The sequence below is a fragment of the Miscanthus floridulus genome, chromosome 2 (assembly GCF_019320115.1).
Source record: "Miscanthus floridulus cultivar M001 chromosome 2, ASM1932011v1, whole genome shotgun sequence".
NCBI classification, from domain to species: domain Eukaryota; kingdom Viridiplantae; phylum Streptophyta; class Magnoliopsida; order Poales; family Poaceae; genus Miscanthus; species Miscanthus floridulus.
The window spans coordinates 174,919,585-174,991,673 of record NC_089581.1 but is presented as its reverse complement, the minus strand read 5'-3'; the positions used below and the strand labels follow the sequence as shown (position 1 = coordinate 174,991,673).

General features: G+C 44.5%; 3 protein-coding genes and 1 pseudogene across 3 annotated transcripts; 1 reads left to right on the top strand and 3 right to left on the bottom strand.

The window, feature by feature from the left end:
* Positions 1–19,271: 19,271 nt before the first annotated feature.
* LOC136540757 (probable long-chain-alcohol O-fatty-acyltransferase 4) lies at positions 19,272–20,566 on the top strand. The gene has a single exon (XM_066532770.1). It carries the CDS (start codon positions 19,351–19,353, stop codon positions 20,392–20,394), a length of 1,044 nt encoding a protein of 347 aa, XP_066388867.1. The 5' UTR covers positions 19,272–19,350; the 3' UTR covers positions 20,395–20,566.
* A 2,683-nt stretch (positions 20,567–23,249) lies between these two features.
* On the bottom strand, positions 23,250–25,676 carry LOC136535781 (uncharacterized). Its single transcript, XM_066528180.1, has 4 exons — positions 25,358–25,676; positions 25,095–25,267; positions 24,920–24,983; positions 23,250–23,949 (listed from the first exon to the last, which is right to left on the bottom strand). The coding sequence occupies exons 1-4, from the start codon at positions 25,563–25,565 to the stop codon at positions 23,741–23,743; spliced, it is 654 nt and encodes a 217-aa protein (XP_066384277.1). The 5' UTR covers positions 25,566–25,676; the 3' UTR covers positions 23,250–23,740.
* Positions 25,677–26,546: 870 nt separating this feature from the next.
* LOC136535780 (psbP-like protein 1, chloroplastic) lies at positions 26,547–28,747 on the bottom strand (annotated as a pseudogene).
* A 2,257-nt stretch (positions 28,748–31,004) lies between these two features.
* LOC136535778 (flavanone 3-dioxygenase 2-like) lies at positions 31,005–36,382 on the bottom strand. Its single transcript, XM_066528179.1, has 4 exons — positions 36,054–36,382; positions 35,685–35,932; positions 31,923–32,247; positions 31,005–31,809 (listed from the first exon to the last, which is right to left on the bottom strand). The coding sequence occupies exons 1-4, from the start codon at positions 36,246–36,248 to the stop codon at positions 31,567–31,569; spliced, it is 1,011 nt and encodes a 336-aa protein (XP_066384276.1). The 5' UTR covers positions 36,249–36,382; the 3' UTR covers positions 31,005–31,566.
* Between the last annotated feature and the right edge of the window lie 35,707 nt (positions 36,383–72,089).

The window sequence follows — 72,089 nt, the reverse complement described above, 5'->3', positions numbered from 1 at the left end:
GGCGGGATTTGGCGCTTTTGGGAAAATGAAATGCCTATTTTCTATTACGCCGGATGCAAATTCTTGGTAGTTAGCTCATTGGAGCAAGGGTGAAGAAGTTAGAAGTGAAAACGAGTTGGTCGTAAAGATGCTGGCGTCGGTCAACTGACCGGACGCTGGATCTGCTTGCACCGGACGCTGGCTGGCTGCGTCTGGTCAGGCTGACGTACGGTGACGCAGTAGCTGGAATGTGATCGGACGCTGGCTGCATCCGATCGCGTTCGACCAGACGCGTCCGGTCATGCTCGGGAGCTTACTGGAAACGACCGGATGCTGGGGGTTCAGTGTCCGGTCAGTTGAAGCTGGAGCGTCCAGTCTGGTCAAGTGACTGTTGGAATCGGGACACGTGGTCGTCTATGAGCGACCGAACGCTGAGGTCTAGCGTCCGGTCAACATGACCGGAGTGTCCGGTCGGCCCGACCGTTGCCCAGTGAAGGGGTAACGGCTAGTTTAGCCCTTGGGGCTATAAATAGAAGTGGCATTCGGCCATGGCTAGTGCTGAGCACCTCAAGGGACTTAGTGTCCATGGTTGTGAGTGCTTGGGAGCCCTCCATCACACATATACTTGATAGTGATTATTCGATTGTGTGAGTGAGTGATTCTAGTGCGATTGTATTGTGAGGTTGCATCGAGTGGCACTAGGTGATCGAGTTGCAAGCCGGTGGTGCTTGTTACTCTTGGAGGTTGCTACCTCCTAGATGGCTTGGTGGTGGTCTCCGTCGAAGCGCGCAAGAAGCTTGTGCGGCGCTATGGAGAAGTGCTTGTGAGGGGCATTGTGCTCGCCCCGCGGGAGCCACGAAGAGCAACTCTAGTAAAGCGTGTCATTGAGCTACCCTCACTCAAAGGGTAGGTTCTTGTGGCGCCCGACGTGCGGGCTTGGCGGGTGATGCCAATTAGCCACCAAACCACCAAGTGAGCGGTCGACATAACGGGGACTAGCGTGTTGGCAAACACGCGAACCTCGGGAGAAAAATCATCGTGTCAACCTTGTTCTTCCCGTTGGTTTGCATTCCCGTTACACAAGCTTGCAATTACTTTCATATACATTGAGCTTGTGTTGTTGCTTTAATAATTAGTTAGCTTGTGTAGCTTGCTAATTATCTTCTTGCTTGTGTAGCATAGAAGTAGCTCCCTTGCGTGGCTAATTTGGTTTGTGTAACCTTATTAGTCACTTTGCTTAGTTTGTGTAGCTAAGTATTTGCGCTCTCTAATTAGGCATTGGTTGCCTTGTTATTGAGCATTGCTAGTGAGCTTAGTTAGCTTTGTGCTTTTGCTTACTAGCATATGTAGGAGCTCTCTTGTAGCTTAAAGTACTAGTGGCATAGGTTTGTGTGACCTTGCTCCTAGAATTGTTTAGAAGAGCTCTAGCTAGCCCGGCACCTTTGTTGCATAATTGTTATCTTTGCAAGGTGCTAGTGAACATATATAGTGGGGTATAGTCTTGGCTAGACCGATAGTTTTAATTCCGCATTTGTATCGATTAGCCGACGCGATTAAGTTTTATAAAAGACTATTCACCCCCCCTCTAGTTGCCATCTCGACCCTTTAGTTATGTTTAGTAAATTATTTTGAGAGATTGGGTTAAAGGGTGGTGCGGTGTTATAGCTCAATTTGGTAGTCTCATATGCCATCTTGAGCATGGTGAAGATGGTTTAGGTCCAGAAGCAACCGTTTAGTTTTTATGGGTGCTTTAAAATTCGTGCACGACGCGGTTTCAGGCTGGTTGGCCGCATGGGTGCGATCACCACGCTCGGGTGTTCAGCGTCACCACGCTGACTGTCCTGCGCATGGCCGGCCACGGCTGCTCTGGCCTAGGCTATGGCCTGGCCGCCGCTGGCTCCTGGCGCGTGGAGCCCTATGGCTGCTTGTGCAGCCAGGCGATGCTGTCGTCAGCCTCACTGCGCTGCCGCACTATGACTCACCCCGCGCCGCAGCCGCTGTCGCTGTTGTCGCCTCACCATCATGTTCGTGCCTCCCTCTACATCTCTGCGCTGCTGCCGGCCTAGTGCGTTGCCGCCTCTATAGCGTGCATGTGGTCAGGCTCGCCGTCGCCTTGTCATTAATGGCACTACGGCGCGCGGGCCACGCCGGTCATGAACGCACGCGCCTATCTGCTAGCGCCGGCATGTGGGCCTCCATGATCATGTCGATCGCGTCCCACCAAGGCGAGGACGAGCCGAGCCCACCTGCTGCGTTCTGTATCTCTCTTTCTCCTTCTACTGCCGTCGTCGAGCCACGCCATCAAATTACCCTATGAATGATCACCTCCATTCAATTCGTCGCATCCATGACTTCACCATCATGTCCTCTCGCTGCCTGACCCTACCCAACCTTAAAGTGCGCACAACCAAGCTCCAATTTTAGAGTTTCCCTACCGCCGTGCCGATAAGGCCGCGTTTGACTGTGAATGTGGGCAGCCCTTCTACCATATCTCTCGAGCCAATTCACTTGCACCACTAGCTTTGCCTCGCCTCCCTCTCCACCTTGTGCATGTCAGAGGAACCACTACTGCCTCCCCATCATTGCTGACGCGACGGTGCCACCGCGGTACGCTGCCTGAAAGGTCCTTGTTTGGTTTTGGTAATTGAGTGACAACTTAGGTGGACTAATTGTGTTTATGTAAGATACACAGGTGATTAGTCCACAGATACATGTGTATGAGCAACATATGCCATGGAGGTGAAAATGGCTTGGAGATGTTGCAAAGCTCACACATGTGATGATGAAGGAGCTTAAATGCACATGAGACATGACATTAAGTCATGTGATCAAGGTGGAGAAGATCAAGACAAGACTTGGCTTGATGGACCAGTTGCAAGCGTGAAGGGCAAGTCGAAGGCTTTGGAGTGATGGACCGCATGGCGGTGAAGCTTGAGCAAGACTTGGTGCCGATGGACGATGGCAACGGTGAAGAGCAAGTAGAGTCAAGATCGATGAACCAATATGATCATGTGATGATATGAAGTGGATCATATCATTGTTGATCGTGTTGGTGCATGTGTTGCATCGACATTGAAGGAGATGGAATGGAATACGCAAGGCAAAGGTATAACCTAGGGCATTTCATTTCACCGGTCATAGGTGTGTAGAGAAGTTTATGATCGGGTTTAGGATAGATGACCGTACTATCAAGAGGGGCAAACTTGTTTGCATATCGGTCATCTAGTGCCACTCGAGTGATCTAACTTTGCATCGTCGCTAGGATCGAGTGGCGTGGCAAGTTGAGTGGCTAACATCCTTTGAGAAGTGATTGTGAAAAGCTAATACACATACACATGGTGGTGTACACTTGGTAGTGTTGGCACATTTACAAAGGAGGTGGTGTTTGCAGGGTTAAGATGGGTTTGGGTCCCTCTCTCCCTCCCGCCGAGCTTGGTGGTGTTGGCATATTTACATACACATGGAATGCCTATTTTCTATTGCGCCAGATGCAAATTCTTGGTGGTTAGCACATTGGAGCAAGGGTGAAGAAGTTAGAAGTGAAAACGAGTTGATTGCAAAGATGCTGGCGTCGATCAACTGACTGGACACTGGATCTGAATGCACCGGACGCTGGCAGGCTGCGTCTGGTCAGGCTGACGTACGATGACGTAGAAGCTGAAGTGTGACCGGACGCTGGCTGCATCCGATCAAGTGTGACCAGACACGTCCGGTCGAGGTCGATACCTTACTGGAAATGACCGGACACTGGAGGTTCAGCGTCTGATCAGTTGAAAGCTGCTGCGTCCGATCAAGTCAAGTGACCATTGGAACCGGGACACGTGGCCGTCTACGGGTGACCGGACACTGAGGTCCAGCGTCCGATCAACATGACCGGAGCGTTCGATCGGCCCGACCGTTGCCCAGTGAAGGGGTAACGGCTAGTTTAGCCCTTGGGGCTATAAATAGAAGTGGCCTTCGGCCATGGCTGGAGAGGAGCACTTTGGGGGACTTTGTGTCCATGCTTGAGAGTGCTTAGGAGTCCTCCATCTCACACATACTTGATAGTGATCATTCGATTGTGTGAGTGAGCGATTCTAGTGCGATTGCATCGTGAGGTTGCATCGAGTGGCACTAGGTGATCGAGTTGCAAGCCAGTAGTGCTTGTTACTCTTGGAGGTTGCCATCTCCTAGATGGCTTGGTGGTGGTCTCTGTCAAAGCACGCAAGAAGCTTGTGCGGCGCTCCAGAGAAGTGCTTGTGAGGGGCATTGTGCTCGCCCCACAGGAGCCACAAAGAGCAACTCTAGTAAAGCATGTCATTGAGCTACCTTCACTCAAGGGGTAGGTTCTTGCGGTGCCCGACGTGCGGGCTTAGCGGGTGATGCTAATTAGCCGCCGAACCACCAAGTGAGCGGTCGACACAACAGGGACTAGCGTGTTGGCAAACACGTGAACCTCGGGAGAAAAATCATCGTGTCAACCTTGTTCTTCCCGTTGGTTTGCATCCCCATTACACAAGCTTGCCATTACTTTTATATATATTAAGCTTGTGTAGTTGCTCTTGTAATTAGATAGCTTGTGTAGCTTGCTAATTACCTTCTTGCTTGTGTAGCATAGAAGTAGCTCCCTTACGTGGCTAATTTAGTTTTAGTAACCTTGTTAGTCACATTGCTTAGTTTGTGTAGCTAAGTATTTGCGCTCTCTAATTTGGTATTGGTTGCCTTGTTATTGAGCATTGCTAGTGAGCTTAGTTGGCTTTGTGCTTTTGCTTATTAGCATGTGTAGGAGCTCCCTTATTGCTTAAAAGTACTAGAGGCATATGTTTGTGTGACATTGCTCCTAGCATTAGTTAAGAGAGCTCTAGCTAGCCCGGCACCTTTATTGCATAATTGTTATCTTTGAAAGGTGCTAGTGAACATATATAGTGGGGTATAGTCTTGGCTAGACCGATAGTTTTAATTCCGCATTTGTATCGGTTAGCCGACACGATTAAGTTTTAGAAAAGACTATTCACCCCCCCTCTAGTCGCCATCTCGACCCTTCACCGCGGCACGGCTCGGCTGCACGTGGCCAGTCCTCCTCCATCATCCTCTGCCCCAACTGTCACCTCAGCCTGGTCTAGGGTAGCCTCCTAATGCTCACGTGCTAACCAATTAGGCCTGTAGCTACCCTAGCCCACCAAAACAGTGGCGCCGTGGTCACGGATGACCATGCGCCGCTGTAGCCTATCTGAAAGTGCATCTAGCCCTTTAGTGGGTTTTGGATGATTAAATGACAACGTGATTAAAGAACTAACCCATTTGCTAAGTGTGGACAGGTAATAGGTTATCTCACAGGTACTTAATGAAAGCCAAAATGATGTGTTGTTGTATAAACAATCTAGTTCAAGCACAAGACAACAATGCAAATGGAATTCATGCAAATGCTTGTTTATTGTGGGATTTCCATATACTATGTGAAAGCAAGCTCGTGAGTATTAGTTAATGAGACATGAGGGATTGCATATGGAATGGTCTCATATTTGAAGCTTGCTAAATTGAAATGAAAAAGATAATAATACATATGAATGAATGATTCAACACAAGATGTGACTTAATGGCTTGAGATGGTGAAGATAGCAAGGAAAGGCTTCGAGGTACTAAGCAAGGGTGAAGGGCAAGCGACGGCTTGGCGGCCGAAGAACCTAGCTAGGGTGAAGAAGAAAGTACTTGCATTTAGTTGAGGTACTAATCAAGCTAAGATGGTCATATTGATGTGAAGGATCAAATCTATATTGGACAAGTTGATTAAAGTGACTTGATGCATTTGGAGTTATTCATATTTGATGAATGGAATCAAGTCACATGCTCAAGATGGCTATGCTCAAGTGAAAAGATCAATATTGACATGTTGGCACCCTCACTTGATGAAGATTGAAAGACACGGCATCAATTTAAAGAAGATCAACTCAAAAGGTTTAATTTCGTTTTTCTTTTGATCTTGAGTTAATAGGTATGCCGTACTATTAAGAGGGATGCAAGTTTAGGTGGTCTGAGGAAGATAGAGTGCTCAAGCATAATAATTAAATCAAAAGAGAGACACTCTAGCACTTCACGAGCACATAGAATAATTTTCTTTGACTGTCGGTGTCGGAAGTCCCGACGTAAGCCGGAACTCCCGACAGTCGGAAGTCATGACTCTTGCCGGAAGTGCTGACTCCCAGTCATAGCCTGCGTGGCGACTGTGGACTGTCGGAAGTCCCGACGTGAGTCGGAACTCCCGACAGTCGGAAGTCCCGACCCAAGCCGGAAGTCCCGGCATCGATGGTTCTACTGACCTGCTGACTGTGCACGTCGGAAGTCCCGACGTTCGTCGGAAGTTCCGACCGTCGGAAGTCCCGACGTTCGTCGGAAGTTCCGACGTTGGCTGTCTCGAGTGGACTTTGACCTCGCATGAACAGTGTTTTCTTCATACGTCGGAAGTCCCGAGATCTGCGTCGGAACTCCCGACGTAGATCTGAACGGTTAGATTTTGCCTTGGAGTATATATACCCGTCTCCTCCATTCTAACCGTTGCCCACTCATTTCATTGCAACAAACACTCGGCCAAAACAGCCCCCAAGCATTCTAGGCTCGCCACTCTTCTCTCCTTTGCCTCCAACTTCAATTCCTAAAGGGTTTGAGTGATTGGAGAGTGGATTGAGTGAGAAAAACACTTTGAGCAAGCTTGAGCACTTGATTTCTTCGTCAAGCCGGTTTGATTTGCATTTGTTACTCTTGGGGATTTTCCCCTAGCCGGCGAGGCGTCGCCCAAGAGCTTCCATCTTGTGGAAGAGCCTTGGGAAGTTTGTATTACCCTTGTTTTCTAGTGAAGAAACTCAAGTGACCTTTGTGGTATCCTTGAGTGAGGCAAGGAGGTGGAAGAGACTCCGACCAAAGTGGTCACCTCAACAACGAGGACGTAGGAGCTCCTTTGTGGGGCTGCCGAACCTCGGGATAAATTCTTGTCTCCCGCGTGCTTGTTGTTGTTGTGATTTGCTCGAATTTACATGTATTTGGTTATCTTCCTCTCTCTAGCTATTTCTTAGGGTTTGGGCCTCGATCTACGGAGTGGTGGCTTATCAACGTCAAGAGAGTGACCCAACACCTTACCTTACCACTAGGAAGTGGGTTTGTAAGTTATCGGCATCACAAAGTTCATTTTAGCACTTGTAGTTCATTTCCCAGTAGGGGTCGGAAGTGCTGACAGTTTGCGTTGGAAGTTCTGACCCAAACTGTCAGGACTTCTGACACGTCGGAAGTTCTGACCCAAACGTCGGGACTTCTGACACGTCGGAAGTTCTGACCCAAACTGTCGGGACTTCCGACATTAACTGACTAGTGCATTTTGATTCAACTCTTTGGTTGCCGTTGTTTGGCTCCCTAGGTTTATCTAGTATCTTTTATATACTTTGTGGCTAACTTGTGAGGGGTTGTATTACTTTGATTTGGAGTTTCCATTTTGGAAACTCCTATTACTAATCGTTTCCGCTTTTAAAGGTGTTGATTTTTCAGAAACGCCTATTCACCCCCCCTCTAGGCGACATCCTAGATCCTTTCAATTGGTATCAGAGCGAGGTTCTCACCCAAAGCTTCACCGCCGTGAGAAAAGGATGTCGACGCCTATCGAGTTGGAGCCGATGCTTCTCCAAAATGATGGTTCAAACTTTCTATCTTGGTCAATTCATGTACTCAATGCTTTTAGAGATATTAGTCCTCTTGTTGAGCATATTGTGTTTGCAAGCATACCTCTTCCTATAGTTGATTGGAGCAACTATAAGAATTTATCAAAAGAGGAAGAGATATGCGTGCAACTAAATGCTCAAGCTATTAATATCATTTTGAGTACATTGAGTGCAGAGGTTCAAGATGAGGCAATATTCAATGGACAACCACCTCCGGAGAGTGCTCATCTCATTTGGACCAAACTCATTGAGTTATATGGAAAATCCAAATGCGATGATGCACTTGAGGTCGAGTCAATGGAAAATATGTCCATTATGTCTTCATGCAGCGAAGAAGCCTCACAAGATCTCAAGAGCGCCGAGCCGGAGCAAGAGGTGCAAGCCGAGGTGACTGCGCTGTCTGCAAGCGCATGCCGGACGTGTCCGGTATCCCTACCAGACGCGTTCGGTATGGCTGAGGCAGCCGGACAGCAGGCAGTCTATGATGATGAGGCTCAAGCCCGGTGGCGGCCAAGTGATGAGTCAACCTCAGTATCTCATGATACTCATCACTTATGTCTCATGGCCAGGAAAAGCAAGAAGAAGGCTAGCAAGAAAGATCAAGCCAAGGAGATAGCACGAGTAGATGATCAAGAAGAGAGTGATATTGAAATTGAAGATAGCTACACTCTTGATCATCTAAGCAACAAAGACAAGCTCATTCTCATGAAGCTAGTTGAGAAGAATGATGAGCTAGAGGAAGAGAATGAGAAACAAGAGCAATCACTTCAAAATCAAGAAAAGTTTCTCATCTCCAAATTGCAAGAGCTAAAGGCCATAAATGAGAGGTATGAAAAATTATCAATTGAGCATGCTTTAGTTACTAACTCCTCTTCTAGTGTTTCACAACTAGAGAAGGAAAACTTTGAGCTCAAGGCAAAATTAGATGAACTCTCAAGCAAATATAATGTGCTACAAGCAAACTATGTTCATCTCAAGTGCTCTCATGAAGAATTAGTAGAATCAAGCATCATGCTTGAGGTGGCTCATGAGGTTGTGATTACAACGGTAAAATCATCTCAACCTCCTACTCACACACTCACTTGTACACAATCTCAATTGAATATTTCTTGTGCTAATGAGTGTGCTTCTCAAGCAAGCCAATCTTCGATTGAGCAAAAATTTATAGAAAACATAGAGCTCAAAGAAGAGGTGAAAAGATTAAAGAAAGATGTGATTCGATTGAAGGGTAAGGAGAAAGCACAACCTTCTCAAGATAACCGTGATAACATGGTGAAGAAGCTTGAGAAGGGTTCAAACCTTGCTTCCTTCAAAACCCAACAAAGGAATCACATTTCAAGCAAGGCCAACACAACCAAGAGCAAGAAACATGGAAAAAGTATGTGCTATGGTTGTGGATTGTATGGACATGAGTGGGCTACGTGTCCACATAAGAATTGGGCCGACAAGGTTGAAGCCGCCACTCAAAAGGCTTCAATCAAGGAGGCCAAGCAAGTGAAGAGTGATGGACAAAGCGCTTGTCTCATGAGCAAGAAATTGGGGCATCCTACTAAGAAATGCCCAATATATCAAGAGTCAAGAAAGGTAGCCCAAGTTGCAACAAGAAGATGCTATGGATGCAATGAGATGGGCCACAAGGTTGATAGATGTCCATACAAGCAAAACAAGCATAAAGCAAACAAAGGTCGCATATGCTATGCTTGTAAAAGAAAGGGGCATCTAAGCTATGATTGCCCAAATGGTAACATCCCTAAGCCGAACACATTTGTTTATAATAATATGCTTAGGAAGACCACAAAAGGAGTTAGCACTAGCAAGGTGATGTGTTCACCACAAACTAGTACTAAGGCCATTTGGGTGCCTAAGCACTTGTTGACTAACCCAAAAGGACCCAACAAGAGTTGGGTACCAAAATGTGCTTAGGTTGATAATGTAGGTACTTGGTGGTGAGATGAAAGCTTCGGGATGGTTGAGCAAGTAAATTGAAAATATTCACTCAATCTATCAATCAATTCTTATCATAATCTCATATATGGTTGACCCGAAGATAAATCAATGACCATATCGTTTACTTCATCTCTACCATTGGTAACAAGTACCTAAAGACCTTATAGGATAGCCACTTTGTGTTTAGTGCTCAATGGCTCACAAATAAGCATATTTGTGAAATAATTAGAAGTGACTAATTAGTTTTATTTAATCATTATCATATTTGCCATGTGATGCTTTTAATGGCTCTCTAGTAGAGCAATGCATTTGTTCAGATGCAGGCATACAAGAAGTACTAGAGCTAAAACGAAGAATCACAAGCAGCGCTTCAATTGTTTCTAGTCCTGCGCCTACCAGACATGTCTGGTATGGCCAGGGTAGAAAGGAAAAGTGTTTATGTTCTTCACATGCCGGACGTGTCCGGTATGTCTACCGACGTGTCTGGTATGGTAGGAACCAGAGCACTAATTGGGATGCAATTGAGGTTTGATCCATATGATTTCATATATCCTTAATTTGCTCAGAAGCTTAGTGATCTATCAAACCTAAGTGGGTTGTGAGTATGTCTCAACGAAATTTAAATATGGCAAATTACTTTGTGTTGGTCAAAATAGAAAATTGACTCCCAAATTCTTAAAAGAATAAAGTGCTTGTTGAAAGTCAGTCAAATTACTTGTGGTACTTATTTAGGGGGAGCTCAGTTTCTATTTTGCACCATTGTGGACTAACAAATTTATCTAGTATTATTTGTAGTCCTTTGGATGAAAATTGATTTCATATATGGTATGATTATTTGACAAGTGAGGTCAACATGATGTTGTCATGCCATGTATTATCTCAGTGGTGATATTGTGGGCTCAAGACAAAGGTATGTATTTACATACATGCATTGTAAGTGCATCTAAGGCCCTTTATATGCTAGTGTGTGCATTTGTGTGATATAGGATAGATGTTTTTCAAAATCCCTAACTAGCATGTGTAGGTGGTGTGGTTTTTGAAAAACATGTGATTTTTGGGTCTTTGTGACCTAGTCATGTCATATTGTGATTATTGCTACCCTTGGTTGATTATTTGCCTAATCACATGTGACATGGTTCTCTCAAGTCCATAAAAATCCCTATGTCCGTCTAAAATCTCTCTCAAGTTTTTGAAAAATCATAATTTTGCCAAATATTCGAAAAAAGAGAAAATCAATTCTTGGCTAATTCATGTCCCCTAAGTGAGAATCCTAAGCCTATTTCAATTGATGCAAATATTATGCCTAGGAAGGTTTGTTATTGTACCTTATTGGTTAGTATTGCAAAAATTCCGCTATTCATACTAAGGCTATGCCTAAGTATGTTGCGTCTAACATGAGAGGACCCAAACTAGTTTGGGTACCATCGAAAAGTGGATGATCGTTTGTAGGTACCATGGCATTGGAGACTTGATTCAATGAAATTATTATTGTTCATCTTATGTTGAGTCAAGTATTAAAACCTAGTGCAATTCTATCCCAATGCCAAGTCAAAATTGAGTGAAGTCCATATGCTATCAACATACAAGTGTCATATTCAAGTTGTGGGAATTTATTGATATATTTGAATGCCTGCAAATAAGTGGAGTTGAAGCTTGCAAAGATGATCATAAGCTATCAAGGTATATCTCTTGTTGATCAAAGTTTATTTGGGTGCATATGAGTTAATTGAATTGGATATATATGCATATGTTGCTTGCTATGAGATGTTTGAATGGATTAAATGCTTAAGTAATCAAGTTTGAAGTTGGTTTGATTGGATATGTTCATAAGATTTCTTCTAGTAAGTGGTTTGAATGGACATATGTCTTGTGAGAGTATTCAAACAAGTTGATTTCAAGTTTGGTTCAATTTGGAGAAAAATAGCTCAATTATTGAAATCTGTCCAATATTGAAAATCTGAGCTAGCAATGATCATTGACATGTTTGAGCAACCAAATCTATTTGTATTGGCTTGAAATTTGGTCTGCATGCTCTACACTTATGGTATTAGTTGCTGTGCAAATTTTATGAGATTTGGATAAGTGATACTTCGGATTTGGAGTAGATCTTGTCAGCTATAGTGCAGCAGTTTTCAGCATGTAGCAGTGTGGAAAGATATGAAATCTGGTAGCAATATAGAAGTCAAAAGAAGCTAAAATTTTTACAGCTACTAGAAGGCTTAGTGTGTCACATCTTCACCAAATTTTGTGGTTTTTGGATATGTACTTTGGGAGATATGATTTATTCTTTGAAGAGTACAGAATCTGCCAGGAAAGTGACAATTATTGGATTGATCAAAAGTCACTTAGATTCAAAGGTCCTCAAATTAGAATCATATCTATAAGTGATTGAGGTACCTATGTTTTGGTTTTGGTTTGAGATAGAAGCATGACAAATGATGAGTACAAGACAATTTGTTTGAAGAGTGTATCTGGTACACATTTGGTACTCAAGCTAGAGATCAAGACCAAGATCAAGATGAAGATGAAGTTTAAGTTCTAGTGATAATTGGAGATCTTTTGATAGAAACAAAAGGACTTAAACAAGTAGAAAGAAAAGGACTTAAAGAAGGATTCAAAGTTATTCATCAAATTAAGTCCAACAATATGGATCAATCAAACAAAATCTTTCAAGTGGATCAAGTGGTTTCCTTTCAAGTTATTTCAAGTGAGTATCAAGGATGGTTCTTTGGACAGAGGTCACTTCGCTCTAGGCTTGGATGGCTAAAATTGAAGTGGTAATCTAAAGGGACATTTGAGGTACTTGGTTGAAGAAAATCAAGAGATTGGTCTAGAAAGCAAGCAACACTCAAAAGAGAACAAGTCATGAAATTTCAAGTGGTATTACAAGTGGTGCATCTTTTAGTTCTCTCAAGCAAGCAATGATCAAAGAAGAAGCAAGCCAACCACAACAAGAAGAGTGCACTTGATCATTAGTGATTCTCAATTCATATGGGTGAAGAATAGGAATTCAAAGAATTGGTATCTATTAGTCTTCACCAAGCTTATAATTAGACTTCATGGTGCTATTGGAGAAATGAATTGAAATCTATATGACTATCTTCCTCTCCAATATAGCAAAGGTATCATTGTATTGTGTATGATCATTTTTCATCCCTTACTAGTATGCGGTTAGTGCATATAGTACATGCTTATAGGATCATGCATTACAAATGAAAATTTTTAGACTCATAGAATACCACTATTGCTTGAATGATTATATAATCTAGTGGTTAGTGTATGAGTTGGTTCATGAGCTAGTAAACCCATGTACTTGATCTATTTTGAATTGCAAACAAGTGACAAGTACAACCTCTTTAAGATGACAAAGGGGGAGAGTTTAATACAAAGGGAGAGATTAGTACAAAGTTTGAACTTTAAGCACCCTTTGTGCTTTGTGTGACAGCTTGTAGCCCCTTTGTCCTTAGTATGTCATTGTTGGACCTTTGTGGTGATAGATGACAAAGGGGGAGAGAGACTGATTAAAGCTTCAGGATAGTTTCATTTGCTTATCTTTGTACCTGAAGATATGTACTGTAGGCTGTCGTTTCTTGTTTTTGAGCTTCATTGATGTATCTTGGATTTGAGATAGATTGTATCATGTGAGAGATGAGACTCACTTATGCTTTATCTATGTATCTCTTGAGATATGATCTTTTTTTATATATCGGTGGTTTCTGGACTTGAGAAAATGTGTAATGAGTGCTATGTGTGAATTACATGTGTTATATTTATTTTCATAAGGACTATGCATGCTAGAATGAAAATATTTGATGTGATGCCTTTATATTTATTCTTGTGTGATATATCTTGTCATATGCATCACGGTTTAATTTTGTCACACACACATGCACCCCACGGATGCAATGATTTAGGGGGAGTCTCCTGTATGTTCTAGTATGTGCAATTGACATTTGAGGTCATTTTGTGAATTCTAATCATAAGCACATATTAAGGGAGAGCCTCTCATAAATCATTGAACCCAAAAGTTTAAATGTTTATATCATTTTGTAAGCTTTAATCAAGTTGTCATCAATCACCAAAAAGGGGAGAGATTGAAAGTGCATCTAGCCCTTTAGTGGGTTTTGGATGATTGAATGACAACGTGATTAAAGAACTAACCCATTTGCTAAGTGTGGACAGGTAATAGGTTATCTCACAGGTACTTAATGAAAGCCAAAATGATAGTGTTGTTGTATAAATAATCTAGTTCAAGCACAAGACAACAATGCAAATGGAATTCATGCAAATGCTTGTTTATTGTGGGATTTCCATATACTATGTGAAAGCAAGCTCGTGAGTATTAGTTAATGAGACATGAGGGATTGCATATGGAATGGTCTCATATTTGAAGCTTGCTAAATTGAAATGAAAAAGATAATAATACATATGAATGAATGATTCAACATAAGATGTGACTTAATGGCTTGAGATGGTGAAGATAGCAAGGAAAGGCTTCGAGGTACTAAGCAAGGGTGAAGGGCAAGCGACTGGCTTGGCGGCCGAAGAACCTAGCTAGGGTGAAGAAGAAAGTACTTGCATTTAGTTGAGGTACTAATCAAGCTAAGATGGATCATATTGATGTGAAGGATCAAATCTATATTGGACAAGTTGATTAAAGTGACTTGATGCATTTAGGAGTTATTCATATTTGATGAATGGAATCAAGTCACATGCTCAAGATGGCTATGCTCAAGTGAAAAGATCAATATTGACATGTTGGCACCCTCACTTGATGAAGATTGAAAGACACGGCATCAATTTAAAGAAGATCAACTCAAAAGGTTTAATTTCGTTTTTCTTTTGATCTTGAGTTAATAGGTATAGCCGTACTATTAAGAGGGATGCAAGTTTAGGTGGTCTGAGGAAGATAGAGTGCTCAAGCATAATAATTAAATCAAAAGAGAGACACTCTAGCACTTTCACGAGCACATAGAATAATTTTCTTTGACTGTCGGTGTCGGAAGTCCCGACGTAAGCCGGAACTCCCGACAGTCGGAAGTCATGACTCTTGCCAGGAAGTGCTGACTCCCAGTCATAGCCTGCGTGGCGACTAGTGGACGTCGGAAGTCCCGACGTGAGTCGGAACTCCCGACAGTCGGAAGTCCCGACCCAAGCCGGAAGTCCCGGCATCGATGGTTCTACTGACCTGCTGACTGTGCACGTCGGAAGTCCCGACGTTCGTCGGAAGTTCCGACCGTCGGAAGTCCCGACGTTCGTCGGAAGTTCCGACGTTGGCTGTCTCGAGTGGACTTTGACCTCGCATGAACAGTGTTTTCTTCATACGTCGGAAGTCCCGAGATCTGCGTCGGAACTCCCGACGTAGATCTGAACGGTTAGATTTTGCCTTGGAGTATATATACCCGTCTCCTCCATTCTAACCGTTGCCCACTCATTTCATTGCAACAAACACTCGGCCAAAATAGCCCCCAAGCATTCTAGGCTCGCCACTCTTCTCTCCTTTGCCTCCAACTTCAATTCCTAAAGGGTTTGAGTGATTGGAGAGTGGATTGAGTGAGAAAAACACTTTGAGCAAGCTTGAGCACTTGATTTCTTCATCAAGCCGGTTTGATTTGCATTTGTTACTCTTGGGGATTTTCCCCTAGCCGGCGAGGCGTCGCCCAAGAGCTTCCATCTTGTGGAAGAGCCTTGGGAAGTTTGTATTACCCTTGTTTTCTAGTGAAGAAACTCAAGTGACCTTTGTGGTATCCTTGAGTGAGGCAAGGAGGTGGAAGAGACTCCGACCAAAGTGGTCACCTCAACAACGAGGACGTAGGAGCTCCTTTGTGGGGCTGCCGAACCTCGGGATAAATTCTTGTCTCCCGCGTGCTTGTTGTTGTTGTGATTTGCTCGAATTTACATGTATTTGGTTATCTTCCTCTCTCTAGCTATTTCTTAGGGTTTGGGCCTCGATCTACGGAGTGGTGGCTTATCAACGTCAAGAGAGTGACCCAACACCTTACCTTACCACTAGGAAGTGGGTTTGTAAGTTATCGGCATCACAAAGTTCATTTTAGCACTTGTAGTTCATTTCCCGTAGGGGTCGGAAGTGCTGACAGTTTGCGTTGGAAGTTCTGACCCAAACTGTCAGGACTTCTGACACGTCAGAAGTTCTGACCCAAACGTCGGGACTTCTGACACGTCGGAAGTTCTGACCCAAACTGTCGGGACTTCCGACATTAACTGACTAGTGTATTTTGATTCAACTCTTTGGTTGCCGTTGTTTGGCTCCCTAGGTTTATCTAGTATCTTTTATATACTTTGTGGCTAACTTGTGAGGGGTTGTATTACTTTGATTTGGAGTTTCCATTTTGGAAACTCCTATTACTAATCGTTTCCGCTTTTAAAGGTGTTGATTTTTCAGAAACGCCTATTCACCCCCCTCTAGGCGACATCCTAGATCCTTTCACTATCCCAGCCAGTCGTGTCACCCTACACCGCCGCTTAGCGTAGCCTCTTGGGTTAGAGATGGTGATTGACCTGTTAGGTGGGCCCACGTAGGTCCCAGGTAGCCGGCATAGGCGCTCAGTGTCGTCGCTCGCCGCGCCACCGTGCACTGAGTTGCTGGGGGTGTGCGCGGGTGAATTAGAGAAAGGCCAGGGGTTAAGTGAGAAGTTCTGAGAGAGGGAGAAATAGCGTTAGGACTTAGTTGTAATTTGGAAGAAGTGTGAGGTCTCTTTTCCAAAGTCGTCGACGCGCGCGGGATTCCCTAGCGCGGGCTGTCTCCGCGTGGACCGGCCTTGAGTGGGCCATACCGATGGCCGTTGTACGCTCGCGCATGCTGCGTCGCTTGGGCTGCGCGTGTGGGCTACACGGGAGAATTCATTTTTCTTTTTCATAAGGAATTAGAAATAGTTGTCTAATTTAATTTTTGAGTTGATCTTTGATAAATCATATAAAATCATATAGGTGTCCAAAAATTATGAAACAAATGTTGTTAGGTTCCTAAAATATGCTCTATCTGTTAGTGTATTTAGTTTATATATATACATGTTGATATCAGGAGCTATTAAATAATTTGAGAGTGCTCAATATTATTAAATTAATTATTGTAGGAATTTTTGTGGTAAATTGGTGATAGTTTTAGTCCTAAAAATTTTATAGTAGTTTCATGGTATTATTATGTGCTTACTGTAATTTTTATAGCTTTAGAATAGACTAAACATTAGGGTAGTTAAATGCTCTTTGTTTCAAATATACATTAAATCATTAGTAGAAATAAAGATATATCCTTCATTTGTAAAGCTAGGTGTTTGTTAGTTGAACCTAATACTTTGCTTAGTAAAGATGATAGTTAGCTTAGTATCTTACTTATTAGAGCTAGCTTAGTAGCTTAGTATGCGTATTCTTATTTTAAGAGTTGTTGTTGCACAAATGCTAAGTGTTGCATCATCATCGTATGCATGTAGAGAACGAGTTGGCGAAGATCATGACCATCGAAGATTATGAGTTCGAGGAGATCATCGAGGAGTATGAGAAGGAAATTCTCGTACAGGAGGAGGTCCTAGAGATGCCACTGACTGACTCAGCTAACACCGTGCCTGCCCAAGGCAAGCCCTGGTGCATAACTCTTATTTTTTATAATCATTGAATATATATATGTGATGTGCATTTACGTTACATGAATTTTATGAAACCACATGCATAGGTATAACTGTCCTATGAGTCCTACTAGTGCAGGTTCGAATAGCTGCTATGCTTAGATTTTCGGTAGTGTGAGTAACATGTCATTACTCACAATAGGTGATTATTATAATTACTCTCATAATAAAATGATGAAAAAAATGGAGACATAACAGGGATATGGTATGGATATTGGTGGGTGTAATAGGTTGTATTCTGCAGCCAACGGGGCTTAGCTTGGTTACACTGTTTTTCCTGTTCATGTCGATTAAGGACTGTCTGTTGTTGTGGATGGTAGTCAGGTCACAGACTTATTATTCTGAGCACATATTTGCTTATGGGAGCAGGAAGGCTCATTACGCTCTTATCATGGGTTCTAGCTCTTTTCGGACCGACTGATTAGAGGCGGGGAAAGATAGAGGTCTAAGCACCATTCTAAGATCGAATCTCAAGTGTAGGGGTTTGGAGTCCAAGTTTGGACAGGGACCTGGACCCCATGATAGGAGTGGAATGGGTTGGTCTTGTTTGTGTCTGGGGTACAAACTGGGCATATGTTTTGGGGTACCTAGCTGGGATACATTGGTTCATGAATCGTCGTTTCCGTGAGACGGTATGACTAGGCTATGGTTTAGCACCATAGTAAGAACTGGAAGATGAAAGATAATAAAATGGTTCTGATGGTTCAACCCTTGCTTGAAAGTAGAATAGGTGCTTACCTAGAATGGTTAGCTATGAAGTAATCATGACTACTAGTAAAACTTAACTATAAGGATAAACTATTAGTAATGCTTTTCGCAAACAAAAAAAAATAACAAACCCATATTGCATATCATATTCTTTGGAGTCGGAAAATTATTTCTACTAGTCGGGTAAGTTTTGAGAGTACATTTGTGTACTTAGGGTTTATTTTACCCCTATTGCAGGTGCAACTTGAGGAGTAGCTCTTGTGTGGAGAATTCTTCTGGTGGGCACAAATAGATCCTTGTATCTTTTTCACTAGATGCTTATTTTTATCCGTTGTTTAATTATTGCACTCTAAACTCTGGTATTGTAATAAATAATTTCTAAGAACTCTTGTTGTATGAAATAGACTAAGTATTGTAAGCTCGTACTCATTATTGGATTCTGAATGTAAAATGTGGATTGTTTCGAGTTCTCTCTTGGGTGGGCTCGATGGAACTGTCCGATGTAGCTAACTTTTGAGATGCTTAGTGTCTAGTGAAAGACGAACGCCTCTAAAAACGTGTTATTTCGGGCGGTTCTATCACACCACATCATTTACTAACATAATTTGGTTGTCTACATCAGAGTGCTAAATCATGCACTAACATGTATTATGATATTTATTTGTTCATATAAGTAAATATAACTAGTATAGTTTTATTTGCTATTTCCACGACTACATATGGGGTATTTTTCTAGTATAAGGAAAAAAAACTCACGAGAGTTAACTTATATTTTTTCTATAGTTAAGTAATGACAAAATATATGTTGTCTAAACAATAACAAAAATCAGGCCCCTCAAATACAGCCATATAGGAGAATTGTTTTTATTTATCTTTTCCTAGTAATTCAAGTTTACTGACGAGTATGAGTAGTGCTAACATACTACTGTTTCCGTCCACAAAAGAATATAATTCTCATTTTTTTGAGAAGTCAAGCCACTTAAACTCTTACTGGATTTTATATAGCATAATACTAACATTCATGATACAAAATAAGTACACTTAGATTAGTTATAAATATATTTTTATAATAAATTTATTTGGAAGCATAAATATTAATACTATTTATTATAAATTTGGTTAAACTTGAATAAGTTTGACCGACACATTTTCTATAATTGCATTCTTTTATGGACGGAAGGAGTATATAAAAATGGTAAAAGGAGCCCACTGATGTCTTCAAGTTCATCGTTTTATATGAGAAAAAGAAAACGGGACAAAAGAAACGGCGGTGCGACGTCACAGACACCACCGCGGAAGCCACGGAAACGGAAGGCACCACAGAACCTCAGCAGCAGCAGCAGCAGCAGTAGCAGAGAGCCCATCGATTTCTGTGTCTCCGTCCAACCATCCACATGGGCATGGTGACGGCGCTAATGGACGGCGAGGTCGGCGCTCTCGTCAAGGTCTCCGCGGCGGTGTGGGTGGCGATGTCGTACGCCCGCCTCGCCGCGGCGCGTCTCCGGCCAGGCGCGCCTCGTCTACTGGCGCTCCTGCCCGTCGTCGCGCTCCTCTGCGCGATCCCCTTCGCCTTCTCGACGTCTACGTTCCGGGGCACCTCGGGCTTCTTCCTCGCCTGGCTCGGCTCCTTCAAGCTGCTCCTCCTCGCCGCCGGCATTGGGCCCCTCGACCCTTCCCTCCGCCTCTCCCACTTCGTCTGCTCGGCCTCCCTCCCCGTCAAGCTCCGGCGGCAGTCCAAAGAGAAGAGCCAAGCTCCCGTCCGTGGCCCGGCGAGGATACTCCTCTCCGGCGCCGTCATCCCGGGCGTCATCTACGCGTACCAGTTCAAGAGCTCGATGAGCAGGTACCAGCTCCTCGTCCTCTACACCTTGCACATCTACTTCTCCCTGGATCTCCTCCTCGCCACCGTCCACACCTTGATACACGACCTGCTCGGGATGGAGATGGAGCCGCAGGTGGACCGCCCTTACCTGGCCTCGTCGCTGCGTGACTTCTGGGGCCGGCGGTGGAACCTCATGGTGCCGTCCATCCTCCGGCCGTCGGTGTTCCGCCCCGTCCGCGCGCGCCTCGGCAGCGCGGCCGGCGTCCTGGCGACGTTCCTCGTGTCCGGCCTCATGCACGAGCTCATGTTCTACTACATCATGTGGAGCACGCCGAGCGGCGAGGTGACCACCTTCTTCCTCCTGCACGGGGCGTGCGCGGCCGCCGAAGGTTGGTGGGCGTCGCATGCCGGGTGGTGGCGCCCGCCGCGGGCCGCCGCCGTGCCGCTCACGCTGGCCTTCGTGGCCGGGACGGGGTTCTGGCTCTTCTTCCCGGCCATGGTCAAGGGCGGCCTTGACGAGATGGTGCTGCAGGAGTGCCAGGGCATGGTGGAGCTCATGGAGCAGGCCGCCCGGCGGCTCGCCGGCGCCACAGATCTCGTCTCGTCAACCATGTGACCTTGAGCAAACGAAACGGCATGCAAATCTCTACCGCAGGATTTAGATCCGACGGTTGTCGTGATGTGGTTGGTGGATGCGCTAATAGTGTTTCTTTAGTGATGAGCTGTGATCGTGGCTGTCAACTTTCCGTAATTAAATACACATCGTCTTTCAGATCCGGATGACAGGGGTGATATGATAGTTGGGAGGGATGCAAGCGGGTCAAAATACTGGGCATAGGGGTTGTTTGGAACTTCTCCGCTTTATATTTTTTCAGTGTTATATGTTTTTTTAGCCAAACGGTTTCAGCTCCATGTGCTCTGTTCGAGGAAAATGGTGGAGCTATGAGTGTATCTAAAGGGATGCTCCACAAATTCTAAGTTTTTGTGGAGCTATTCCATGATGAAGTTTATGGAGCAGTCCCAAACACCCTACAGGGCAACTAATTTTATAGCCGCTCCAGCTGCTCTGCCTCTCACAAAATCACTACGTGTGGCTCAAAATCTGTATATTATAAGAATTATTTAGTAATGTATTTCCTTCATTATAAAATATAAGGTATTTAAAAAAATCTAGAACAAGTTATGTAGTCTCTCCATCCTAAAATATAAGGTAGTCCAAATAATTTTACAACATATTATGTGGTAAGACAAATGACACGTATAACTCTTCCTGATTATCATATTTGGTTTGGTGACATACATTAATAGTAGGTATGCATGTGAATATTGTCTTTAGGAGTGTTGACCTTATATTTTAGCGTTTGCATGGGGTGTGTCTACTAAACAATGTGAGCGAGTTACATGTGGTCATGTGGGACGCTACCTTATTACTTCCTAGGTTAATGTCTTATTTTATCATAACTAAAGTTAGACAAAATGTTGCAATTACAAAAGGTGTGGCTAGCAAATCACTCGTCATATTTATGACAAAGTTTAACATCAAAATAACTCTAGCATATACATAAATAAGTTTGGTATGCCAATAGTTGTGGAACTGCGCATGAACCACCTTAGTACCGAAAACAGTAAAAGAGTAGACCCAACGCAGTAGTAATAAAAAGTTATACAAAAAATGACACGATAGTTATATGTCGTCACTGCAATTGTGGCCTTGTGGCTTGTGTGCGCCCTTAGTCTTGCCGTATTCTCATAATGTAACACCCTGCTCTCTCGGACCAATTGTGATACGCAATCGTAATGGCGCTAAAGGCCACGGCCCAAGGCCAAGGGCCCATTTCGGACGTGACTTGCAGAGAGGATACCAGCGCCCAGACGTCCAGGCAAAAGCTTATGTCCAAACGCTCGCGCCTCCTCTGTCACGTGCGCTTGTGGAACAGGCCGTGCCTGCCGCTCCTTCCCCTTGACCCCCTCCTCTATCTCTAGGCGGGCGGGACCTGAGAGCCGGCATGAGGGCATGCTCCGTTGTATGATCCTAGGTGCGCTGCGCGCCACGACCGCGAGCCCACGGCTCGCCGCGCCCTATCCCCCGACGCCCAGGCCGTGCCCCCATGACTCTCAACCTTTGAAATATGAAACACTTGGATGCAACATACGACTGAAGCAGATGAAACATTTGAAACATACAATTGCGACATGTGTGTGAAACATATGTAACATCCAAATAAAATATTTACAAATTGCAACATGAAAACACTTATTGCAACATAAGACTAAAACAGTTGAAACATTTCGAACATACTCTTGCAATATAGGTGTGAAACATGTGCAACATCCAGATAAAAAACGCTTACAACATACGTCTGAAACAGATGAAACATTTTGAACATACACTTGCAACATGCCTCTGAAACACTTGCAACATGCCTCTAAAACACTTGCAACCTATGCAACATCCCGATCTACTTTTGCAACATCCATACAAAACACCTACAACAAACCTCTAAAACATCTGAAACACTTGAAACATATATTGCAACATATGGGAGGGGAGGCTAGGGCCGGTTGATTCCGGCCTCGGGGTACGAGCACCACCAGCATAGGTCGCGCTCATGGCAAGGCCGGGGATCGATCTGAGGCACGCAATGGCACCATGAGCATAAGCAGAGGCGGGTGACGCGCCCAACGGCGTGGGAGCGAGCAGCACGGGTGAGCGCGCAACGGTTGGGACTGCGGGAGCAAGGAGCAAGAGGCACGAATGGGAGCGAGCAGCGCGGGTGGGCACGCAACGGTTGGGACTGCGGGAGCAAGGAGCGAGAGGCACGTCTAGGCAAAAGCGTATGTCCAAACTCTCACGCCTCCTTCGTCACGTGCGCTCGTGGAAAAGGCCGTGCCTGCCGCTCCTTCCCCCTGACCCCCTTCTCCATCTCTAGGCGGGCGGGACCTGAGAGCCGGCATGAGGGCACGCTCCTTCCGTATGATCCTAGGTGCACTGCGCGCCACGACCGCGAGCCCACGGCTCGCTGCGCCTTATCCTCGGCGCCCAGGCCGTGCCCCCATGACTCTCTACCTTTGAAATATGAAATACTTGGATGCAACATACGACTGAAGCAGATGAAACACTTGGATGCCTCGGGGTGCGAGCACCACCAGCACAGGTCACACTCATGGCAAGCCCGGGGATCGACCTGAGGCGCGCAACGACACCCGAGCACAAGCAGAGGCGGGTGACGCGCCCAACGGTGCAGGAGCGAGCAGCGCGGGTGGGCGCGCAACAGTTGGGACTGCGGGAGCAAGGAGCGAGAGGCACGAATGGGCATGCGCGACGGGCAGGAGCGAGAAGCGAACAACAAAAGGGGGGTGCGTGCGGGGAGATGGCTGCGGCGGCAAATGCTAAGTGGGGCGGACGGACCAGTCGCACGAGGCCGTGAAACGTGCAATGGGTGATCAAGTGGGTAGATATTCTTTGAGAGAGAGAGAGAGACGTGGGAGACGTACTTTTGCCTTCTAGCGAGTGTGAGTCCCCCTAGGTAGGGCTATAGACTAAAAGATATTTGTCAATGATAGAGCAGTAGGTTTCTTTCTTTTAAGAGTTCTCTTGCTTGTACTATAAGTTAACATCTTCATTACTCGATGGATTCTCTCACTCCAAGAAAAGGAGGCAGGCTGGTGGGCCGCGCAGGCCCAGGAAGGCGCGCCCGCCCCTGAGCCACCCAAGATAATTTTGGTGCACGGCCATGGCCCAAGGCCCGAGGGCCCTAGGCTTGGGATACCCCCTTTTACAATGATTTTGCAAGGAAAAGTTGAAGCTCTACACCAGATGATAAGACTGTGGAACAAGGTCATTGGAACAATGGAACTAGAGGAAAACTTCAAGTAGGCACAGCGAATTGATGAGCAAAAAAGGAAAACATAATCTACAAATGGCCATTGGTGGGATGATCTGCGTGTGCCAGCAAAACATACTATAAGAGGACCTTTTCCTTCTTCACAAGGATTGGAGGATCGATATCGATGCCCATGTTAGCGGCGGTGCCAGCGATGATCCTCATAGCAGAGTCGATGCTCTTGCAGTTCAAGTCCGGTAACTTCTCTTGAGCTATTGCACGCACTTGATCCGCTGTTACTTTTCCCACCTTCGCTCGCTGTGGCTCTTTCGAACCTTTTTCGACACCTATAAGAACCAAGATTCAGACAATAATAATGTAAGGAACCATTGTGGCTCTTTCGAACCATTTTCTGTCCTAAGAACGAGGATTTGTTATCACGAGAACATATAAGGGACCAAATGGAAAAGAGAACATATGCTCTAACATAGAAAGCTGGCTGTCTGACACCAGCATATGCATTTGCAGGTACTGATGCTGCGACATTCATTCTCTGCAGCCCATAGTTCATGGCTATACCTTAATTAACATGCAAACATATATTATGTATTTATGTGTAGTGACTTGTGAGTGAATGTACTTAGAACAGAATAAAATTCCTCTTTCTAGAAGAATCTTATTTATCAAGGCTGAACATCCAAAACAATGAATTGTTGCATGAGTTCATGTGAATTGGAAATGGAAAGCTAGAGTTCAAAGACAGCAAATAAAAAAATACCAAGTTACTGTTACCAACACCCAACACTGAATCATTGAACAACTGTCGACTGCTCAAACTAAATTGAATTGCAGTTGCATTCGCTGTTATACAAACATGTGAAAAAAAAAAACAATGTGGAATGTCTGAACTTTTTTTTTGAGGGATCAGGAACTGACTGAACTTAATAATATCTAAAAGAGTTACAAACCGGATCGCTAATTGCCTAATCCAATGTGGTACACTTGCACAAACCATAAATACCATTCCTTTTCCTTCATGTCGTATTGCTTTTATAGTCTTATAGGGCATGATTGGTTAGCTTCCAAAATATGTCAAACCAAATATTTGGCTAGCCATGATTTTGGCTATTATTTGGTTGGCTACCAAAACTTGCCAACTTCTCGCATTTAGCTTGTCAAATCTATGGCAAATTTTTTACCTAACTTTGGCTTGCCAAATCATTGGCATGGCAAATTTGGCTACAAAATTTGGGCAATTTGATGAATGCACCAGAAAACTCTGAAGAATAGATTCAAGCTAAAGTACAGGGTGTGCACCTGCAGCCTTGAGTAGCAGGACTGAAGCCGGAGGGGTCTTCAAGACGAAGGTAAAGCTCTTATCCTGCAAAATGCGAAGCAAATGAACCAGTATTACGAGAACCATAACTCCACATTAGCAATCGATTCTCAGACAAGCGCCCAAAGTGGGACGGACATCGTTAGTCTCACTCACATCAAACACGGTGATCTCGACGGGGATGATGTAGCCAGGCTTGTCGGCCGTCTTGGCATTGTACTCCTTGCAGAACGCCATGATGTTGACACCCTTGGCACCAAGCGCCGGGCCGACGGGCGGCGCCGGCGTCGCCTTGCCGGCTTCGAGGGCCAGCTTTATAAGGCCTACCACTGCAGGACAACAAAGGGGTTAGGCGCAAGAACGTCATCCCTCATGCGGCAGGAATGCTGACGACGCCGGCCTAGAGAGGGTGCACGGACCTTTCTTGGCCTTGCCTCCCGGCTTGGGCGGCGCCATGGCCCTGACGGCGAGCGTCCGCCGAGAGGAGGGGCCGGCGGCGGGCGCGGGCGCCAGCGGCCGGAGGAAGGACGCGGGGGCGCCGAGGAACGGGGAGAAGAGCTTCCTGGTGGGGGTATGGGAAGGGCGGCCTTGGAGGGATAAGGAAGTGGTGGCCATGGCTGTGTTCATCGCGGCGCGGTGGAGGAGGGGAGCCGGGAGCGGGAGATAAGCAGCGCCGCGAAGGAGCAGTGTAGCGGTGAGGTGTTCTTCCCTCTGCTCTGCTGCTTGCTCCCTGCCTCCTAGTCCTATCTAATCCGCAGGAGGGGGCAGGGCACTCCCCATTTGGATACGCCTTCTCACAAGGGAAACGTCTTTTTGAGACCAAAGACCGATTGGTCCCGCTTTATAGAAAGCAGAGAGTTTGCTTGGGAAACCAGCTTACAATCAGTCTTACAAGCGCTGAAGGCACACCCCTCTAACGCAACACAATTCAGATAGCAGCTAAAAAAAAGGTTCATCAGAGCTTATTTATTAAATCCTTGCATAACAGATTCTACACCACTAGTCTTGGGCGTTTAGCACCAAATGTCTTGATAGCTTTTCCACTGTCTTCAAAATCCAGCCTCTTTCCTTCTCCTTGAGTAGAATGCTCCACTTCTGCAGAAAAATTATTGATCGATGGATCACTACATTAGGGCTCGTTATGATTTTGTTGTTGAAGACATAGTCATTGTGAATTAGCCAAAGACTCCAACATATACAAGCTAAGATAAAGAGCATCTTTGAATTAGGAACATCTCCTCTACCACTACTAAGATTTAGAAATTGTTGAAGGCTTGTAGGTGTTTGTGACCAAGAAAGTGCATCATGATATGTCCACCAACAATAGTTTGCACTATAACACTCAAAAAAGATATGTTGGGATGTCTCTATTTGTCCACACACTTTGCAATGTTCATCTCCAGGCCAATTTCTCTTAACCAGCTGTTCTGCCGAGGGGAGGCAGTCTGAGTATATAGACCAGAGGAAAAACTTGATCTTCATTGGAATTCTAGCTCTCCATATACTCATGATTTCCTTGTTTTCACGACTGAAGCCTTTCTATTGCTTATTTTCCACAGATTTACACAGCAGAGGTCTGGACCTCCTAACTTCAAGGATCACAGTACCGAAGGTGAAAAGATATTATACATAAAGTACAAACAAATGTTGCTCAAATCTCTGTAACAAACATTCCGAAATGAAACAGAACAGCGTAATCCACATTCCCGACATTTACTACTGAAATCTCGCCATTGCAGCTCTGAAAGAAAGCAAATCAACAAAGGAAAAACAGCACAGCAACTCAGGCATTCCTCATATTCTATTTTCAATCTCATATTCTATTTTCAATTTTGAAGGAATCCACCACTGTATGCAGCCTATCCTTCATCTTTTCCCATCTTCTCTCGTTTGCTCCAGTAGTCAATGTGAAAAATTTACCTGCAGTATTCCCACTCAATTAGAAAACAGTATATTGGCAGTGACCAGCTACACCATTCGTACAGTTTTCCAGTTACAAGGTCGAGATATTAACTACTAATAGAACATCTTACTGACAGAGAAGATCACAGGTGGAAGGTCATACCATTTGCAATTACAATAGCACCAAGTGCATGTCTGGTGTAGTTTGGAGCCTGAGCTGTGAACTCAAAAGTGTAGTAAGCTCTCCCATCAACATCATTCTGCATGACAAAACACATCTTGTAAATTAACAACATAAGTACCAAAATATATCTTTCAAGAACAGAATAGCATGGTCAATGTGAAGAACATGATGTTCCACAAATAACAAATTGATTCTAATACAAATGGGAGAAGTACTAGCTAGTTTACGGTGGTACCGATATGTTTTATCTGTCATATTGTCACCTGTACTTTCAAGTTGGTAACAGACTACCAAATCTTTTATTAGCTCAGCATACCAGTTGAAACATGGAAACCAGGCAACAAATTTCAATAAATGCTGTAGGTGTAAACCATTCATTAGTACATGTTATTTTCAGAGAGTAGCTGTTCAGCTTAATGCTCGACCTAATAATAGAATGAACTCAGAAAGATTCGTCAATCAGCACCAACTAAGTTCATTCAGTCTTTTATAATGCTGTCCACATAAACCAATTAGCATGCCTGAATGAATTTTTTTAAAGAACCATGATATGTCATAAATCATCATTCCCCAATCCTCAAAGATTTGACATGCACTGGTGTCCATGAATATTAACAGGAATAGTTAGATGAAGCACAGCAAATTGGAAGGAAGGCACACCTCTTTCGCCTCAATTAACTTTGTCTTTTGTGTTGGTGGCGCCAAAACTTTTTTTATCAAAGCCTCGGCAACCTGGAAAATAGCAGTTAATAAATCGAAATTGGACCCTTTCCACTAGATAACTACGGACTATCCCAGTTTATTTATGGATTAAGGAAAAGATAATAGCAAACCTTATCCGGAGGACCAAGATCACGAATATCCTCCTTGCTAGTGGGAATAGAGTTGACGCTCACACTCTCCAGAGGCTCTATCACATCTTTGTACACCTTGTCTTGCCCTTGCACAGCCACTTCCTGGATAGGATAATGTGATTAGCCTCACACACATCATGATAAAATACATCGTGCAGCCAAAAAAAACTAAGCCAAATTGTGTTTCTTTCTCTTCAATCAATCAAGGACAATAATTAATACAAGAATGTGTTTGTCACCTCCCATCCGAACGGGTAGAGGAAGGAGTAACCAGCCTTCTTGTCGACGACAGGCAGGAACCCTTTCTTAGCCTCTGCTGCGACTATACCAGATCAGAATCGCACTCAGAGGCGCAGTTTTGATCAAATAAACCATTCACAGTGCAAGCTCGTCTCCCACGGAGCGGCCAGTGTACATCAATCAAAGCACGCAACGCTGCAGAAGGCGAAGCAGTCTAAGGCGATAGTGAAGTAAATTCGAAGAAGCAACTCACATACGGCCGGATTAGGCCGGGAGAGGAACGCGGCGGCACCGGCCACAAGCACCCGCCGCCGTCCGGAGCTAGCCGCCTCCTCTGCGTCAGGCAGGTCACACAGCAACGTCGGTAAAGCGAGACGCCATAAAGGTATGGGGGCAGGGAGGGAGACGCAATCCTGCTCAGGAGAAGCGGCGGTGGGGGGTACCAACCGTTGTCGAGCTGCCGCGGCGGAGCGGGGCCGCAGGCGGCGGCGACGGGCGCGACGGCGCAATGCCGCTTGCGCAGCGACGGGGCTCCGGCCCCAAGGCGGCGTGCGGCGGACCGCGGGAGAGGACGACGGCGCGCGGAGGGAGGCGGCGGGCACGGCCGTGGCCATGGGGGTGAGCGAAAGCGAAGCGACGAAAAGCAGCTTGCGGACTCCGTGCGCCGAGTAGGATTTCGCTCCCTTTCTGGTCCACACGACGCGTGACGCCGAGCCGGAGCCGAGCCATGCGCGAGTTGGGCCTGGACAGCGGCGCGGGGCCCTGATCGGCTCCGCCTGGTCCAGCAGCCACCCCGGCCTGGCCCAATGCGGGAGGCGGGACCGGAGAAACCCATTTTTTTGGAAGAAAAAAAAATCAGCTCGTTTTCTGTTTTCTATTTTCTATTTTCTTTCTCGGTTTCTTGTATTTCTTACTGAGTACTTTATTTATACTAGCAAACATACCTGTATGTTGCAACGAGAGAATAATCTATTACGTTGCCGGTGGCACAAGGAGAGACAGTTTCACACTCACCGAGTTACAAATAAGAAGTTGTTAAAATTCTTCTCCAACTAACTTTCCGTATTCAGTAGCAAATTGTTTCTTCCTCTCTTCGGTTTTTTCGTCATGTGTGCCACTTTCTTTGTTCTAGCTCCTTATATCGATTCAGGTCAAGCGTGGCCACTATCAACCTACCACCAGCTACTCACTGGCGACATGAGTCCGCACCATTTAGGGTTAGGGTGGGGATTGTAATTGCACCTAGCCGGCACTTGCTTCCCCACAGCTTGTCCCCAGCCGCGCCAGCTAGCCACTGGCTGTGGACAGATCTGGCCTCTGGCGACCCTCCAATTACCCGAACCAAGTTTAAGCTGCCATCATTGGCTCACATTCAACTTAATCGTCTTTAGACGTGAGTTGTTCTAACTCGTATAAGCATAGCTCATGAGTCCGCATAATATACACAACACAATACATCTTGAAATCGAACTTCCGTATCATGCTAGATGTGAGTTGTTCTAACCTCGCATGAGCATGGGTTATATAAGTCCGGACGAAAGAAGCTACATTATCAGGGTAGTTAGGGGAAGGTGGCCCCAAAAAAGAGGTTGAAATTTTGGTTCTTTAATATACATATAATTAGGTATAGGTAAATTGAGAAAATTAATTATATAAAAGCATAGACCTATAGATACAACAAAATCTTTATACTAAAGCATATGATATTATCTGTTTAATGTGTAGCCCTAGTCAAAGCGAGTGTAAAATAACTGATTTGGTATTTTTTTTATTTTTCTAGTAATTTTGTATGATTTTTAGAATTCTCAACTGGTTTAAAAGAAAAGAAAACAAAAAAGAAAGGAAAAGGGCTACTGCTAAGCCATGGGCTTTGGCCCAGACTACGTAGCTAGCCCAGCCAGGGGCCGAATCCGAGACCCACCACAACAGGCATAAGCGAAAAAAGAAAAAGAAAGTTTTGCAGTAGGAACCCTAAATTTGTTTCTAAAACCGTTAAGCCCTTTTCACTATTTTCTGTCTCTGGTATCTTTGCATCTGGAACCCTTTATTTGTTTCTAATGCCTCCTTCAACTCTTTCTCGTTCTTTGGTCGCCAGAATCAGACGACGGTCTTTCGGGCGGAGGAGGGAGGCGATGACGAGACCGAGGCGGATTAGTAGGTTGGACGAAAAAAATTTTGGTGGCAGAAATTTTGCCTCTTTAGTATTGAGTATAGATATAGATTTATTCTGTCTATACATATCTCAATAGTATCTATGTCAGTGGTTATTCATGCAAATCAAAATTTTCAAAATGCACCCTGATTGTTTCTGAATAAATGATATACCTCAATGAAATAATGCTCTATCGCCCTTCCAAGAAACATGCTCTAGCTTAAATAAAAAATACCCAGGCTTGAACAAAAGTACTTTTTTTTGTAAACATAAGTGATTTTGCTCAGAAAATGTAAGTTCTGATAAAAATATTTTGGCTTTTTGAGAAAATGTTATAGTTTCACGAGAAAATGTTTTGTCTTTATGAGGAAATCATTCTAGCCTTCATAGCAAAAAAATTCTAGCTTTGCATGAACAATGTTTCAATAAATAAAAATATTTGGCATTATATTCAAAATATCCATGCTATGTTGTAGAAATAATCAAAGTTCCCCTTTGTTTCCATTAGTAAACATATATAAAAATTCTTTGCAGAGAATCAAATTATGTTGTGCGAACAAGTTTTCGTTCTTGTCGCAGAATTTGAAGTAAAAATAGCTACAAAAAAAATTTGCGAGGAAGCTATAAGATATACTATAAACAGCAAAGAAAATGATGAAATATAATAAATTTACAATATAAAGAGGCTTAAAAATGAGAAAAGAGGATATAAATGCAGTTGAAACAAATAAACATACATTACCTAGCTTGAAACTACATTACCTATGTAAAAAACACTCATAGCCCATACAAATTAATAGATATAAGGGTGCAGACGAAGAGAATAGCCTGTGAAAACGTTGACCACATCAGCCAGCCACAGCCACAACCAAAGAAGCTGCAGCGACAAGCAGGCAGGTTGTCTTCCCGGAAGGCCACGACGATTCCGATAAATTAACTACAAAAAAAAAAATGGTACATGGGCTGTACTGCCAAGAGCTTAAAAGCCCAACAAAAAAGGTCAAACCAGCCCACATGGCCATCTGACACTAGTACAATTTTACAGACCCCGCCGTGAATTCTTGTACTCCTAGTCCTAGGAGGGGAAGCTGACGAGGGGTACACACAGTTTTTGATTGATTCGGCAAGTTCAATTCTAACGAACAAACTACTAGAGTAGAGGTGTTGCGTATACATGCTAGTACTACATGCACGGCCAGTCGGCCACCGAATGAACAAAACCGAAAAGCTAAATGAAAGAGAAGCGTCTACTATGTTGCTGTTCCTCCTCTGCTACTACCGTGTACGCAGGTGCTGCTAGGTCCTGAAGAGCTCGAGGCAGTGCTCCTGGTCCAGGTTCCTGCTCCAGAACTTGGCGTAGTACTCGGCGTAGGTGTAGTCCCTGTAGACGGCCGGCGTGTCGCCGGTGACGAGCTTGGCGGCGGGGCCGATGCGCACGTCGTTGCAGGGGCAGAGGAACGACGCCACCGACATCCTGGGCCTGTCGGAGTTGACGACGGCGCGGTGCCACACGCTCTTGTACCTGCCGTTGCTCAGCGCCTGCAGGATGGAGAGAGAGAGAGAGAGGACACGGGTTCAGTAGTTGAGCTGCTGCCACGTGTACTACTAGGTGGGTGGCAGACGATCGATCGAGCAGTCGATCTGGTCACTACCTGCAGCTGGTCCCCGATGTTGACGACAAGCGCGCAGGGCCGCGGGTTGACGGCGATCCAGCGGCCGTCCTTGAGCACCTGCAGGCCGGCCACCTGCTGGTCCATGAGCAGGATGGTGAGCGCGTTGGGGTCCGTGTGCGCGGGGAGCCCGTACGTGAGCTCCGGCGCCGGGCAGCGCGGGTAGAAGTTCACCGCCATGTGCTGCTCCTGCTCGCCCAGCGTCTCCTTGATGTAGCCTCCGTCCAGGCCCAGGCCCTCGGAGATGGCGCCGTACAGCCTGAACCCCAGCTCCCGGACCTCCCTGCAGTACGCGCTCACCGTCTCCCTGTACGTGCGGGGACGTTGCCAGCGCCGGCCGGCCACCAGACAACAAACAAACTGTTACTGGGGACAAGATCACACGGGATATTCTATTTGCGTTGTGTGGCTCTCATCGCGTTGTGACACTATAGCAATATCGTCGTGGAGCCTCAAAATCACGGATTCACTTACTATTGAGTCGGAGCCTAACAAAGTGGAACTAAGAGTTTGTTTGTTTGGCACAACTTCTTATGGCTCCAATTCTTCCGGATCTCTCAAATACGAAATACACCAGGAGCACGATGAGGCTATCGTTTTATGGCTCCTCCGATCCAACTCTGGCTCTTCAGTTCACTTTGTTCTTATCAGCCTGGCTCATCAACCATGGTACAGTGATTTTCTCTCACAACAAATCAGCTTTAATCGGCTTATCAGCCGCAGAAACCATCCGCCGAACAGCTTAATCTAGCACGAAGACAGAGCCAAAGTCCGAGAGAGTTGTGCCATGCCAAACAGACCCAGCCCTAAACTTGCTCTTAAGAAAACAGAGAGGGCAGTGGGGTGGGCCTCTCTCACTGTCGTCTCAAATATGCTCCGCCATCACCGTCCATGCCACCAGCTGTGCTGTTCGTCAGGTGCGATCGCTGCATGGACAACACTACTAGCTACTTGCGGAAAAAGTCTACTTAACCCCTCATCTTTCATACTTGGTCTACTTCATCCCCAACTATGAAACTATCTGTTTTACCTCCTGTACCCCCTGGACGGTTTTCAGCGGCGGCTTTTGCTACAGTAACCGTAGGTCTGCTACGGTGCTGTCGGTTGCTACAGTAGTTGTGGGTTTGTATTTCCTTTCTTTTATTTTCGGTGAATCTTTGAAAAATCACAGTAAATCATAGAAAAATCATAAAATAAAAAATCTAATTTTGTTGGACTCTAAATGAGTAGATCTACATAGTGAATATATAATACGGTATGCTTTAGTACAAAAATTTTACTGTAGCCTTAGATTAATTGGAAAATCTAATTTTGTCTGTAATTAGTTGGAATAATTTATAGCTGTAGCTTCTATGGTCCAATTATGGTAAAATTTTTATGGTACGCTAATTATTGTATGCTTGAACTATAGTAAAAATTCCGTACTCACTGGACTATGTATAACTTAGTTATAGATAAATTCTAATTAATTACAGATAAAATTGGATTTTCCAATTAATTTAAAGCTATAAAAAAATTTGTACTAAAGCATACCGTATTATATATTCACTGTGTAGATCTACTCATGTGGAGTCCAATAAAATTAGATTTTTTTATTTTATGATTTTTCTATGATTTACTATGATTTTTCAAAAATTCACCGAAAATAAATAAATAAAATTCAAACCCACCTTTACTGTAGAAAACCCACTGTTACTGTAGCAGACCCGCTGCTTACTGTATCAACCGTCGCTGAAAACCGCCCAGAGGGGTAAAATAGACGGTTTTAGAGAGTTCAGGGGGTAAAACAGACGGTTTCATAGTGAGGGGGTGAAGTAGACCAAGTATGAAAGGTGCAGAGGTTAAGTAGACTTTTTCAGCTACTTGCAGTCAGCAAAGGTGCAAAGCTAGGCAAGTTGACTGGAGGAGCAGCGGGCAAGTGGCGTCTCAGATGGATGCATGGACCACTGCCATTCCTAATACTGCAACTCTATATAGGAGTAGTAGTTCCGTTTCCTTGGAGGCTCGGCCGGCTTATCTTCTCTGACGGCACGGAGGTCTGCCTGTCCTAGAAACGGCTTTAAAACTGGCCGCCAGCACATGGTATGGTAGAGCCGTCCAAGGTACACGGTGTACGGTGATGGTGGTTAGTCACTTTCGAATTCCCCCTCCCTTGAAGCACCGTCCAGCGCTTCAGTGATGGGTCTCGCGATGAAAGCAAGGAGGAGACAAAAACGATTCCTATCTGTCTGCAGTTAGCAAAAAGACTGAAAGAGTGAAGGACAAGCACAGTCCGGCCCTATGCTTGTCATCTAGGCGCCTTGGAGTTACTCACTCAGACCCCCTATATCTCAAAAAGATACCATTCTCGGTTTTTCGAATACTCAAATAGTTTCCAATTCAATTAAATTTACAAAAAGTAATGGTATTTATAATTAGAGGATATCAAATGAGATCATTAGATTGATTGTTAAATATATTTTCATAGCATATTTATTTGGAGCCATAAGCGTCAATAATATTTTCTATAGACTTTAAGTTAAGTAAGCTGGATTCAGCCTAAACCTAAAATTTCATCTTTTTTGGGAGGGTTGGGCGTAGTATTGATTTGCAGTTCCATGTCTGATGTCTCTGAACTTGTACGTTGAGGGTATTACTCGAGATCTAAACATTCTTAATCAACGTTTAATCGCCGATACAAGCAACACGCTGGTCACGCGGTAGATTATTAAATATTGTATCCGTAAGTTAGCAAGAGGATCAGCATAGTGAGGGAGGCAGACCATCTCGGTGGAAGCCGGAGACAATAGCTGCATTATATTTAATTTGATGCAAGCTCGGCAACGATGGCTCACGAATCACCGATATTAATGTAAGTTCTTGGCTTCTCTTTTGAGTGTAGATTTTTTACTGGTTTGTTTTCACACAAACAGAATTGTGCACTCTGATGTCTAGCGATGCCAGTGCAACACCACTTGGCTGCTGCTGCTGATGTGTCATGATCCACCTTCCTGGTTCTTGGGGAGTGCATAGCTTTTTCCCCATTACATGGTGGTGTTCCTCTAGCTGCTGGTTTTTTTTAAAAAAAAAACTTAGCGGGAGCTCTGTCTCTCAATTAAGGGAAGATAGAGGTTTATGTACAAAAAGGCTGAAAGGCCTAAAACGCCCTTGAGGGCACAACCCAGGTACGAAAGAAGAATGATCTCCTCTCCCCTTAGTGAAAAAACAGAGGGGGGCTAAGTTATGCTGCTAAAGACCCGTGATCCAAAGTCAATGTCTTCTTTGGTTTTGGAGGCCTCTAGTCTTGCGTCCATGGCAGTGTTTTGAACCTTCTGTTTCTTTCTTTCCAGATGTTCCACATCGTGTAAATCACCACTCCGTTGAAGTGTTCTAGCTGCGGGTATTGCTGGTTTCTCGTTAGTTGTTTTTTCCGATGCATTTTTTTCCTTAAAAGAAAGCTGTGCTATTCCTTTTTAATTTAATTAAATAATAAAATTATAGCAAAGCTACTCTTTTGGTCCTTAATCTGGTCTAGTCTATCTAGGAGATAAAAAAGAGTCAAGGGGTGGTCATCTGTCTCTCCACTCTTATTTTTATGGATTTGTTAGGGTCCGTCGTCGTCTTCCCGTCTCACCGGATTCGATGAGCAGCGGTCAGCGGAGCAGAGCAAGAATACAACACAAGCAACAAATGGGTAGGTACTGGAGCAGAGTACTGAGTTCTGATATGATGCTGGGTAGGAGGCAGGAAGGCAGGTAGTGGTACCTGAATGATGGCGGGTTGTCCGGCCAGTCGGGGACGTATTGCTCCAGCGGGTGGCAGTGCAGGCGGAGGTAGTCCCGCCAGTTGTGCACCGTCTCCTTGCGCACGTTGAAGCTGGTGGACAGCCGCATCTTCTTGCCCGGGTCGTCGGAGTAGAGCTTCGCCTTCTCCTCCGCGGGGAGCCGGAAGAACTCGTACGCCACGGACATCATCGCCGCCGTCAGCTCCTCCGGCACCCCGTGGTTCAGCACCTGGGCGGTGGCCGACAACAGGATCGGAATTATTTATTTATGCTCACCCAATCAGTACGATCGAGCACACGGCCAGCGGCGAGCCGACGACCGAGACTACCAAGCCGTACCTACTACCCACCTGGAAGAAGCCGTGCGTGCGGCACGCCTCGGCGATCCTGACGACGACGGCGGCGCGGTCGGGGTCGGCGAGGTCGACCACGGGGATCTCCGCGTCGGGGACGACCTCGTGCAGGCGCGGCCGCTGCTTCTCTGGGCGGACGTAGCTGTCCGGCAGCCTGTCGTGGTCGGCCGTGGAGATGAGCTGCTCCGCCATGCCCGCTAGCTGCTCTAGATCACTCTAGCTCCCTCCCCCTCCCGCTCCCGGCGTCTGCTCTGGCTCAGCTAGGCCGCGTGCTCCATGCTCATGTCCAAATAAATAGACACGCAACGTGATCGATCGACGACGAGATGAGCAGCTACCAGCTAGCAGCGGCACAGAAGCGGTTCGGCTGGCATTAATTTCGCACTGTAGCAGCTGGAAAACGCTAAAACCGCTGTTTTTTTTAAAGAAAAACACTGATTGAAAAAAAAAACTAACCAGCCGGCCGAACGTGGGCAGCCGAACAATTTTTTGTCGCCAGCCTCCGATCGAGATGACACGTGGGGCCGGCGAGACCTCGAGTTCCGTGCTCCGCTCGTCTCCCAGTTGACCGGGTTGAGACCGCTGAGCGATCGTCAGCGACACGGCGCAGGGCAACGTCAGGGCACTGACGGCAGCAGCGGGACGGGTTCTTTGTCCACTGTGCGTCGCGTGATGTGAGCGGCCGCCTACAGCTTCAGCGTTCGTCGCGTGCCGAGCTGAAGCTACCTGCCAAGCTGCCGAGCATGGCGGATCACCGCCCAGCGAGCGTGAGGGCGTGCGATTCTGGCGTTGGCGTGGCAGGAACTCGTGCACAGTTGAGGGAACCCAGCGTGTCGTCTACCCTTATCACGGTCACGGTAGCATATTATATAGCCATATAGGAGACTGCTGGGTTGTTGCAAAGGTTTAGTTGGACGGCACACTGTTCTCTTCGCCGGTTTTCGTTCCCGTGAATGATCTGTGGGATTTCAGTGTACTCGCGGATCGACAGAGAGTCAGAGACGTACAAAAATGTCAATACAAAAATGACAAGCGTGGGATGCTTCGTTGTGGTCCTTCTTTTTCCTTTTTCCTTTTTCCTCCTATAATAATAGTCCTAGTAACATAGTTTGTTCACGCTGAAAGGCAGGGGACATGTACAGGTCCACTTCCCATACATATTATGCTACCGTACCGTCTAGAGGCATATATATATATATATATATATATATATATATATATATATATTATATAAAGTTATAGACTATCATTTGAAAATCTTATCAAAGCTATGATCACAAAATATACACACAATCATTACATTTATGGCCCCGTTCGGCTTACCCCACGTCCGGCTTGTTCGGCTTCTTTTTTCAGTCGGAACGATGTTTTTCTCTCACGACATTTCACTATTTCAGGCAAAACAGTGTTTTTTAGTCAATTTCGGCCGAGATTCAGCAAGCCGAACGGGCTCTATATCACTAGTCTATCAATAAAAACTTCAATGCAGCGAAATTAGGTGGAGCATGGCCACCTCCAATCTGGGCCTTCAGATTAGCATGAGTGCTCACATTTAGTCTAATTACTATCTTTTTTCAGTATGATGTGTCTGTTAATACCGAGATGTCTTTAGTGACTTAGTGATTATTTGTCAGGGCTCCATCTCATCCCAAAACAACTCTTTGGCTCCTTAAGAGAAATAGCTTCTCTGGTGCTGGTGGAGATGGAACGCTTTTAGAAAATGTTTAATAGGACGACTTCTTCTGTATCTTCTGGAATGAGACGAAGGTAGGTGTATAATGTTCAATATGTCCAACTACTTTGCACCACGTTTATATAATATCTAGGATGTCCCGAGTAAAACAGGAAAAAACCCAATGTTCTATTTTTAAAGTAGTGATTGTTTTCTTCAAAATTCAAAACATATTCATGTTTGGTCCTCTTGTGTTGCATTAACTGTAAATAACATCATAGTCAAAATGTTCGAGAATCGGGTACATATTTGAGAATTAAAGTGCTGTGAAAATCTCAAAAACTGTGCCGCGTGAAGCAGAGAAATGAATAGAGGCTGGAAGCCACAGTTTCTGGTTCCTTGCACACAGTCAGTGGATCACCTAGACATAGATCTAGTGGGTATAACCTTACATACGGGATAAAACTTCCTAGAACATGATCTAGAGAGAGAAAGAGGAAGGGAGGTGAGATGTCACCGACCATCCGTGGGGTTGGAGGAAGAGCTCGACGTAGCCATGGCGAGAGTGATGCGGTCTGGGTTAGCGGTGTCGCGGTGACGGTATTGAGGTCAGTCGCAGTGTAGTGGTGGCGCAGAGGCGGCGATGAAGATGGCAGTGGAGCTTTCTGTCGCTGGCTGAGCCCCTCACTAGATCGGATTGGGTTTGTCGGTGGATGTGGCGGCTCACGGTGAACCTCGTACTGAGAGCCGCCGGCCTCCACCTCTCCTTTATAGCGCAGTGCGACGGGGGGCCACCAACTATGACGGCGATTCACGTTGAATGACATATAAGGTAATAACACCTATGACGACGATTCGCGTTGAATGACATGTAAGGTAAGAAGAAACCGAGTACCTTGTACTGTTGTACACCAATTCACTTTAGTCGAGCCAATAGTCAAAAGTCGCATGGTTGCTCAAAATTATCAATCCTTTGGACATAGGCATACACCAACTAGTCACCAGCTTTGTTGATCGTCTAAGGGGCTGTTTAGTTCCCCTCCAAAACGCCAAATTTTTCAAGATTCCCTGTCACATCGAATCTTTGGACGCATGCATGAAGTATTAAATATAAATAAAAAATAAAACTAATTACACAGTTTAGACGAAATCCACGAGACGAATCTTTTAAGCCCAATTAGACTATGATTGGACACTAATTGCCAAATAACAACGAAAATGCTACAGTTTCGTTTTGTCAAAATTTTCGACAACTAAACTGGGCCTAAGCCACCAGATCAATTTATTGTCGTTGAATTTTCATCTGCTTTGTGGAAGCCGTCAGCTCGTCATGGATAGTTTTCTTCTGTCAAGGTGGCTGCGGTTCTGCTGGTTTGAATTCAAATCACATTACCTGCTGGCTGGAACCTTCCTTCGTCCCTAACCATAGTGCTCAGGTTGGCTGCATATTTGACCGTCTGGATGAAGCAGGAAATGTGTTGCCTTCAGTGTTCAGTAGTACTGACATATATCTCCAGGAATGAACCAACGTTAGCAACTTAATAAGGTCCAAACAATGCGTCATTATACTATTGATGAATTCAGATACTACGTCAACTAACTGAAGTTATTTATGCTCAGCTTTTGCTGAATGGATCCATGAACTTTGAATGTTCTTGCTTTTGCTCTAGCAGGTGTCATTTCCCTCTAGAGCCGGCAACAAAGATCACCGTAGAATAAATATTAGCGTAAAAGAAACAACCTGCATCGATCAAAGTTGATTTTTTACTAAAAAGATCACTTGAAATGCACACGAAGGCTATTTTTTTTAACACAATGGCAGGAGTGTTAAAAGGGCTAGCATAGAAGAATTAGACCTCTTAGTTAAGATTGTAAAGACGTGAAAATCGTATGGCAAAATTGCAGATTTTAACAACTAGTACTTTGGAGAGCTACTGTTTGTCGTTCGGAACACTGATGAATTGGCCACAAGCAAGCACCGGAACAGAAGAACCGAAGGAGACGCATGCAAACGATTGGGAGAAAAAAGGAGGGCTAGATTTAGCGCGTCGAGAGGAGTGAACGCACCGGCGGAACTGCGGCGCCGGGGGCCCTGTCGCCGTCGTTGCAAACGCATTAAGCTAATCGACAGGAGTAGGCTGGTGAAAGGCTTCCTATCCTAAAAAAGAAAAGATGACAGCGTCTTGAACTAAACAAAGAGAATTGCTATAAGAAAACGTGGGATCTTTGTATCCGTTTCTACCTTTCGGCTGGATTATTCACGAGCCTCATTGTACAAACGGAGGCTAGATAATGCCACGGAGCAGGAGCTACCAATGCTCGTGCTCCCAAAGAAAACGTGTTTTTTTACCGACCAAGGACAGCAGACACGACAGTGGCAGAGTGTAGTCTTTGTCGCTCTGAGACTGACTGGGAGCAGAGTCCCTGTGGCCAATGCGGCGTCGCAAACGCACCCGGCACCCGACAGACGCACCCAACGGCTGAAAGAAAGATTCGTAGGTGGGAGTTTCGCGGAAGGGAACGAAGGTCCGGCTCGTTGGAAAAACGGCAGATGCCGATGCCGATGCCGATGACGAGGTTTGATGCTGATTTATTGTGAAAAAAATTATTATTTTACGGAAACGGTATAGTTGATAAGTTTAAAGGAACAGGTCCGAAGGCAACGGCGACGTGCGTCCGCCGAGTGCATGCATCCAACCTGCTCCTGCCCTTCGTACGTCCGGCCACCGCCGGCCTTGGCGTCTTGGCGACGTGCCCTGCGCTTCGCCCATGCGGCGGTGGGATGGGACAGCCCGACAGGACAACCGACGAGGGAAGATCGTGCAATCTCCGACCAGCGTCGTCGAGGTGCAAAGGACGACGACGGGCGGCGGTCCCCGTCGGCATACAATGCTTCCACTAACCTCAGCGACTATGACAGACAATGCGGCAGCAAGATGTTTTGTTTGTTATTAATCCCGTGCGTCGAGGTCTTAAACCGCGGGCTAATACATTTAGCGGTGGCGTCTTCTAAGAGTCATGAAAAACGGGAAAAAAAAAATCGGTTAGGATCATCCCTACCATAACACCGTGCTGATGTATGCTTGACGCATGGTCCTAGGGCAACTAATTCACCATGATTACGTTTAAAATGATACTGTGACCCACATTAGTTGCACAGTCCACACCACATTCTGGTTGGGACGGTCCTCACCGATTTTTTTCCAAAACTATATAAAACTATATTTTACTTAGTGAATTTATAAATCGTACAAAAAATAATTAACTAATTATGCAAAAACTTGTAAATGAAATTATATGAACATAAATACTTAAATACTTGTACATAGCTTCAGGAGAACATATCTCTAGATTCATTACTTACATTAATTAAACCAATCGACATATTCAATGATACGATTCCCATTTGTATTCATTCAGCATTCAATATTTATCAATTCAGCAATTATTCAATAGTTGAATACATTATGTACTACGCACGTAAACAACATAATGGAGAGGTTTAAATTGTGGTCATCTAGAGTAAGGTATGTACTAGGATACAAATATTTTCCTCACTTAAGATTATTGATGCTAAAACATTTTGTGACTATCATTAGCGGCAACGGTGAAATAAGTGGAACATCGTAGTGATAGTTCTTCTAAAAAGTTATAGCCAAATAATAGAAAGATACTATAGCGTGCTCTTCCCTGTAGTGTAAATAGTATATATCTACTCCAAATAATAGTGGCCAATCTCCAATGGCAAGCACAGTTTAGGACCCGTTTGGTAGCGCTTCTTCGGCACCTCTTGCAGTAGATTCACGTACGACGCTACCAAACAGGGCACGACGAAACATCACTGTGGGAAGGTGGAAGAGTTGAAAAATCTAGCTTCGACGGGCTCCTTCACTTGATTAATTGGACGCTGATGCCCCTAGGACCACGCGTTGCGTTGTCCTCCCTCGCGTGCCATCGGCCAGCGGCACATATCACACGGGCATGCAACCATGCGTGACTAGCGGTACTGACTACGACAAAGAGGTATGGCGCACGGAGAGGGACGGCGATGGGAGGTGGAGCGGCGGTACAAGGGGAGGTCGGGTGGGGAAGGGAGGGTGGACAAGGGTGGCGGCACATATGGTGGAAGCTCGGGAGGAGAAAAAAAGAAAGAGTAGAGCGAGAAGAAGTGTTGTGCCGTGGTGTTGTGGGAGAGAATAAGACAGATAGAGAAGAAAAAAAAAGAGAAAATAGAGTATTATGAAAATTTATCTTTTTTACCGATTAGAAAAAGCTACCGAACGTTTTTCTAACCTTTAAAGCTGAAGCTAAAAAAACTTTTTTTTATCAAAAAAGTTATAGCTAGAGCTATTTCTCGAGCTTTATGAAACATGTCCTTAGTTTGACTGGATAGATCGATGGTTCGAACGGTCACTCACAGGTTTGTCACCGTTCAGCAGCGAACATGATGCATGTTTGATGGACTGTGGATGACTGCTGACGACTGAGCTTCTCAGATTACAGAGCACATTTGGATATACATGCATGCGTGGCGAGCTAGCACATCTATATCAGTATTATTTCTCCGGCACTGAGCACGTACGTAGCTAGAGCTGGTTTGGCTGCAGTAGCGTTTGGATATACATTTGGATGCGTAGCTTCATTCCACGTGTGCATGAGTCGGCAGTCGGCACCGGCTCTTACTAGTCGCAAGTCGGCATTTCCGCGTGGAATTCTTCGTCGTGGTGCCGCTTTGGGCGATGCGGACCCTACTCCTAAATGTCGTTGTCTGAGACACGTCAAAAAGACTGGCGATCTTGATGGCCACACTTTCCTGTGTTTAGCTCTCGGTCGCAGGCGACTGAACTCGGCCGGCTGCCAACCTTTGACTGCTTGCTTCCAGCCTACCCAATCTATGCACACACATTACTCCCAAGTTAGTCCTTGCTGATTGCTGAATAATGCGATATCGTCATCTTTCAATAATAGAAATTTTATTTCAAACAATAGGCCCTGACAAATACGTCTGCATAGTTAATTAAGATGCTTACAGGCTGTAATTAGTACAAAAGAAATAAAAAAAAAAGACAAATGTCATGCCACGGCGAGCAATAAAACACAGCAGACTGTCTAGTTGTATTCACCACAACCAGAATCTGCAGGTTCTGAGATGTGGGGTTCTCCTGGTGTTTAGCATTTAACATTTATTATGAGCTTTTTCCCTACCAAATACCTCTTAGGGAGAATTCCCATGTGCTAGAAATGGTGCAATGTTCTTATTACTACTTAAAACACTAGGAAATTCCACCATTTTGGTAGTGCACCACCAAGGACAAACGTTCGGAAAGACAACGCTGAATGCCAGGATAAGAGTTTTCACTTCGGTCAGAAATGTTTTCAAACTCTACAAAATGTCTTCAACAAAAGCGACACTACTACCACACCATTGCCAAGTAAAACAAATTAAGATCAAACCCGGAGTTGAACCGGTGCATGAAGAGCTCCACTCCACTAGGTTCCAATCCCCATTTGTCGCCATTTAGCCGTCCCCACTTGTCAAGTCAGAGACTCTAAATCACTATACACTCCATCTTTGACAAACAACCACTACTTTGGAATTGGACATTACTGCCGGTCTCAAAGGCTCTGAACTAGCAGTGATGCAGATTTCCAAAAACAAAAATGAAAAGAAAAGTAATCATAGGACACCTCTGCCGTCTATGCCTCATGCTTGGCTGTCTCCCCCACTGTCCGCATGTCTATCGTCTCCACCACTGTCGGATACGCTCACAGATCAAAGCTGCAAATTGAGACAACAAAGATTACTTGGAATGACATCACAGATAGACGAGAGAAGGAGAGAGAGAGAGAGGCATTCCAGTCCGTGCAGCTCCATGCCCCGTGTGTCGTCGTCTGTGTACATATTTCTTAACGACTATTAGATGATTCCGCAAACGCACAGAACTATCGCGTAGCACTTCGTTCGGTGAGTACCGAGTGCCAAATTTATATTTATCCCACAGGAAGGCGGAAGGCTAGAATTTACATTTAGCTAAGAATTGCTAAGGTAAAGCCTAAGTTAATCCTAGGTTGGTAAACGATAGTGAAAGATGAATGTGAACTACCTAAACTAACTACTAAATAATAAGCTAACCTAGAGATAACAAGGTGGGAGAGTGAGCGATTTATCTTTCTAGTAACTAGGGTAAATAAATGACTAGGAGAAATACGATAGTACTTTGGGGCATAGCCTGTCTACCAACTAGGAGAGTTAAATAGACAAGGTCTGCCACGAGCCCTGTGATTTAATAACTAGACTTATCGTGGTGGAAAACAGAGAATGGAAGACTGTCACCACTTGCCACCTACCATAATCTATTTGGAGGCCTAGCCGTATCCACACATAATCTCTAGCCTAAGCACCACACTTAATCAATAATCTACAGGCTTACTACTTCGATCCGAGCTCCGATGAAATGAGATCAAAGTACCCTAACCAGACGGTAGAACCGGTACTAACAAATAACTACTAATTAAGAGATAACATATGCTACTAATGCCAAACAACAAGCACCTAAGCTCACTAATGATGAACACTAATGACTAAGTACTTAAAGTAAAGCAAAGCAATAATACTAGAATAAAGTACTTAAATAAATACTGAATAAAGTAAATGCTGAAATAAAAGAATTACAAAGGAGCTTTACCAGACCCAAAAGACTCTTCCAAACTTCGAGAGAAGCTCCGCTCTTGCTTTACTCCACTACTAGACTACTACTCTATAGCTAATGCTAAGCTAGAAAGCTAAGAGAAGCTTGGAGAGCTTGGAAATGAATGAGGTGTCCTTCCATCGAGCTCCATACCCTCTATTTATAGTGTAGAGAGACATGGAGGTACTTGTAGGCAGCAGGGAGGTCGGTGGAGGCAGAGGGGCACCGGGCGACGGCAAGGGGGCATCGGCCGACCCTTGGATGCACTATCTTTGCATCCAATAGTGTTGGCTGGCTCCCAATGGCGGTTGTGAAGCCAGCACGTGCCAAAACTTGGCTAGTAAGGTAGTTCCAAAGTCGGTTGGAGCCTCCATGTGTATGATGGTGTGCCGGTGGATCCACGTCAACTCCATCTCATCCATCAGTGCAAACCGACTTTGATCAACGCTTGACATTGCTTCTGGAGTAGCTCCCATGGATCAGTGACATGGCAAAGTGCCAAGGTCACACTTTGGGGGGGGGGGGTCGAGCGGCGCCCAAGTGGACCCAGGCGGCGCTACTCTATGGGCCTAAGTGGCCCTATGAAAGGTCCTAATGGCTAGAGGGGGGTGAATAGCCTAATAAAAATTTCTACAACAACACTTAACCAAATGGTTAGACAATTATGAGGCAAAGCGAGTGTTGCGCTAGCCTACTCAAAATGCAAGCCACCTACCACAATTCTAGTTTAGAAAGTGTCAATTCACACAAGAGCAATGACACTACCCTATGTTAGTGTGCTCTCAAAGGCTAACTAAAGAGCCACACCAACCAAGCATGCAAGCTCTCACAACTAGCTACACTAAAGACCTTGTCAACTAGTTTGCGGTAAAGTAAAGAGAGTGATCAAGAGGGTTATACCGCCGTGTAGATGAATGAACCAGTCAATCACGAAGATGAATAACAATGATGACCAATCACCTCGGAATCAATGATGAACACAATGATTTTTACCGAGGTTCACTTGCTTGCCGGCAAGCTAGTCCTCGTTGTGGCGATTCACTCACTTGGAGGTTCACGCGCTAATTGGCTTCACACGCCAAACCCTCAATAGGGTGCCGCACAACCAACACAAGATGAGGATCACACAAGCCACGAGCAATTCACTAAAGTACCTTTTGGCTCTTCACCGGGGACAAGGCCAAGAACCCCTCACAATCACCACGATCGGAGCCGGAGACAATCACCACCTCCGCTCAATGATCCTCGCTGCTCCAAGCCGTCTAGGTGGCAGCAACCACCAAGAGTAACAAGCGAAATCCGCAGCAAAACACGATCACTAAGTGCCTCTAGATGCAATCACTCAAGCAATGCACTTGGATCACTCCCAATCTCACTATGATAATGAATCAATGATGTAGATGAGTGGGAGGGCTTTGGCTTAGCTCACAAGGTTGCTATGTCAATGAAAATGGCCAAAAATGTGAGCCACAGCCAGCCATGGGGCTTAAATAGAAGCCCCCACAAAATAGAGCCGTTGTACCCCTTCACTGGGTACTCTGCGCTCTGATCGAACGCTCTGGTCCACTTGACCGGACCCTGGGCTCAGCGTCCGGTCCACAGATGGACGCCGCATGTCATCGCCTTCAAACGCTGTTCATCAGATTCCAACGGCTATGACGCTGACCGGACGCAGCAGCTTCAATTGACCGGACGCTGAACCCCCAGCGTCCGGTCGTTTCCAGTAAGGTACCGACCTCGACCGGACGCGTCTGATTAAAACTGACCGGATGCTAGAACCTCAGCGTCCGGTCGAGTACAGTAAGGGTCGAAACCTGGTTTTCCTCGACTGGACACGTCCGGTCCACCTCGACCGGACACAGCCATCGTCCGGTGGTAAACCCTAGCCACTGTACCGACAGTCAACGTGACCGGACGCAGGCAGACAGCGTCTGGTGCTTCTGGATTTAGTGTCCGGTCACTGGACCAACGCTGGCATCAGCTCTGTTCTCACTTCTATCTTCTCCACCCTTGCTCCAATGTGCCAACCACCAAGAATTTGCATCCGGCGCAATAGAAAATAGGCATTTCATTTTCGCGAAAGCGCCGAATCTGCATGCACACACATTGTGTACATGTGTTAGCATATTTTCACAAATATTATTAAGGATGTTAGCACTCCACTAGATCCTACATACATATGCAATGAGTTAGAGCATCTAGTGGCACTTTGATAACCGCATTCCGATACGAGTTTCACCCCTCTTAATAGTACGGCTATCAAACCTAAATGTGATCACACTCTCTAAGTGTCTTGATCACTAAAATAAAATAGCTCCTATGGATTATACCTTTGCCTTGAGCTTTTTGTTTTCTCTTTCTTCTTTTCAAGTTTAAGCCCTTGATCATTGCCATGTCATCACCATTGTCATGTTATGATCTTCATTAGCTTCTCCACTTGAAGTGTGCTACCTATCTCATGATCACTTGATAAACTAGATTAGCACTTAGGGTTTCATCAATTCACCAAAACCAAACTAGAGCTTTCACCCTACCATGTCCACTTGCTTCCTTGGTCCATGTTTGTCGCCATTTTGGCCTATTTTTGCCATATTTCCTACATACAAATAATTCTACAAACACAAGTGGAACTAGGTGAAATTTAAACAAAATTATAAACATGTGATGATGATTCACATCACTTTGCCATGCTTTTGGGTGGAATATTGATGGTCAAAATGGGTGTTAGTGACCGTCAACAACCTACACCTTGGCAGGCATGAACAAATATGTGACGCCATAGACCGATGAGAGAGAGAGACTTTGAATCACTATATAGTCCATCCTTGACATACAACAACTACTGTAGAATTGGAGATTACTGCCTGTCTCAAAGGCACCTTTCGGGTTTTTAACCAAAAGTGAAGATCAGAAGCAATCAACAATGATGCAGATTTCCAAAAACAAAAAAGAAAAGAAAAGAAATCATGGGACACGTCGTCGTAGCTCCTTAATTCCCTCACACACCGCTCTCTACCCCCCACACCACTCTCTATGCCTCACCTCTGTGCTGCATGCCTAGTCATCTTCCCCACTTCCTGCATGTTACCGTGTCGACCACCATCGTCTGCCCTCACAGATCGAATCTACAAATTAAGACAACAAAGATTACTTAGAACGACATCACATATCAATGAGAGAGAGATAGAGATGGAGGAGATTCAACAAGTGTAGCTCCATGCTGTGACGTCACCTACGCCTTGGTAGGCATGAACAAATATGAGAGAGAGAGAGTGATGCAGTCGATAATGTTTGCACCTTTTTGTGGCAGAACCGCCTGAATAATACGCTTTCGGAGGCGCTCGTCTTCCACTAGACACTAAGCACCCCGAAAGTTAGCTACATCAGACAGTTCCATCGAGCCCACCCTAATAGAAGACTCGAAACAATCCATGTTTTACATACAGAATCTAATAATGAGTACGAGCTTACAATACTTAGTCTATTTCATACAACAAGAGTTCTTAGAAATTATTTATTACAATTCTAGAGTTCAGAGTGCGATAATTAAACAACAAAATAAAAATAAGCATCTAGCGAAAATGATACAAGGATCCATCTGTGCCCACTAGAAGAATCCTCCACACAAGAGCTACTCCTTAAGCTGCACCTGCAATAGGGATAAAATAAACCCTGAGTACACAATATACTCGCAAGACTTACCCGACTAGGGGGAATAGTTTCCCGACTTCAAGGAGTATGATAGGCAATATAGGTTTGTTTTTTTCTTTTTATTTGCAAAAAGCATTACTAATAGTTCATCCTTACAGTCAAGTTTTATTAGTAGTCATAATTACTTCATTAGCTAACCATTCTAGATAAGCACCTATTCTACTTTCAAACAAGGGTTGAGGCATCAGAACCATTTTACCATCTTTTATCTTCTAGATCTTACTACGGTGCTATACCATAGCCAAGTCGTACCGTCTTACGAAAACAATGATTCGCGAACCAATGTATCCTAGCTGGGTAGCCAAAACACACGCCCTGTTTGTACCCTAGGCACAAACAAGATCAACCCATTTCACTCCTATCGAGGGGTCTAGGTCCCCGTTCAAACTTGGACTCCAAGCCCCCACACTTGAGACTCGGTCTCAATATGGCGCTTAGACCTCCACCTTTCCCCGCCTTCAATCAGCCAGTCCAGAAAGAGCCAGAACCCGCGATAAGAGTGTAATGAGCCTTTCCGCTCGCATAAGCAAGTATGTGCTTAGGATAATAAGTCTGTGACCTGACTACCATCCACAGTAACAGACGGTCCATAATCAACACGAACATGGAAAATAATGTAACCAAGCTAAGCCCCATTGGTCGCAGGACACAACCTGTTACATCCACCAATACCCATACCATATCCCTGCCTTGTCTCCATTTTTCCTTTCATCATTTTATCATGAGAGTAATTATAATAATCACCTATTATAAGTAACGGCAGGTTACTCACGCTACCTAAAACCTAATCTTAGCAGCTACTCGAACATGTACTAGTAGAGCTCATAGGACAGTTATATCTATACATGTGGTTTTCATAAAATTCCTATAACGTAAATACACATCATGTATATATATTCAATGATTATCAAAAATAAGGGTTGTGCACTGGGGCTTGCCTTGGGCAGGCGCGGTGTCAGCTAAGTCAGTCAGTGGTGGCTCTAGGACCTCCTCCTACATGAGAATCTTCTCCTCGTACTCCTCAATGATCTCCTCGAACTCATGATCGCCGGTGGTCACGATCTCCTCCAACTCGTTTTCTACATGCATGCGACGGTGATACAACACTTAACATTTATATAACAACAACTCTTAAAATAAGAATACGCATACTAAGCTACTAAGCTAGCTCTAATGACTAAGGTACTAGGCTAACTATCATCTTCATTAAGCAAAGCATTGGTTTCAACTAACAAACACCTAGCTTTACAAATGAAGGATATATCTTTATTTCTACTAATGATTTAATGTATATTTGAAATAAAGAGTATTTAACTAACCTAATGCTTAGTCTATTTTAAAGCTACAAAAATTATAGTGCACACCTAATAATACCATGAAGCTACTATAAAATTTTCAGGACTAAAGCTATCACCAATTTACCACAAAAATTGCTATAATATTTAACCGAATAATATTAAGCACTCTCAAATAATTTAATAGCTCCTGGTATCAATATGTATATATATGAACTAAATACACTAAATTTATTTCATAATTTTTGGACACCTACATGATTTTATATGATTTACCAAAGATTAACTCAAAAATTAAATTAGAAAACCATTTCTAATTCCTTATAAAAAAGAAAAACGAATTCTCCCACGTGGCCCACACGCGCAGCCCATGTGACGCAGCGCGCGGCGGCCCACGGTGCGGCCCACACGAGATAGCCCGCGTCGGGGAATCCCACGCGTATCGATGACTTTGCAAAAGAGACCTCACACTTCTCCTAAATTACAATTAAGTCCTAATGCTATTTCCCCCTCTCTCAGAACTTCTCACTTAACCCCCTGGCCTTTCCCTAATTCACCCACGCGCACCCTAGGCAACTCAGTGCACGGCGGCGCGGTGATCGGTGGCACTAGGCGCTTACGCCGCCCACCTAGGACCTATGCGGGCCCACCTAATGGGTCGATCACCATCTCTAACCCGAGCCGCTACGCTAGGCGGCTATGCAGGGTGACACGACTGGCTAGAGAAGGCTGCAGCGGCGTGTGGCCATCCGTGACGGCGACGCCACTATTCCGATGAGCTAGGGTAGCTACAGGCCTAATTGGTTAGCTTGTGAGCATCATGAGGCTACCATGGACCAGTCTGAGGTGACGGTTGGGGCAGAGGATGACGGAGGAAGGCTGGCCACGTACGGCCGAGCCGGGTGATGGCGCACCGCGGTGGCACGGTCGCGTCGACGACGATGGGAAGGTGGTAGCAGTTCGGCTAAGGCACGTAGGGTGAAGAGGGAGTCAAGACGATGCTAGTGGTGTAGGCAAATTGGCTCGAGATGGACGGTGGGAGGGCTGCCCACATCCGCGAACGGGCATGGCCTTATCGGCATGGCGGCGGAAGAAACTCCAAATTGGAGCTTGGCCGTGCTCGCTTCAAAGCTAGGTGGGGTCGGGCAGCGAGAAGATGTGGTGGTGAAGATGTGGATGCGCTGAACTGAATGGAGGTGATCGCTCGCAGGGTAATTGATGGCGCGGCTCTGCGGCAGCGGCGGAGAGAGAAAGAGAGAGACAGGGCACGACAGGTGGCTCGGCTTGTCCTTGCCATGGCGGAATGCGGTTGGCGAGATCGTGGAGGCCCATGCACAGGCGCTAGCAGACAGGTATGCGCGTTTTCGATCGGCGTGGCACGCACGGCCATAGTGTCTTAAATGACAAGGCGACGGTGATCTCGGCCACGTGCGCGCAGTGGTGGTGGGCTTGAACTAGGCCGGCAGTGCGGCGAGGCAGCAGTGCGCGGACGCGACGATAAGGTGATAGCGCCGGCAGTGGCTTCGTCATGGCGTGGGGCGTGCGGCAGCAGCTCTGTGCGGCAGGGCCAGCGGCAGCGGGCCACAGCCAGGCCAGAGGCAGCCACGGCCGGCCGCGCACGACCAACGCGGCGACGCCAAGCGCCCAAGCGTGGTGACCACGCCCACGCGGCCATCCAGCCCGAGACCGAGTCGTGCACGGATTTTAAAGCGCCCAAAACAACTAAACGATTGCTTTAGAAGCCAAACCATCTTCACCATGCTCAAGAGAGCATATGAGACTACCGCATAGAGCTATAACACTACACCACCCCTTAACCCGATCTCTCAAAATAATTTGCTAAATATAACAATGTCTAGCTGTTGACAGACTTAGAAATTTTCTAAGTTTTTGAGCTGAACTTGATTTCAATTTGCAATTTCTAGGCTAGTAGAAATACTAGCTAGCAATATCATTTTTCAATAACAAGTATTTCACTGTCATCTACAAAGTCTGTACTTCAAACTTTATTTAAGGATCACACACATGTTTTATAGTATTTTCGCTTAATAAAAATTGGTTTTCAACCCTACTTGATATACATGAGCTATTGAATCAACTTTCATTTAACATTTTTATTGATCATTTTAAGTTGCAAGAAATTTATCTACACATTCTATGACATGCATTAACACATAGACATGATGCTCATGACATGTTTTAGTAGATGATTTAAAGTGTCATGACACCATCAGTGACTCGGTCAAGAAAAAACAAATAGACACCCCCCGAAATCCACAATGCGTGTCTAAGAAAGGTCGAATGATACCATAGGTTGTGAACTCTTGAGTACTATCACTGCCAATGCGACACCAACTTTTTAAAACATCATCATCATAGATACGCTGACAGGGTTAGGGCCGATTTGGCATAGATCAAAAGGGCTTTTTGCTTCTCTAGCAAGTTTACTATAGCGCTATTGTTGAGCTATTGTAGATTGAAGTTGGCGAAACAGTTTATAACGAAATAAACTACAAAGCTGGTGTACAGTTTTGAATGGATTATGCTATAGTATCTACGGTGCATGAAGAGTAGCGAAGTCGAAGCTGGACAAAACCCTACCATAAAGGATCTCAAACTCTAGTGTGAAAGGTAGCGCACCAAATTGAACAAGCATGGGCAACGATCATGTGAGCCATGACCACGCCAAATAAGCATTTGGTATCAGATTCTCTAGGGTAAACTCTCTCTCACGGTCCGTTAGTAGCCAAATTCAAAACGCTTGGGGTCTACTTAGGGCAGCTCTAACGATCGACTTTTAAGCTAGCTCTAAGTATTTTTCTCATACTTTAATCGAAGAGAGAGAAAAGCTAACTCTTAATGAAGAGCTAAACTCTTGCACACATATCAAGGTTATATGAGAGTGTCATGTGAGGCTATGTATGTTAAAAGCTATGTGCTTTAAGTTAGCACTATTGGAGAAGCTGATTCAAAGCTAGTAGCTGACTCTGACCATTGCGGCTGCCCTTAGTGTCGACATAGCTAGATAGCTGCTAGCCGCAATAGGCATGCATCCAGTTGTCATGGTTTACAATCCGAATTTGGAAAGCAACTGCAAAACTTTACTAGAAACAGCCTTTTGAAATTAAGACCACAAATAGTGAATAAGTTATGTCACTGCTGCTTTGACTTCGAGATGGAACGAAGCTTCCTGTTAACGTTACCGGCCTGCATTTCAACTCCCTCTCTATTGTTAGCAATGCTTAGGCCATAAGTTAACACCGTACCTACTGCCATTATAATTGATGCCATATACGGCAGAAGAAAAGATCAACTTTGTTATTACTAGCCTAACCAATATAGGCAGCAGACGTCTTCTGATAGGCATTTTTATTTATTTATTTATATATATACATGAATATGAGGATGACGAAGCCTCCAGAGCTCAGATGTGACGCTCTTCGTCTTTGTTGGACTCTGTACGCAAGTTATCAAAGCAAATCATGCCGGTACGCATGATTGATTGCTACTAGTAAAAATAATGCCCCCTCCTTATTAAAAAAACACGCAACTCTAAATTTTAATCAGATTATAAGATTCACATCATTTATGTCTTTAAATAGTTTTACCGCCAAAAACATGTTTCAAAGTTAATCTAACAATGAACGCTTATTTAGTATCATAAATATTAGTAAATTTTCACATATATAGATTTCATCAAATTTTAAATCATTTCACTTTGACGCGTTTGGTGGGATCCAGATTCTCTCAAAAACACAAGTGAGATGGTGGATCAGAATCAGTTAATGAAACTGTTTGGCTAACTCACTGATAATTCCTGAAATTAGAACGAGAACAAAGAAAAACCAAGTTTTAGATGTTTCTCCAGACTATAAAAACAAGAAGCGGTTTTAAGTAATTCTCTCTAAAACGTCTCTCTCTTTGATGGTAGTTAGCAGAACCTGAAACAGCACCTTAAAATGCGAGAATTGCAACGGAAGAGTACATAACCTTCCCTGTCTACCGTCCAAATCTCCATTTTGAGAGATCTGAGCTCTCGTTGGAATCATCTCGCGCGCGTCACCAACGTCTCCACATCCGTAAGCAACGAGTGAGGTAGAGCGCTGGTGTGCGCTGACGTGGCCCAATACGAATATGCTACTTTGCGTGTTTAGGATACTCCACAAAGTCCAATGAAAGTGATCGATCAGCTGGCCAAAGACGCGTTGACGTCACACGTTGTTTAGCTTAGTTGAGTGTTGGGCTGGGACGAAATAAAGCACTATTTATGCTGAAAATGCTATTTATGTAAAAAAATTTATGAAAGAAAAATACTACTCCAGCTGAAAAAAAAAAAACAAGCCAAACTTGCTCAGCCGCACAAGCCGTAGGGTCGTGATCATCATGAACAAACCTTTCACGGGAGATGGATGACAGGAAGTTAACATATCTTGTACTTGCATTATACTATGTGAGACAAATCAGGAAGCCATTATTTTATTTTACTTCTTGTCTCCTATAACTAAAAAGAATAAAAGTATGATAATTTTTTGGTGCGACTTTTTTTTGTCGCTCCTTCCTTCTGGCCGCACGATAGAAAAAGAAACTGTCATCCCTACTATCCCTGCCTACTTTGAAGAAAACAAATCGATCACCTTTGCGTTTCTTCGTGCTCCTATTATCATATAATATGAAAGTATTGTTGTGTTCATCACCACTTCCAGTTGACTACTCCCATTAGCATATACTTCCTCTACCCCAAAATATAAGTCGTTATGGGATACGTGCAGGTCAAACTTTCTCAACTTTGACTAGGTTTGTAAAAAAATACGTGCAACATTTATATCTCCAAATAACTTTATTATGAAAATATATTCAATGTTCTATGTAATGATACTAATTATATATTATAAATATTAATATTCTTTTATATATAATTGATCAAAGTTAAAAAAAATTAACTTCTCGGAAAGCGAGAATAAATTCTATTTTGGGACAGAGGGGGTACATGAAAGCAGTGTTGAAAATATTTTAACAATCAAGTTCGTCTCTGTCTGATTGGTAAGCTTAGACATCATAATGGCATCAAAAATTTTGACTCTCATGGACACCCTCATGGATCAGTGCAAAGCATTCCAATCCTACAGCATACATAAATGGCAACCTTAAAGTTATGATATTTTCAAAAGATGGACAATAAAGACCATCTTAGATGTTCTGGCATTAGAGTATATACGTGCAGACACATAGGCATGGTGGTGCAAGTGAGCAGTCAGCAGGAGTCGAGAGTCAGGGGTGTTTGGATCCCAGGACTAAACTTTAGTCCCTGTCACATTGAATTTTTAGATATTAATTAGGAGGACTAAATATGAGCTAATTATAAAACTAATTACATAAGTTGTGGCTAATTCGCTTGCCAGCGCCGTTTACGGGATGGTATGGAGATGTGGCGGAACTTATTCGTGAATTTATTGGCGCATAAAAGAAATGTATATCGGAAATCTCTTCCTGCCGGTATAAAAATGCCGGTATAAAAATGATCTTAGCCACATCACGAAAAGATCTACACAGTAGAGTTTATGAGCCGCGACGCCATGTTCTCTGTGATTGTGTAAATTTTACGAACTTAGCTTTTTGGATTAAATGTCACTTTAACGTCGGTCATATACTTTTACAGTATTGTTATCTTATCGTACGATCCGTGTTTTTAGTACAAAAGTTTAGCTGTCCTGTAGCAACGCACGGGCACGAACCTATTTGCATATATACTCGAACCTGTGTGTGTATATGATTATATGGAGATGCAGCGGAATTTATTCATGGATTTATTGGCGCATGAAAGAAATGGATATCGTAGAATTCTTTTTGCCGATATAAAATATTATCTTAGCCATATCACGAAAAAGTCTATACAGTAGAGTTTGTGAGCCTGCGACGTTGCGCTTTCCGTGACTGTGTTAATTTCACGAACTTTGCTTTTTGAATTAAATGTCACTTTGGCCCTGTTCGGCTTACCCCATATTCGGTTTGTTCGGCTTATTTTTTCAGCCGGAACAGTGTTTTTTTCTCACAATAATTCAGCCAGAACAGTGCTTTTCTGCCAGTTTCTGCCAAGATTTAGACCAGCGAATGGGGCCTTTGACGTCGGTATTTAATTTAACAGTGTTGTTATCTTATCGTGCGATCCGTGTGTTTTTAGTACAAAAAATTTAGTTGTCTCGTAGCAACTCACGGGCACGCTACCTAGTCAATATATAAGATCTGTAAGTCTAGCAAAGAGCGTGCGTGCATGTCCGTTATGTTGGATTTTGATTTAGCTGGACCCATTTTATTCAATTAAATAATAAATAAATTATAAGGCTATTAAATGTTTTTTTTGAAAGTGAAACTACGGAGGAGGGGAGTTTCCCGCCTGGATTGTATTAAGAGGGTTTAAGAGTGCGAGGTTACATCAAATGACTCAGGGCTAGCCCGACAAGCGTTTACACAAAAACGAAGAAAATTGCGCCACTTGCGTAACCCCGGATCATGGAAGCCGCGTCGAACCGCCCTTCCCGAGTGATGAGATTGTCGCACACACAGATGATTATACCACGAGGAAGTTGCCTTTCATTCCGGAAGATCGTCCCATTTCTTGCGTCCCAAAGCCTCCAGAGAATCGCTAACAGGATTGATGGCCATGAAGGCTTATCAAATGTTATGGTGCATTAATTTTCAGCCATGTGTGAGATTTTGATTAAAGTTGACTCAATTTAAATATTCATAATGATTAGACTCGGGCTTCCATCCATCCGAACGGACCAACCCGCTCGCGTCTCTCACCTACATCGTGCGATATCGCTTGCTCCGCTCGTCCACATCGTGCGGCACCGCTCGCCCGCATCGCGCGCCGGCGCCTCCGCCCACTCTACCTCGCTGGTCACAGCTCCTTCCACCAAATCCACTACGAGGCGAGAGATCCGGTGGTGGGGACTGTGATGCCGACTGCAGGAGCTGTCGGGGGATACGTGTTCTGCGTGGAGCTCAGGATAGCGGCGGCCACGAAGGGGTCCCTGTTGGCCTCGTGTAGGCAAAGTCGAGTTGGTTGATGGTGGCGACACCACGACTGCTCCAGCGAAAGGTCCTAATATGGCTAGAGGAGGGTGAATAGCCTATTTAGAAATGTACAAATCAACTAGAGCAATTTGATTAGTATGACAAATAGCGAAATACAAACTTGCTCTAGCTCTAAAAGGGTTACAAGCCACCTATCCAACAATTCTAGTTGCAATAATTACTAGGCACACAACTTGCAATGTTAGTACTCACTAAGAGCTCTCAATCTTGCTACTCTAAAGAGCTCCACTGCATGAACTTAAAATAACAAAGCAAGCTCTCAATTCTAATTATACTAAAGAGCTTGCCACAACTAGTTTGCAAGAATATAAATGAGTAAGTAGGGTGATTATACCGCTGTGTAGAGGAGTAAACCTATTACAAGATGAATACTAAATCAATCATCGGGAGAATACCAAAGGGCAAGAGACAACCAATTTTTCTCCTGAGGTTCACGTGCTTGCCGGCACGCTAATCCCCGTTGTGTCGACCAAAACTTGGTGGTTCGGCGGCTAAGAGGTGTTGCACGAACCTCGTCCACACAATCGGACACTGCAAGAGCCTACCTATAAGTGAGGTAACTCAATGACACGAGCAATCCACTAGAGTTACCTTTCGGCTCTCCGCCGAAGAAGGCACAAGACCCCTCACAATCACCACGATCGAAGCCAGAGACAATCACCAACCTCCACTCAATGATCCTTGCTGCTCCAAGCCATCTAGGTGGCGGCAACCACCAAAAGTAACAAGTGAATCCCACAGCGAAACACGAATGCCAAGTGCCACTAGATGCAATCACTCAAGCAATGCACTTGGATTCTCTTCCAATCTCACAATGATAATGAAACAATGATAGAGACAAGTGGGAGGGCTTTGGCTAAGCTCACAAGGTTGCTATGTCAATGCAAATGTCCAAGAGAGTGAGCTTGAACCGGCCATGAGGCTTAAATAGAAGCCCCCACGAAATAGAGCCGTTGTACCCCAGCGTCTGATCGCCCGATGCTTGCCATGTGTCATCGGCTTCAAACATCGATCGCTTGATTTCAACGGTCAAGTGATGACCAGACACGTCAGCTAGAAAGTGATCGGACGCAAGACCCTAGCGTCCAGTCGTTTCCAGTAAGGTTCCCAAACACGAAATTTCATGACCGGACGTGTCCGATCAAGCTCGATCGGACACCACCTAGCGTCCAGTCACTCAATGTTTTCTCTGTGCGCCTCACATCAGCGTACATAAGCACTGACCGGATACACCTAGCTAGCGTTCGGTCACTCTTCACGCCAACGTCCGGTCACAAGACCGAGACGCGTGCTTACTGCTGCTACTGACCGAACTCTAAACCTAGCGTTCGGTCACTGCTCTACCAGCGTCCGGTCACTCTGTGAAGCCCTGTCTTTTCTGTCTAGGGCGTCGGTGGCACCGTCGGACTGTCCGCACTCTACGGGCGGATACTCCACCGATGAAGTTTCTAACCCTTGCTCAAATATGCCAACCACCAAGTGTATCACCTTGTGCACATGTGTTAGCATATTTTCATAAATACTTTCAATGGTGTTAGCACTCCACTAGATCCTAAATGCATATGCAATGAGTTAGAGCATCTAGTGGCACTTTGATAACCGCATTTCTATACGAGTTTCACCCCTCTTAATAGTACGACTATCTAACCTAAATGTGATCACACTCGCTAAGTGTCTTGATCACCGAAAAAAATTGGCTCCTACTATTTTTACCTTTGCCTTGAGCCTTTTAATTTTCTCTTTCTTCTTTTCCAAGTTCAAATATTTGATCATCATCATGCCATCACCATCGTCATGATCTTTGCCATTGCTTCATCACTAGGAGTAGTACTACCTATCTCATAATCACTTTGATAAACTAAGTTAGCATTTAGGGTTTCATCAATTAACCAAAACCAAACTAGAGCTTTCATCTAGTGAACTCCACAGCCGACGAGCCTCCATTTCGTAAGCAACAAGTAGATGTTGTGCTTGAAAGTGTATGTTGTAAGCGTTTATTTCAAGTATTACAGATATTTCATAAGTATGTTGCAAGTATTTCATATGCGTGTTGCAAAAGTAGATCGGGATATTGCATATGTTACAATTATTGTACGCGTATGCTGCAAACGTCTATTCCCAATGTTTCATTTATTTTTTCAGATGTATATTACAAAAGTATTTATCTGGATGTTGCACATGTTTCACGTATATGTTGCAAGTATTTTATCTTGATGTTGTATATGTTTGTAATGGTTTCAAGTATTTTTTCACGTGTTTTTTCAAGTGTTTAGACACAAGTTTTAAGTGTTTTATCTGTCTTCATACGTACATTACAAGTATTCCATCTGAATGTTTGAAAAGTAGATCGGGTGTTATATCTCCCACCTTACTTTCTCCTACCTCGCCTCGGTGTCTCCTCCTCGTCTTCTGCTGTCTTGCATCCTTCCCAGACTATGAAGGGGGCGTGCTCTCCTCTTATCTATTACTAGGGCAGGGTAGGGATACCGCTTCGTTGCTCTGTTATTGCGAGCAGTTTGAGATTAGACTCATGTTGGTGGGCCGCGACGTCAGCCCACGGTTGATGGAATTGTTTAACAGTTGGCTGCTAGAAGCTACGTCCGAACACATCTGGACACTGGACGTTCAGACGCTGGCATCTCCGTTTAAATATGTGATATGAATGTGTAACATGTGCAAACCGAACCATGAGCATGACGTGCACAAAAAGCTCGATCTAGCCAGGGCCGCCATGACATGACGCAGTGCGGGTAGTAGGCTTTTATCTATGTGCCACTATAATAGTTGATAATTATCTATAAGCTATTAAAAAAGTTGAGTTCTCACAGGTATCACTGTTGTGAACTCTTTTACCCTCCACGTCACTTCCATCAGATTTGGCTCTAACGGTGTCAAAACCGTGGTTGTGAAAAGTCCAAAATACCCTTAGGTCTGAATATACAATTAATTTTTTTGGGCATCTTAATGACCTCAAATAAAAAAACTCAAAACTATAAAGTTGTAGATCTCGACAATATCTACAATTTTTGTATAAAAATTATCTTTATTTGATTCTATAAAAAAATGATTTGATATTATTAATGTCTTAGAAAAATCAAAATTTTTGTACGGAATTAAATGAAGATATTTTTTATAAAAATATTGTAGATCTCGACTCTATTTTTTAGTTTTTTCATTTGAGATCATTAAGATGCTAAAAAAATTAATTGCATATCTAGACCTGAGGGTATTGTGACTTTTCATACCCACGGTTTGACACCGTTAGAGCCAAATCTGACAGAAGTGACGCGGAGGACAAAAGAGTTCAGAGCAGTATGACATCTGTAAAAAACTCAACTTTTTTAATGACTTATGGATAATTACTAACTTTTATAAAGGCACACGAGTGAAAGCCTCTTCTTGCAGGACTAGTCCGACCCGTATTGGTACTTTTTTTTTTTTTGAGAAACACATATTACTATTGTTACTACAACAGCAGCTCAAAAAAGAAAATAGTGGGCCTTTCTCCTTCGGCCCAAGAAAGATTATAAGCCCTGTATTAGGGCCGAGGAAAGATTATAAGCCCATCACCTACGACGAAGGAAAGAGGGCCGTTGCCCGTGAGGCCGTGAGAGCGACTACAACCGATCTGATGCATGCAAGTGTGCACCAAACCAAAAGCTTCGCTCCACACCATTATGCAAGGGAATTTCAGGCGCCGTAACGGGGACCGGCACCAGAGAGGGCTCGAGAAGCCTCCTCGCTTCCTGGACCGGCTGGCTGGTCGACACGTCGAGCCCCACACAGAAGATTGATCAGAAAACATCGGCCAGCTTGATGACTCGCAGAAGACCGAAGCGTCGCCCAATCGACGCGACACCCTAAACGTTGAAACCGAACAGGGTCTCGTGAGCATTCCATGCCTTTCATATTCCTATAAACCCTTACGAATGACAGTCTCTCCGCAGTCCCAACCCCCCACTTCTGCAGAAGAAGCTCACCAAATGCAAGCTGCGAGTCTCAGAACAGAACGCTGGCATTCATCAGCAGGAGAATATACTTGAGATTTGGTTGGATCCACATCCACATAAGATTTCGACACGAGCTGGACCAGCTACAGGGATGAGAGGGTAAGTGTTCTCTGACGGATGTTTTGGCGCATGCGCCTTTGCGTCTGCATCCACGGACGATACATAGGTTTGTAAAACACGACGCGACTGATCCTCATATTTGCTTCGCTTGGCTTGGCTTTCCTTGCATCTCCAGTTCTCCACACCAGAGATCTAAGATTATTCTCAGCTAGCTTGCATTGGTTGGGCCTCTGCACCGCTGGCTAGCCTGACCTGATCGCTACTGCAGCCTTGTCTTTGTTTGAGCGGTAATTTCTGCAGTGGATCACCTAGACATAGATCTAGTGGGTATAACCTTACATACGGGATAAAACTTCCTAGAACATGATCTAGAGAGAGAAAGAGGAAGGGAGGTGAGATGTCACCGACCATCCGTGGGGTTGGAGGAAGAGCTCGACGTAGCCATGGCGAGGAGTGATGCGGTCTGGGTCAGCGGTGTGTCGCGGGTGACGGTATTGAGGTCAGTCGCAGTGTAGTGGTGGCGCAGAGGCGGCGGTGAAGACGGCAGTGGAGCTTTCTGTCGCTGGCTGAGCCCCCTCACTAGATCGGATTGGGTTTGTCGGTGGATGTGGCGGCTCACGGTGAACCTCGTACTGAGAGCCGCCGGCCTCCACCTCCCTTTATAGCGCAGTGCGACGGGGGGCCACCAACTATGACGGCTATTCACGTTGAATGACATATAAGGTAATAACACCTATGACGACGATTCGCGTTGAATGACATGTAAGGTAAGAAGAAACCGAGTACCTTGTACTGTTGTACACCAATTCACTTTAGTCGAGCCAATAGTCAAAAGTCGCATGGTTGCTCAAAATTATCAATCCTTTGGACATAGGCATACACCAACTAGTCACCAGCTTTGTTGATTGTCTAAGGGGCTGTTTAGTTCCCCTCCAAAACGCCAAATTTTTCAAGATTCTCTGTCACATCGAATCTTTGGACGCATGCGTAAAGTATTAAATATAAATAAAAAATAAAACTAATTACACAGTTTAGACGAAATCCACGAGACGAATCTTTTAAGCCCAATTAGACTATGATTGGACACTAATTGCCAAATAACAACGAAAATGCTACAGTTTCGTTTTGCCAAAATTTTCGACAACTAAACTGGGCCTAAGCCACCAGATCAATTTATTGTCGTTGAATTTTCATCTGCTTTGTGGAAGCCGTCAGCTCGTCATGGATAGTTTTCTTCTGTCAAGGTGGCTGCGGTTCTGCTGGTTTGAATTCAAATCACATTACCTGCTGGCTGGAACCTTCCTTCGTCCCTAACCATAGTGCTCAGGTTGGCTGCATATTTGACCGTCTGGATGAAGCAGGAAATGTGTTGCCTTCAGTGTTCAGTAGTACTGACATATATCTCCAGGAATGAACCAACGTTAGCAACTTAATAAGGTCCAAACAATGCGTCATTATACTATTGATGAATTCAGATACTACGTCAACTAACTGAAGTTATTTATGCTCAGCTTTTGCTGAATGGATCCATGAACTTTGAATGTTCTTGCTTTTGCTCTAGCAGGTGTCATTTCCCTCTAGAGCCGGCAACAAAGATCACCGTAGAATAAATATTAGCGTAAAAGAAACAACCTGCATCGATCAAAGTTGATTTTTTACTAAAAAGATCACTTGAAATGCACACGAAGGCTATTTTTTTTAACACAATGGCAGGAGTGTTAAAAGGGCTAGCATAGAAGAATTAGACCTCTTAGTTAAGATTGTAAAGACGTGAAAATCGTATGGCAAAATTGCAGATTTTAACAACTAGTACTTTGGAGAGCTACTGTTTGTCGTTCGGAACACTGATGAATTGGCCACAAGCAAGCACCGGAACAGAAGAACCGAAGGAGACGCATGCAAACGATTGGGAGAAAAAAGGAGGGCTAGATTTAGCGCGTCGAGAGGAGTGAACGCACCGGCGGAACTGCGGCGCCGGGGGCCCTGTCGCCGTCGTTGCAAACGCATTAAGCTAATCGACAGGAGTAGGCTGGTGAAAGGCTTCCTATCCTAAAAAAGAAAAGATGACAGCGTCTTGAACTAAACAAAGAGAATTGCTATAAGAAAACGTGGGATCTTTGTATCCGTTTCTACCTTTCGGCTGGATTATTCACGAGCCTCATTGTACAAACGGAGGCTAGATAATGCCACGGAGCAGGAGCTACCAATGCTCGTGCTCCCAAAGAAAACGTGTTTTTTTACCGACCAAGGACAGCAGACACGACAGTGGCAGAGTGTAGTCTTTGTCGCTCTGAGACTGACTGGGAGCAGAGTCCCTGTGGCCAATGCGGCGTCGCAAACGCACCCGGCACCCGACAGACGCACCCAACGGCAGAAAGAAAGATTCGTAGGTGGGAGTTTCGCGGAAGGGAACGAAGGTCCGGCTCGTTGGAAAAACGGCCGATGCCGATGCCGATGACGATGACGATGACGAGGTTGACGCTGATTTATCGTGAAAAAAAATATTATTATTTTGTGGAAACGGTATAGTTGATAAGTCTAATGGAACAGGTCCGAAGGCAACGGCGACGTGCGTCCGCCGAGTGCATGCATCCAACCTGCTCCTGCCCTTCGTACGTCCGGCCACCGCCGGCCTTGGCGTCTTGGCGACGTGCCCTGCGCTTCGCCCATGCGGCGGTGGGATGGGACAGCCGACAGGACAACCGACGAGGGAAGATCGTGCAATCTCCGACCAGCGTCGTCGAGGTGCAAAGGACGACGACGGGCGGCGGTCCCCGTCGGCATACAATGCTTCCACTAACCTCAGCGACTATGACAGACAATGCGGCAGCAAGATGTTTTGTTTGTTATTAATCCCGTGCGTCGAGGTCTTAAACCGCGGGCCAATACATTTAGCGGTGGCGTCTTCTAAGAGTCATGAAAGACGGAAAAAAATCGGTTAGGATCATCCCACCATAACACCGTGCTGATGTATGCTTGACGCATGGTCCTAGGGCAACTAATTCAACATGATTACGTTTAAAATGATACTGTGACCCACATTAGTTGCACAGTCCACACCACATTCTGGTTGGGACGGTCCTCACCGATTTTTTTTCCAAAACTATATAAAACTATATTTTACTTAGTGAATTTATAAATCGTACAAAAAATAATTAACTAATTATGCAAAAACTTGTAAATGAAATTATATGAACATAAATACTTGTACATAGCTTCAGGAGAATATATCTCTAGATTCATTACTTACATTAATTAAACCAATCGACATATTCAATGATACGATTCCCATTTGTATTCATTCAGCATTTAATATTTATCAATTCAGCAATTATTCAATAGTTGAATACATTATGTACTACGCACGTTACGTAAACAACATAATGGAGAGGTTTAAATTGTGGTCATCTAGAGTAAGGTATGTACTAGGATACAAATATTTTCCTCACTTAAGATTATTGATGCTAAAACATTTTGTGACTATCATTAGCGGCAACGGTGAAATAAGTGGAACATCGTAGTGATAGTTCTTCTAAAAAGTTATAGCCAAATAATAGAAAGATACTATAGTGTGCTCTTCCCTGTAGTGTAAATAGTATATATCTACTCCAAATAATAGTGCCAATCTCCAATGGCAAGCACAGTTTAGGACCCGTTTGGTAGCGCTTCTTCGGCACCTCTTGCAGTAGATTCACGTACGACGCTACCAAACAGGGCATGACGAAACATCACTGTGGGAAGGTGGAAGAGTTGAAAAATCTAGCTTCGACGGGCTCCTTCGCTTGATTAATTGGACGCTGATGCCCCTAGGACCACGCATTGCGTTGTCCTCCCTCGCGTGCCATCGGCCAGCGGCACATATCACACGGGCATGCAACCATGCGTGACTAGCGGTACTGACTACGACAAAGAGGTATGGCGCACGGAGAGTGACGGCGATGGGAGGTGGAGCGGCGGTACAAGGGGAGGTCGGGTGGGGAAGGGAGGGTGGACAAGGGTGGCGGCACATATGGTGGAAGCTCGGGAGGAGAAAAAAAGAAAGAGTAGAGCGAGAAGAAGTGTTGTGCCGTGGTGTTGTGGGAGAGAATAAGACAGATAGAGAAGAAAAAAAAGAGAAAATAGAGTATTATGAAAATTTATCCTTTTTACCGATTAGAAAAAGCTACCGAACGTTTTCTAACCTTTAAAGCTGAAGCTAAAAAAACTTTTTTTTATCAAAAAAGTTATAGCTAGAACTATTTCTCGAGCTTTATGAAACATGTCCTTAGTTTGACTGGATAGATCGATGGTTCGAACGGTCACTCACAGGTTTGTCACCGTTCAGCAGCGAACATGATGCATGTTTGATGGACTGTGGATGACTGCTGACGACTGAGCTTCTCAGATTACAGAGCACATTTGGATATACATGCATGCGTGGCGAGCTAGCACATCTATATCAGTATTATTTCTCCGGCACTGAGCACGTACGTAGCTAGAGCTGGTTTGGCTGCAGTAGCGTTTGGATATACATTTGGATGCGTAGCTTCATTCCACGTGTGCATGAGTCGGCAGTCGGCACCGGCTCTTACTAGTCGCAAGTCGGCATTTCCGCGTGGAATTCTTCGTCGTGGTGCCGCTTTGGGCGATGCGGACCCTACTCCTAAATGTCGTTGTCTGAGACACGTCAAAAAGACTGGCGATCTTGATGGCCACACTTTCCTGTGTTTAGCTCTCGGTCGCAGGCGACTGAACTCGGCCGGCTGCCAACCTTTGACTGCTTGCTTCCAGCCTACCCAATCTATGCACACACATTACTCCCAAGTTAGTCCTTGCTGATTGCTGAATAATGCGATATCGTCATCTTTCAATAATAGAAATTTTATTTCAAACAATAGGCCCTGACAAATACGTCTGCATAGCTAATTAAGATGCTTACAGGCTGTAATTAGTACAAAAGAAATAAAAAAAAAGACAAATGTCATGCCACGGCGAGCAATAAAACACAGCAGACCGTCTAGTTGTATTCACCACAACCAGAATCTGCAGGTTCTGAGATGTGGGGTTCTCCTAGTGTTTAGCATTTAACATTTATTATGAGCTTTTTCCCTACCAAATACCTCTTAGGGAGAATTCCCATGTGCTAGAAATGGTGCAGTGTTCTTATTACTACTTAAAACACTAGGAAATTCCACCATTTTGGTAGTGCACCACCAAGGACAAACGTTCGGAAAGACAACACTGAATGCCAGGATAAGAGTTTTCACTTCGGTCAGAAATGTTTTCAAACTCTACAAAATGTCTTCAACAAAAGCGACACTACTACCACACCATTGCCAAGTAAAACAAATTAAGATCAAACCCGGAGTTGAACCGGTGCATGAAGAGCTCCACTCCACTAGGTTCCAATCCCCATTTGTCGCCATTTAGCCGTCCCCACTTGTCAAGTCAGAGACTCTAAATCACTATACACTCCATCTTTGACAAACAACCACTACTTTGGAATTGGACATTACTGCCGGTCTCAAAGGCTCTGAACTAGCAGTGATGCAGATTTCCAAAAACAAAAAAGAAAAGAAAAGTAATCATAGGACACCTCTGCCGTCTATGCCTCATGCTTGGCTGTCTCCCCCACTGTCCGCATGTCTATCGTCTCCACCACTGTCGGATATGCTCACAGATCAAAGTTGCAAATTGAGACAACAAAGATTACTTGGAATGACATCACAGATAGACGAGAGAAGGAGAGAGAGAGGCATTCCAGTCCGTGCAGCTCCATGCCCCGTGTGTCGTCGTCTGTGTACATATTTCTTAACGACTATTAGATGATTCCGCAAACGCACATAACTATCGCGTAGCACTTCGTTCGGTGAGTACCAAGTGCCGAATTTATATTTATCCCACAGGAAGGCGGAAGGCTTACATTTAGCTAAGAATTGCTAAGGTAAAGCCTAAGTTAATCCTAGGTTGGTAAACGATAGTGAAAGATGAATGTGAACTACCTAAACTAACTACTAAATAATAAGCTAACCTAGAGATAACAAGGTGGGAGAGTGAGCGATTTATCTTTCTAGTAACTAGGGTAAATAAATGACTAGGAGAAATACGATAGTACTTCGGGGCATAGCCTGTCTATCAACTAGGAGAGTTAAATAGACAAGGTCTGCCACGAGCCCTATGATTTAATAACTAGACTTATCGTGGTGGAAAACAGAGAATGGAAGACTGTCACCACTTGCCACCTACCATAATCTATTTGGAGGCCTAGCCGTATCCACACATAATCTCTAGCCTAAGCACCACACTTAATCAATAATCTACAGGCTTACTACTTCGATCCGAGCTCCGATGAAATGAGATCAAAGTACCCTAACCAGACGGTAGAACCGGTACTAACAAATAACTACTAATTAAGAGATAACCTATGCTACTAATGCCAAACAACAAGCACCTAAGCTCACTAATGATGAACACTAATGACTAAGTACTTAAAGTAAAGCAAAGCAATAATACTAGAATAAAGTACTTAAATAAATACTGAATAAAATAAATGCTGAAATAAAAGAATTACAAAGGAGCTTTACCAGACCCAAAAGACTCTTCCAAACTTTGAGAGAAGCTCCGCTCTTGCTTTACTCCACTACTAGACTACTACTCTATAGCTAATGCTAAGCTAGAAAGCTAAGAGAAGCTTGGAGAGCTTGGAAATGAATGAGGTGTCCTTCCATCGAGCTCCACACCCTCTATTTATAGTGTAGAGAGACATGGAGGTACTTGTAGGCAGCAGGGAGGTCGGTGGAGGCAGAGGGGCACCGGGCGACGGCAAGGGGGCACCGGCCGACCCTTGGATGCACTATCTTTGCATCCAACAGTGCTGGCTGGCTCCCAATGGTGGTTGTGAAGCCAGCACGTGCCAAAACTTGGCTAGTAAGGTAGTTCCAAAGTCGGTTGGAGCCTCCATGTGTATGATGGTGTGCCGGTGGATCCACGTCAACTCCATCTCATCCATCGGTGCAGACCGACTTTGATCAACGCTTGACATTGCTTCTGGAGTAGCTCCCATGGATCAGTGACATGGCAAAGTGCCAAGGTCACACTTTGGGGGGTCGAGCGGCGCCCAAGTGGACCCAGGCGGCGCTACTCTATGGGCCTAAGTGGCCCTATGAAAGGTCCTAATGGCTAGAGGGGGGTGAATAGCCTAATAAAAATTTCTACAACAACACTTAACCAAATGGTTAGACAATTATGAGGCGAAGCGAGTGTTGCGCTAGCCTACTCAAAATGCAAGCCACCTACCACAATTCTAGTTTAGAAAGTGTCAATTCACACAAGAGCAATGACACTACCCTATGTTAGTGTGCTCTCAAAGGCTAACTAAAGAGCCACACCAACCAAGCATGCAAGCTCTCACAACTAGCTACACTAAAGAGCTTGTCAACTAGTTTGCGGTAAAGTAAAGAGAGTGATCAAGAGGGTTATACCGCCGTGTAGATGAATGAACCAATCAATCACGAAGATGAATAATAATGATGACCAATCACCTCGGAATCAATGATGAACACAATGATTTTTACCGAGGTTCATTTGCTTACCGGCAAGCTAGTCCTCGTTGTGGCGATTCACTCACTTAGAGGTTCATGCGCTAATTGGCTTCACACACCAAACCCTCAATAGGGTGCCGCACAACCAACACAAGATGAGGATCACACAAGCCACGAGCAATTCACTAAAGTACCTTTTGGCTCTCCACCAGGGACAAGGTCAAGAACCCCTCACAATCACCACGATCGGAGCCGAAGACAATCACCACCTCTGCTCGACGATCCTCGCTGCTGCAAGCCATCTAGGTGGCAGCAACCACCAAGAGTAACAAGTGAAATCCACAGCGAAACACGATCACTAAGTGCCTCTAGATGCAATCACTCAAGCAATGCACTTGGATCACTCCCAATCTTACTATGATGATGAATCAATGATGTAGATGAGTGGGAGGGTTTTGGCTTAGTTCACAAGGTTGCTATGTCAATGAAAATGGCCAAAGATGTGAGCCACAGCCAGCCATGGGGCTTAAATAGAAGCCCCCACGAAATAGAGCCATTGTACCCCTTCACTGGGTACTCTACGCTCTGATCGGATGCTCCGGTCCACTTGACCGGACCCTGGGCTCAGCGTCCGGTCCATAGATGGACGCCACGTGTCATCGCCTTCAAACGCTGTTCGTCAGATTCCAACAGCTATGACGCTGACCGGACGCAGCAGCTTTAATTGACCGGACGCTAAACCCCCAGCGTCTGATCATTTCCAGTAAGGTACCGACCTCGACCGGACGCGTCCGGTTAAAACTGACCGAACACTGGAACCTCAGTGTCCGGTCGAGTACAGTAAGGGTCGAAACCTGGTTTTCCTTGACCGGACGTGTCCGATCCACCTCGACCGGACACAGCCAGCGTCCGGTGGTAAACCCTAGCCACTGTACCAACAGTCAACGTGACCGGACACAGGCAGACAGCGTTCGGTGCTTCTAGGTTCAGCGTCCGGTCACTGGACCGATGCTGGCATCAGCTCTATTCTCACTTCTATCTTCTCCACCCTTGCTCCAATGTGCCAATCACCAAGAATTTGCATCCGGCGTAATAGAAAATAGGCATTTCATTTTTGCGAAAGCGCCAAATCTGCATGCACACACCTTGTGCACATGTGTTAGCATATTTTCACAAATATTATCAAGGATGTTAGCACTCCACTAGATCCTACATGCATATGCAATGAGTTAGAGCATCTAGTGGCACTTTGATAACCGCATTCCGATACGAGTTTCACCCCTCTTAATAGTACGGCTATCAAACCTAAATGTGATCACACTCTCTAAGTGTCTTGATCACCAAAACAAAATAGCTCCTATGGATTATACCTTTGCCTTGAGCTTTTTGTTTTTCTCTTTCTTCTTTTGAAGTTTAAGCCCTTGATCATCGCCATGTCATCACCATTGTCATGTTATGATCTTCATTAGCTTCTCCACTTGAAGTGTGCTACCTATCTCATGATCACTTGATAAACTAGGTTAGCACTTAGGGTTTCATCAATTCACCAAAACCAAACTAGAGCTTTCACCCTACCATGTCCACTTGCTTCCTTGGTCCATGTTTGTCACCATTTTGGCCTATTTTGTCATATTTCCTACATACAAATAATTCTACAAACACAAGTGGAACTAGGTGAAATTTAAACAAAATTATAAACATGTGATGATGATTCACATCACTTTGCCATGCTTTTGGGTGGAATATTGATGGTCAAAATGGGTGTTAGTGACCGTCAACAACCTACACCTTGGCAGGCATGAACAAATATGTGACGCCATAGACCGATGAGAGAGAGACTCTGAATCACTATATAGTCCATCCTTGACATACAACAACTACTATAGAATTGGAGATTACTGCCTGTCTCAAAGGCACCTTTCGGGTTTTTAACCGAAAGTGAAGATCAGAAGCAATCAACAATGATGCGGATTTCCAAAAACAAAAAAGAAAAGAAAAGAAATCATGGGACACGTCGTCGTAGCTCCTCAATTCCCTCACACACCGCTCTCTACCCCCCACACCACTCTCTATGCCTCACCTCTGTGCTGCATGCCTGGTCATCTTCCCCACTTCCTGCATGTTACCGTGTCGACCACCATCGTCTGCCCTCACAGATCGAATCTACAAATTAAGACAACAAAGATTACTTAGAACGACATCACATATCGATGAGAGAGAGATAGAGATGGAGGAGATCCAACAAGTGTAGCTCCATGCTGTGACGTCACCTACGCCTTGGTAGGCATGAACAAATATGAGAGAGAGTGATGCAGTCAACAATGTTTGCACCTTTTTGTGGCAGAACCGCCTGAATAATACGCTTTCGGAGGCGCTCGTCTTCCACTAGACACTAAGCACCCCAAAAGTTAGCTACATCAGACAGTTCCATCGAGCCCACCCTAATAGAAGACTCAAAACAATCCATGTTTTACATACAGAATCTAATAATGAGTACAAGCTTACAATACTTAGTCTATTTCATACAACAAGAGTTCTTAGAAATTATTTATTATAATTCTAGAGTTCAGAGTGCGATAATTAAACAACGAAATAAAAATAAGCATCTAGCGAAAATAATACAAGGATCTATCTGTGCCCACTAGAAGAATCCTCCACATAAGAGCTACTCCTTAAGCTGCACCTGCAATAGGGGTAAAATAAACCCTGAGTACATAATATACTCGCAAGACTTACCCGACTAGGGGGAATAGTTTCCCGACTTCAAGGAGTATGATAGGCAATATGGGTTTGTTTTTTTCTTTTTATTTGCAAAAAGCATTACTAATAGTTTATCCTTATAGTCAAGTTTTATTAGTAGTCATGATTACTTCATTAGCTAACCATTCTAGATAAGCACCTATTCTACTTTCAAGCAAGGGTTGAGGCATCAGAACCATTTTACCATCTTTCATCTTCTAGATCTTACTATGGTGCTATACCATAGCCAAGTCATACCATCTCACGAAAACAATGATTCACGAACCAATGTATCCTAGCTGGGTAGCTAAAACACACGCCCTGTTTGTACCCTAGGCACAAACAAGATCAACCCATTTCACTCCTATCGAGGGGTCTAGGTCCCCGTTCAAACTTGGACTCCAAGCCCCCACACTTGAGACCCGATCTCAGTATGGCGCTTAGACCTCCACCTTTCCCCGCCTTCAATCAGTCGGTCTAGAAAGAGCCAGAACCCGCGATAAGAGTGTAATGAGCCTTCCCGCTCGCATAAGCAAGTATGTGCTCAGGATAATAAGTCTGTGACCTGACTACCATCCACAGTAACAGACGGTCCATAATCAACACGAACATGGAAAACAATGTAACCAAGCTAAGCCTCATTGGTCGCAAGACACAACCTGTTACATCCACCAATACCCATACCATATCCCTACCCTGTCTCCATTTTTCCTTTCATCATTTTAACATGAGAGTAATTATAATAATCACCTATTGTAAGTAACGGTAGGTTACTCACGCTATCTAAAACCTAAGCTTAGCAGCTACTCGAACATGTACTAGTAGAGCTCATAGGACAGTTATATCTATGCATGTGGTTTTTATAAAATTCCTATAACGTAAATACACATCATGTATATATATTCAATGATTATCAAAAATAAGGGTTATGCACCGGGGCTTGCCTTAGGCAGGCGCGGTGTCAGCTAAGTCAGTCAGTGGTGGCTCTAGGACCTCCTCCTACATGAGAATCTTCTCCTCGTACTCCTCAATGATCTCCTCGAACTCATGATCGCCGGTGGTCACGATTTCCTCCAACTCGTTTTCTACATGCATGCGACGGTGATACAACACTTAGCATTTATATAACAACAACTCTTAAAATAAGAATACGCATACTAAGCTACTAAGCTAGCTATAATGACTAAGGTACTAGGCTAACTATCATCTTCATTAAGCAAAGCATTGGTTTCAACTAACAAA

Bases quoted from the DNA above. Each gene is read 5' to 3' on its own strand.
- LOC136535781 (XM_066528180.1), bottom strand. From the start codon at position 25,565: ATGAACACAGCCATGGCCACCACTTCCTTATCCCTCCAAGGCCGCCCT. The intron at 25,268-25,357 runs GTCCGTGCACCC...GTTGTCCTGCAG, and splicing joins GGGAGGCAAGGCCAAGAAAG to TGGTAGGCCTTATAAAGCTG. The intron at 24,984-25,094 runs GTGAGTGAGACT...CGCATTTTGCAG, and splicing joins TCGAGATCACCGTGTTTGAT to GATAAGAGCTTTACCTTCGT.
- LOC136535778 (XM_066528179.1), bottom strand. From the start codon at position 36,248: ATGGCGGAGCAGCTCATCTCCACGGCCGACCACGACAGGCTGCCGGAC. The intron at 32,248-35,684 runs GTACCACTACCT...CCGCACGTACAG, and splicing joins GACAACCCGCCATCATTCAG to GGAGACGGTGAGCGCGTACT. The intron at 31,810-31,922 runs GTAGTGACCAGA...TCCATCCTGCAG, and splicing joins ACATCGGGGACCAGCTGCAG to GCGCTGAGCAACGGCAGGTA.
- LOC136540757 (XM_066532770.1), top strand. From the start codon at position 19,351: ATGGGCATGGTGACGGCGCTAATGGACGGCGAGGTCGGCGCTCTCGTC.